This window comes from Scardinius erythrophthalmus (genome assembly GCF_964197995.2).
Source record: "Scardinius erythrophthalmus genome assembly, chromosome: 1".
NCBI classification, from domain to species: Eukaryota; Metazoa; Chordata; class Actinopteri; order Cypriniformes; family Leuciscidae; genus Scardinius; species Scardinius erythrophthalmus.
In genome coordinates this window covers 15844133-15905080 of record NC_138221.1, presented here as the reverse complement: position 1 = coordinate 15905080, position 60948 = coordinate 15844133, and the positions used below count along the sequence as shown (strand labels likewise).

At 40.3% G+C, this 60948-nt stretch overlaps 1 protein-coding gene across 1 annotated transcript; it reads left to right on the top strand.

Moving 5' to 3' along the window:
- Positions 1-5770: 5770 nt before the first annotated feature.
- LOC308701946 (uncharacterized protein) lies at positions 5771-15945 on the top strand. The gene is made up of 10 exons (XM_081384434.1): positions 5771-5872; positions 6733-7223; positions 7607-7924; positions 8002-8355; positions 8477-8518; positions 8770-8844; positions 14948-14976; positions 15068-15142; positions 15292-15360; positions 15522-15945. Exons 2-10 carry the CDS (start codon positions 7163-7165, stop codon positions 15609-15611), a joined length of 1113 nt encoding a protein of 370 aa, XP_081240560.1. The 5' UTR covers positions 5771-5872; positions 6733-7162; the 3' UTR covers positions 15612-15945.
- Positions 15946-60948: the final 45003 nt, after the last annotated feature.

Sequence of the window (60948 nt, the reverse complement as noted above, 5' to 3'; positions counted from 1 at the left end):
AACCATGTCATCCGACAGTAGATTATTTGTCAATACCTGCTCTCACTTCTTATCCATCACTCTTTCTTTTTCTCTCATCTTGCCCTGTCTCTTCCCCTCCTAAAGCTGAACTTTTTTAATTTACTGAAGGCTACAAATTGTATTATATTAATTCTCAACATGTACACATTCATTATTCATTTTATGCCTAACATGATGAAAACGGCTTTGTTAATTATTAGGGTAGAGTGGGGGAAAACGCCCCCCTTAAGGAAAGTGTGACGTTACAGTGAAACAAAACATAAATGTGACTAGAATTGCCATCCCGGTTTTGAGTGACTATGGCAGGAGTTATTCACCAAATATTAAAATTGCTCAGCCTTCATAATTAATTAGTATTTTCACTGAAAATATTTTTGTACAAAGGGGGCGTTTTGCCCCAGCGGTGGGGTAAAACGCCCTCCAAGGTGGGGTAAAATGCCCCCTTTCTTACCAACCAGTTTGCTTCATAGATCAACAGCAAAATTAACAGACAATAGTTTTTAATCTCTAAAAGTAAAAGGCAAGTAATGTATCTACATGTATATATATTAATAGTTATTTCAGCAATGTCCAAAATAGCCAAATTTAACTACCTTCCATCAGTGAGCTAACTTTGCTAGCAAAGCATAGTTAATGGCGTTTTACCCCACAAGCTATGACTTTTTAAAAAAATGTTTAATTTTTTAAATATAATTATGTTCCTTATAAATACCATATGATCTCAAACTACAGACTTCACTATTCATCTATCATACATCACTGCGATATCCTGCAGAACAATATTGTATTAAACACTTGTTTACTAATATCTGAAAATTATAGCATTTACCCTGTAATCCTCTTCTCTTCAAATATGTCGCTGGTGTCAGCTTCTCCATGGAGATTTGTATATCCCCGTTATCAACGTAGTGCATAGCAACAGTAAAAATGTATCTCGACTACTTTTAGTGATCATTTTGGGAAAAACAGGTGGGGGGCGTTTTACCCCAGGGGGGCGTTTTCCCCCACTCTACCCTACATTACATCGATCGAGTCACGTTACATAGGCCTATTTTCAGTTAAAAATGGTGAAATTCGACAAAAGTATATTTGTTTCAAACGAAATCGATTATTTTTGTCATTCGTTTCACATTTATGACCTAAAAAACTGTCAAATGTGAAATGTTTAACTGTTAGTTTAGCTACTTACATCTTACCTGTTATCTCGCACTTGACTGCGTCAGTCGCTCTGCTCAAATTCGCGCTCAGCAACTTCTGTGAACATAAATCCCGCCTACTTTGTTTTGATTGGTCATCTCAAATATTCTGACACTGAAGCAGTGACGGATCAATGAGACTCAGATGAACACACACACACACACACACACACACACCCTGTGCTCTCTTTCTGACGTGGGCTCTGCTAGACGCCGCTGCGGATTAAAGATGAAGAACGCGCTGAATCTGATTATAACAAGACTGAAGCGAACACTATTTCAGATGTTTCAGATAGCCCAACGGGCAGGCCGGTTATGCATTTTGGTAGCCCGACTGGAAACCACTATAGCCCCGGGACGTCGGGCAGGCGTTTTTGCGAGCCCTGTAATAAACTGGATGTAATTCAAGTATTCAAGTTCTGTTGCTTTTATATGAAAATAAATAAAATGACCCTTACAGAAAAAACACATTTCACATATGTTATCACATGTTATCCACATGTGATTGTGACCTCATGTGATCACATGTGTTCTCATGTGAACAACATGTCACCACATGTGAACATAATGGAGCATGTGGCACATGTGGAAAACATGTTACTATGTTATAATGTGGAGCTCATGTGAAATATATTTGCACATGTTAAATTATTATTAACATGTGAATCATGTTGCCACATGACAAATACTGTACATTTTCAGCTTCTTTGTAATGGGAAGTTCAGATATTTTACTGACTGATCTTTTGAATCTCGTTCATAAAATGTTGTTAATGGACAAATCCCCAAACACAACTTACACAATGTTAATGTTTCATTCATCCCCATAAGCTGACCAATGCAGTCTAGTGCCGGATACAAAAGTGATAAGTACTGACGAGCACAAATTTTTCGCAAAATTGATTAATGTAAATAAAAAGGCAATGTAGATAAATTAAAAGGCAATACATACACCACAAATGTAAAAAATACCAAAGTAAAAATACTGACCAGATGCAGATTCTTAGTTATACAATATGTATTAAGAACTATTCACAATTACAGGATGCAACATCCACATCCACATCAAAAAAAGTAATTCAATGGCACTAATATTGAGTAAGATGAAAATTATTGTGAAGTTCATATAAAAAGATTAGTTTTTTTTAGTTACTTAGTTTTTTATTCTAATTAGGTTCCAATAAGTCCAAATAGCAAAGAGAAATAAAAAATGCATGTAAAATATATATATAAATGCCAATTAATAAAATGTTGGAAGAGCAAAAATGTTTAAGTTGAACCAATATTCATGCTTGGGATTAGTTAAGAAGACATATTATATTAAGTCTTCAAAAATATATTTGAAAAAAAAAAAAAAAAAAATAAATGAAGGGATATTTTCAAATCCAGTCAACTTTAGAATGGCTCTGGAATGGCTAATGTTGACTTGACTAATAAACACAAATATAGCCAATATTTGCTAAAAGTATTAAGGCCAGCTATGCTATAAAATATTTTAATAAAATAGAACATATTTGTTGTTAAAATGAATATATAGCCTAATAAATAAAATGTTATAAAATCAAAACAACATTTATCAAATTGTCAAAGTTTCGTTTCTCCATTATGAGAGCGGATGGCCACACAACTTTAATATATAAAACCTTTATTTTTAAAAATATTTAATTTAAGCCGTCTACTTTTGGTAATAAATATAAAATAAAAGCGCATCGCTACATGGAAGGATCTGGATTATGGCTCATTTGACTTCGCGGAAGGATACAGTTCAGTTGACTTCGCGGGTTTTACAAGGCAGCGGCTGCGGTACTGCGGGAGACATTTTGTCAAAGTCCCCAGCAAACACAAAACGTTTTTACAACGTTTCACAACGTTGTTTTTTGGTTGCAATTAGGTAATGTTGCAGTGCAACGTTTTAAAACAGTTTAAGAAACCACACCTAAAATAAAATAAAAATAATGTAGGCCTAACCAAAATAAAACGTTTTAGAAACGTTGTGAAAATACCAACCAGCTGTTTTCTTTAGGTGATGGTATTACTACATTTTATTTAATTATATGCATTTATGGTGAAATTACTACATTTTCAGCTCAATCTGTGTTTATTTTGACCACGAACCATGCGCTGTCACTTTAATTTAGCGTTTGCAGCACAGCAGAAATAGACTCAGTGCGGAAACGATCTCTGCACTGCTGTATACTCACCGCAACTGGGACGGATAAACGGACCGCAGTGTGAAAGCTCTAACCTGTTAACATGGGTACGGGAGAGAAAAAAATACACACCGCATACGCACTGCAAACAGAGTAGGCTATGTGTGAAACGGGCGTTCATTTATGAGACCAGCTCCAGTTAATGCGCTGGCGCCTCCGTGATTATTGTCTGCTATATTTACTTCTTATTAAATCCAGGCAATTGGTTGATGAAATATTGATTAAAATTAAGATACAATTAATACAAAATGAAATTCACTTTAAAGAAAGGCTTTGTGCTTTCTGTTTGAGGTCTCAGTGAAAGTTTTAAAGCAGTCTTTTAGTGCCGCTTTCAGAGCGCTCACGTCCGTAACGGAGAACTGTCACGACAGTAACATTTTCCCTAATAAATGCAAATACGAAAAATAAAATAAAATAAATATTTTATGTTCTGTGGACAGCCAACCCTTATTCATCCGGTGAGTAGGCCTAGTATTACTTTTGGTTTGCACAGTGTAATTCACAGATTGGCACCTAAAAGTTAAAGATTTTTTGTGTCCATAAAATATAAAACGCATGTAGACCAATATTTTTCTAATGTCTAGACTCCTTTATTAAGGGAGTATGGATATATACAGACGTTTCACTATTGGTATTAATGTATTTTCCGAGAATTTATATTTCAAGTTTTGACTGCACGTATTTGGAAAAAAAAAACTTACTTTAAGATGCTTCTTCAGGTTGAAGGTGGAGTTAGACGCTGAAAGGAGGTTGGTTGCTGGCAAGCAGAGGTTGCACTGCACAGTTATATTTAGTTCTCCCTTCTCTTTCTTTAATGTGAAATGCTGTTTGAATTTCCAAGATAGAAACGCTTCTTGCCCTGCTCTGTTGTTCCGGCTCATTCTCTACCTCTAGATCCCGCTGCTCCTCTTCCAACTCCATTGTGACTGATCACGCAGGCTGCGGAATTTTTATTTTATTTTATTTTTTTCATATTGGGGCTTGCATGGGAAATGCATGGAGTTGCCTTATTTTTTTTTTTTTTTTTAGAGCGTGAATAAACGTCTATTATCATTGTGACGTCATGGTGCATTGTCGTATACCAGACACTGAACTGAAGACAAGCAGGAACTAAATACACAGATGATAACGAGACAATGACAGACAGCTGTGATGATAATAGAGTCCACGGTGATTGATGACGTGCAGGTGATGGCTGATAGTGTGCAGGTGGGAAACATGAGGGATGCTGGGAAGTGTAGTGCCGCTGAGGCGTGTGACAATATGTGTTTGACCATTGTTTTATTTGGCCATTGTTTTATATATTTATATTTATAAAGCCTCTGCTTTCTCAGATCAGCTTCGACTGGATCTTCTTGCTGACACTCATTTTAAGTGCTGTTAAAGGATCTATAGGCAACGTCAGCACATTGAAATTAGCAAGCCAGATTATTTGAATGTGAAATGTGTCAAGAAGCTCAGTGCAAGTGTCACGCCCGAGCCAGAGGTGTGGAGGCACTACCTGCCAGCCGACACCCCCGACCTACCACACCACCTTGAGGAGCTACCCCGTACCATAGAAAAAGGCGGACAGCAAGAATTCCAAAGTTAACATGTTTATTTATTTAAAATGAATGTCTCTAAAAACGGTGCGAGCTTCCTCCCCTGAGGTTGAGTGCCTGTGTGTGGACTCTGGTTCCCCTCCTCCAATGCAGACAACAGAAAGGGTATAACGTATAACGGTTCTGTATCACTTCTTCTTCTCTCCTCATCACCCAGACAGGGCTCGCCCAAAAGAACAACACAACTTCGAAGGATTATAGGCTGGTCGCCCGTACTCTCTGCGACGTCCCTAACTCGTGTATACACTACAACACACTCAATTCACACGTGATAATCGAAACTCAGCACAGCATGCACAGACCTCCGATCATTAAGGCAGAATGCGGGCCCAGACGACAGCCTCAACCGATGAACTCGGAGGATGGAGGGTCTAGCTAGCCTCCACTTAGATCACCTTTAATGAAGGAGTCTGGATCTGATATATTTTCTCATGACTGGAGAGAGTAAAGCAGAATGTGTAGAAACTCTTCCAGAAGACATGAAATCTGCTTTAGAGACGCTCATGTGCAAATACTTTCTGTTTCACCAAACTGGAGCTGATGCTAATAATTACTTTAAAATACTTTAAAACTGTTTAAGAATTGAGGAGTCATGGATAGTGGATAACGTTTCAGTAGTAAACCAATTTTATTACTGATAATATAATTATTTTATTTATAGAATTGAACTGCATGCAGGAAATTTTAAAATAAAGAAGTTAAACTAACAGTAATGCTCTCTTGTGCAAAAGTAGAGTCTGGTCATTGTGTTCAGTCTGAAGCGTTCAGAGCAGAAGTGTGGTGAACAATACACACTCTCACACTGAACAACGTTTCTCTGTCCTGTAAAAGCTGATCTCTCTCAGGTTAGTGGCTATGGTTATGAAATGGTTATGGTTAAGGCTATGGCTATGGTTATGTTATGATTATGTTATGGTTAGGGCATGGCATGACACATCACCATAAGATTCTCTTGAAGGACAGTTCCTATTACTACAGTGTAAATGCACTGTAAATTATAAGTGTAGTGAGGTTTGTGATGTGTGCAAAACCTTACAGTCAGTAAATGAGTGGCCAATGAGTGGCCTCTTCCTTTCGTGGCTGCGTACTATGGAGGTGTGTGTTTTTAGCATGTAGCTTAGCTGTTTGATCTCATTGTTATTCAGTGACATTATGTGATTTCATGTGTTTATTGTGGCTTTGGGCTACCAAGGCTGGCAGTGTGTGGTGCCTTGTTTGGTCTCTGTGTTTGAATATATTTTAATAGATGTTTGTTGTGTTTTAAGGTCCGCTTTGCATGTGTTTAGACACAGCTCTCGCCCAAACTTTCGCTCTTTGAGTCACGCTGCTGCTTTCTGTCCCGTCACAGTCTAATGCCCACGTGGGCTTGAAGTTTCTTTCTTTGGTCGGGCTGATATTATTTCATTGTGTGTTTATGTTGGTGTATTTATGTTTTGTACTACTGTCGCCAATCCCTGTGTAGTGATTCTTACTGTTTTGCAACAGTCTCCATCAATTGCATCGATTAAAAGAGTTTGGTGTGATCTTTATACTTTTGTATCAGTATAATTTTTTGTTTCTGTCTTTAAAGTTTACAGTTCTTTTGTTTACAAAGTATATTGTAATTTGTGTTCTTGGTTTTTGTGTTGTTACATTTGATTATTTAGCTTGATTTATTTTCTTACTAATGTGCTCTCTCCTTGTTTCTTCTTTTTTTTGTGTGTAGGCTCTGAGCACTTCCTGAAGCTGGCTGGTACTTTGCTGCACATTGGGCTAGGGTTGTCATTATTGCTGTGTCATTATTTGCAGTGAACTTTATGGGTGTGATTATGATTGGTGGTGTCCTTCGCCCACTCTCACACAAGAAGCCTCAGACATGGCAATGATTGTTTATTTTCCTTTTGTCTGTTTTTTTTCAACCAATGATAAAGATTCAACGTAATCGCTAACAATCGAGCCACTTGCTACATAAGCAATAATGAAAAATACATTTTGTACTGAAATCCACTTGAATTCAAGTGAAGCAACACTTCTCAGGGTTTCATCACTAAGTCTATCAGATGAGAGGAAGTAACCAACCAGAGGAGGAGCTGATAGTGTTTAAAGGAAGAGCTGTAACTATATATAATGAAGAGGAAGACTGACAGAAACACAAAATGGCTGATAAGTGTGATCTGTGTCTGCTGGGACTGATCATTCTCTCTTCACTTCTCACAGGTAAAGAAATCTGTATTTTCTCTAAAGACATTTAGTGGAATTAGTCTGGAAAGAGTTCATTTGAACATGCTCAGTTTATTCTTGCACACATTCACGTTGTGATCTCAGAGTTGTGTATTGATACACACAGATCATACTGTATTATTCCTGATAGTGTCACACTCAGTGATAGCTCTCTGATAAAGATAACTAGTTTGTTCTGGAGAGTGTGTTGTTTGCATTAAATGAGAAAAAACGACTGTATTTGAATCTTCTGCCTTTTACTTGTGTTTCAGGTACCAGTGGAGTGAATGCTAAAAATGTGTTGTTTTATATCATATATGTTTTATGCTTTCATTTGCTAATATAGATCATAATGATCACTGAGATATACTGTGTTTCAGGTATCAGTGGAGTGGATGATCATGTGTTCATCAGTTCTAGTGAAAATGTACGTCTGTCCTGTAATAATGCTCTTTCTGACTGCAAATCAACTACATGGATCTACTATAACAGATTCAGATATACAGCAGCAGTTGAACTGATTAATAAAGGGATAAATAAAGACACAGAGAGACATGAGAGACTGAGTCTGGAGTCTGACTGCTCTCTGAACATCAAGAACGTCACAGGAGAGGATTATGGATTATACACTTGCCAACAATATGTGAACGGACAGAAACAACGACCTGATGAACATGTTTATCTGTATGTTCTTCATGGTAAGTTTAAGATTATCTGGTCAATTTAAAAACTCAGATGATGATTGAAGAGTCTGTGATTTGTGTCTTGTGTTCAGTTTCAGTGTCTCCATCATCATCATCATCATCATCATCATCATCATCATCATCTTCATCATCACAGACTGAGATCAGTCCAGGCCGCTCTGTGACTCTCTCCTGTCAGTTGTATTCATACACTGGAATCTCCTGTGATTATTGGGTTCGTTCTGGGGGAATTGAGCTGTTGTGGGTGAATCAGGCTGGTGTTGATCTGAAGACAGACTCCAGATATCAGATATCAGCTCCAGATCCCTGTATCACCACTCTTACTACAACACTCCTGAATGAAGATGACAACAGAGAGTGGAGATGTCGGCTTACTCAGAGAAGTCAACTCAAGACCTCATTCACATACACTGTCAAGTATTCAGGTGAGAAAACAAATGAGTCTCATGAATGAGTGTTAAAAGTCATCCTGTGTTTTAACTAGTTAAAATATAATGGTTAAATTGTACAGTATGAATCATCTAAACAAACATTCATCCTTTACAGCTCAAGCTGATTCAACGACAGTAGTGAATTCTTCTACAAGAGGTACTTGACTATGCTGATGCTTTTAAGCCGGTGATGATGATATTCACAGAACAGCTTTGTCTAACATAATTCTATAGAAAATATGAATGTTACCATATAGATATTTTACAACTTTATACATTCTGAAATATGTAAGAGTTGATTGAAATCACATTCCTGTCGTCATCGGTGCCAATGTCTTTTGTCTTTGTCTATAATTGTCCCCAGTCTGCCCTGTCCGTCTCTGACTCTGTGCTCGATCTCTTCTTCAGTCATAGTGATTTCTGTCGCTGCAGTCGCTGTTCTCCTTCTTGCTCTTCTCTGGCTGATCTGCAGAAAAAGAACTGGTGAGTTATAAGGGAAACTCCTTTTCTCAGAATTGTTATTAAAAAACGCAGTTCCACTGCACACCGATAACAGTGCAGCAATCTGAGCGCGTCTGTTGGAACTGCATGAATCTATGGCAAAGCAGCATGCTGTGGCAGCCAATCGCAGAGAGAGCGCAGAGCCTACCGAAAGGGGCGGGGCATCTGCCTATAAAAGCAGCTCATATTCACCATAGGAATCAGTAGGCATGTCGCCTGATTATTAAATAACCGCCTAACTGCGATTGTTTCAAGCAAACAAAATTATTGGGTATAATTAAAATAATTATTATAAGGGGGAGTCTTGGAACAAAAGAAATAGACAAGCACTAAATAAGTTTTCCTGCAATATATTTAAAGTCATCTGAAGCCATTCCATCAGTTTGTTGTGATTGTTTCAGTTATTTATCGAATTGAATACATTTATTTTATATTTAAAGGTGAACTAAGTAACTTTTTTACCTTAGCTGAACAGCTTCGGAGTCATTGGAATGGTTATATTACTTATTTCAGGTTGAATGGTGGTCGTTTCGCACCCCCCTGGTGCCCGTGAGCGAAAAATACGCACTTGCAACTTTGAGTATCGCGTGATATCAGGTCTCGCGATGTAAACAATTGCTTTACGGCCAAAAGAAATCTGCTAAAATGCTGTCATTATTGCGCTCCCTCACGCTGTTCGAACCTGAATGAAGAAGACGTTTTAAAGAATGTCCCATCTGCTTTGATGTCGTTGATCTACTAGCCTCTGGTGTCTGAGAATCACCAACGAGTTTTTACAACAGTGTTGTCAAATATCTATTCCGAAGCTGTGGGGGGAGCTCTAGAGAGAAACCTGCGAGCAAAAAGCGAGAATACAGTGAAGAAATCCCGAAACTACTGAGCCCTGCTTTAAAGGTGTTAACTGTAATCTTACGCTGCAAAATGGTAATTTACAAAGGATTAAAGGGTTACTTCAGGATTTAGCATTAAGCTTTGTATTAGTAGAAAACCTGTAGTATTTTCGAATTACCATGCTTTCCACCCTCATATACCCCTGAGACAAGAGATTTATGTATTTTTTGTCTGGAAAAAATCCTCCGATGACGCAAAAATCGTCATTTTGCGTCATCGGAGGATTTTCTGGACAGAGGCTAAAGACTACAGCCAGTAGATGGCGTTGTTCCGCATGTTTTCAGCCCGCCCATACAGGGTGGGATCTCACTCAGTCAGAATGTACACAGTGTCAGCCATCTTTCTTTGGAAGCTAAGCTAGCAGGCTCTTGTTCTGTGGAGAAAGCTGAATAGTAGGAGAAAGCTGAGTAAGTAACCATCCTCCTTTTCCCGGACTTGTCCGGCGGGCGAGATCGTTCAAAATGTCCGGGATTCAGCTTTTGCTTTCTGCGGTCGCCATTCATTGTTTACATGCACACCTTTCAATCTAACTGAATTCATTCTGATTGGTGAATTTGAATGTAGTGTTTACATGAACGCTAAACAAGTGATCGGTTGATGTGCGTTTTGCCTTTGCTAAGAAAAATTCCCGCTCCTCCGTGAGAGATGGGAGACCCGGCGCGTCTCAGTAATCACGCCACCGGCCTCGCGTTGTTCTCCCGCGGCCGTCAGCCTCGTCCTGCTCGCCACAGTAAACATGATGAATGGCGACTGTAGAACGCAAAAGCTGAATCCCGGACATTTTGGACGATCTCTAAATCCCTCGCAAACTCATCACGTAGGCTAGCTTTGTTGTTTTCATCTGCGGACTCTTACCGGTGGGCGTGGCCTCCTAAGGCAGCGAAGCAAGTGCATTCTGGGAGTTGTTGTCTTTCATCCACATAAGCCAAAAATACTTTTTCTGGCTTTTCTCAGTCTAGAAAGCTCCAAATTAAAAAAATTCTTCACATTTCTTCTACTTAAATGACCTATTTTAAATACACATTCATCTTCCCAGAGGTGAAGTACCCCTTTAAATTCATCACAATTATTTATTTAATGAATTTCTATATTAAAGTATATTAAAACAACAAATTTAGAAAATTTCCTGCGACATTGTTGCAAATGGCGCGCCGTGATTGCGGCAAGTGCAGAGCCCCTCCTGAGCACAGTGAGTGCTTTGCCTTTCTGGTGAAATCTCTGATACGAGCTGCGACCCTCATGCTCTCCTGTTTCCAGGAAACTTGGAGAAAGAAATGGTGGGGTCAGAGCACTGAGCGATCGGACACGAGCTCACATCATCCCAGAGAGCCCTTCAGCCCTCATACCATGGCGGTCCTCCAGGTATTTCAGGCCAAGCATCTCCGGTCTATGGACAAGTCTGGACCAGACCCAGCCACATTTCGTGACCTCCACAGGCGCTAAAGACCTGGCCCTGCACGCCACGAAGACCACCGCCCAAGCCATCAGAGGAGACAAGGCCATTCTAGTGGTGCTGGAGCGCACTTGTGGCTTAATCTGATTGAGATTCAGGGTGCAGACAGGACTGCCTTCCTTGACTCCCCAATCTCCACCACTGGTCTCTTTGACCCCGTGGTTGACGGATTCGCTGAGCGATTCATGGTGGCACAGAAGTCTTCGCAAGCAATGTGCTACATAAAGTCACCAGAAAATAGTGCTGACTCTGCAGTAAGACAAGCCAGCGCTTGCGACCACTCAGCCACCACCGCCTGAGCATCGGCCTAAGATAACACTGGACCCTGCGCCTTAGAAGCAATCCTGATCTGCCAGGAAGGAAGAGGGGAGGGTTAAGTCTTGCTGCGGCCGGAACACCCTCCAAAAAGTCTTGAGTTTTCCTCCAAACACCCTGTTCAGTTCTGGCTGTTGGGAGCAGGGATGTAGTGGAGGCTAAACGCACGTAAACGCCGTTTACCCACCTCCTAAGTGCGTTTATCCACCTCTAAATTTCAAGTTATTTGGGCGGACTTTGCTTTTCCAGTGCGTGATCGCCGATCGGTACATGATTCGAGCATTTGGGCCGTTAATGACAGAGCAGAGTGCGCAGCGCAAACAATGAGTTGGAACAGAGCAGAGAGCGCAGCGCGCCGACACACACACACACACACACACACACACACACACACATACACACACGGAACAAAGAGAATGGCGCACACACGGAGCGGAAAGGACACGCTCGTTAAGTTACTAAACAAGCTGTGCGAGAATGAAACCTGATTGCCGAACAGGGAGGGGAGGGGCGGGGCGGGACGGAACATTTTTGGTTTTATTTTTTTTAGTTTAGCAAAATCGTCTGTTAATGTCGGCAGCCTTTACACTTGTGGAAACTACAGTGCAACTTATATTGTCTTTCTTCTTTTAATTACAGAAACCTTTTTCTGAGTTTTTATTTTAAATATGTGGCACCAGATTCATCCTTCTCTCATTAATCTGCACCTGCTACATTAGCTATTGGAAAACTATTTTGATACTCGATTAGTCGGTTTGAGTAATTTTTTAAGACAAAAGTAAAAAATTATTTGATTCCAGCTTGTTAAATGTGAATATGTTCTAGTGTCTTCTCTCCTCTGTGACAGTAAACTGAATATCTTTGAGTTGTGGACAAAACAAGACATTTAAGGACGTCATCCTGGGCTTTTGGGAAACACTGATCCACATTTTTCTGACATATTATAGACCAAACAACTAATCGATTAATCGAGAAAATATTCAACAGATTAATCGACTATGAAAATAATCCCAAATCCCTAATTATTATGTACAAGTGCATTGCATTGGAAGCCCTGGATATAAGCCTCCCTCTCTATCTCTCTTAAATATTTTTGTTCTCTCTGTTTTGTCATTTAGTAAACTTTATAGAATTCAACCATATTATTCCTTCTTGAGTCTCTTTAACAAGAACTTAGATTAATGTATGAATTGAATAGTGATCGTGTGACCTATGATGAGGGAACAACCAGTGATAACCTTGGTAGTACCATCAAATGATAGCCTATAGCGATGTCATCAGGATACACATACACCGGTAGGCAGTGGCCCACCTTACCCGGTGATCACGTCGTGGTCCACCAGAATTTATAGTTTACCCACCTCTTTTTTTACCACTACACCTCTGGTTGGGAGTAAATGTTGCAAAATGTATGTATGTATGTTCGTTGTTATAGCGAACAAAATACAAAAATAGGCAAGGAGGCTCAACCCACCTCGTCCTCTTACCGTACCCTCTTGGAATTTATCTGCGGTCCTTAGAGCCCCTCAAAGGCCCCCTTTTCCAGCTGCCACAGTCAGTCGAGGTCTGGCCACTTTCACTTAAGACCGCACTACTGCTAGCATTAGCATCGGTCAAGTGAGTGGGTAACCTTCAAGAAGACAAGCATCAACCTCACTTACTCTGCTCTGTTTGGGCCTTAGAAGTATTTATACAGCGCTCCGTCCATTTCAACGAGGCTTATCAGCTCTTTGTATGCTGTCGTGGAAATTACTTTCACAACTTTAAATAATAATTGGAAGACAGCTGGAAATTTTTAAAGTTATAAAGATCTTTATTTCTTGCAAGAAATTTTGGCATTCACATACAGAGAGCATCTGATATGAGAAGGCAAAGGTTAGTTCCCTGTTGCCAAGTTTAAATACCCCTCACACATCCTGGGTAGGCTGCATCTGTCTCAAAAGATCGCCTTGGTTTACCTTAAAAGGCAACGCGTCTTTGTTCGAGATCTCTTGTCTAACATCAATTCTATCTAGACAGTACAATACAATGTCTGCAGAAGTTTCCTGTTTTTAGCTGCAGGTTTTCACACATTTTGCCTATCTCTTGTTTGATCAAAACTGCGCACATATTTTCACACTTGAAGTACACAAAAGGTCACATAGTCTCTTTTCTACTTGGTCTCTTTATGACCCAGAACATTTTGTTCCTGCAAGCTTATCTTAACTCATGCCTTTCTAAAAGCTTGGTTACATATTCTTAATAATGTGCTTTTTATATGGTTATATTTCTTTAAATGCTTAAATGCTTATGAGTACAAATAATGTTCAACGTTAATACAAGTTGTACACACCCAAAGGTAAAAACACATCTAAAAGTAAAAGAACACATCTAAATGTAAAAGAACACATCTAAATGTAAAATTTCCATTACAATGCTTCGGTGAGTAGCCCTACCGCCTAGGGACCCTTACCCAAGCATCCCAGACTAGGGCCACAGAACATGTTGTTCTGCTCACATGGCACGGTGTGATTGGATTGGTTCCCCATAGTGTCTAACAAAGACACAATACAAGTAAACATTTTGAAAAGGGAATGACTCTTTTCCTTTAATTCAGTCAGTAATTACTCACCCTCATGTTTTCCAACCCCGTAAGACTTTAGTTCATCTTCCGAACACAAATTAAGATATTTTTGATTAAATCTGAGAGCTGTCTCACTCCTCCATATTCTTCTATGTTATTGAAACTAGCCGGTCCAGAAAGGTAGTAAAGACAATGTTTAAAATAGTCCAAGTGACTACATTGGCTCAACTATAAGTTTATCAAGCGACGAGAATACTTTTTGTGTGCAAAAAACAAACAAATATGACGACTTTATTCAACTATTCATTTTCTTCTGTGTGGGCCTCTGAGTGAGTTCATGTAGTGTATCAGCGAAGCGCTTCTGGGCTCACGATTGGCTGATGCTGGTCATGTGTGTGATTCATGTGATGCTGGCTGAAGATTAACGAAAGTCTTACGGGTTTGGAACAGCATATGGGTGAGTAATTACTGACAGAATTTTACTTTTTAGGTGAACTAACCCTTTAAATATGATTCCTTTGGCGAAATGAGCTGCCCCTCATGCCCTGCCCCGCCACGATTGGCTTGCGTAAACACGCTGCTTCACCATAGGTTCATGCAGTTCCCACTGACCAGCCAATAGACACGCTCAGATCGCTGCACGGTTATGACTGTGCAGTGGCACAGCGTCTTCGAATTAAAGGCTTCAAATTTCGGAGAAAAGGTTTCCCCCTCAGCATCTAGCAAAGACGCAATACTCGTTCCCGTTATCTCAGGGAAATAACTGAGATGTTTTTATCACTCACTTTAATGATAAGATTCTGTCTTTTGCACATGTGTGTTTTATCATAAATACTCATATTTCATGAGGCACTTGTTTTCAGATAATAAAAGAGGGACTGGCGACTCTGCGGTGAGTTCAGTAATGCAGTGATTTAGATTTGATTAATATCTTTAAAGCTCAATAAAGTGTCATTCATGCAGTTTAACTGTTTGTTCTGAAGGTCAAAGATGAGAATGAATATAAAGGGACGTATGAGACGATCAACATGTCCATTCCTCCCGCTGCAAGAGCCGATGTGAGTCCACTAAATCATCAAACATTACGGTCACTGTCTGTTCAATAATGTGATTCAAAAGCTTTTGTGTTATTCTACATATTATAGTGAGAGATATGTCTGTTCTGTGTGTTAAACTTGACTCTCTGCACGTTTGCACTGATGTTTAGGAGCAGACAGATGATGTGACTTATTCTGAGGTCACTTCTTCCAATACAAAGCCAGTAAAATCATTGAATGTGAGTAGAAACCAGCACATTTCCTTGTTGTCCACTGACAATCACAGCAGCTTCTCTCATCTATATGAGTTTGACTCTCAGATAAATGAAGCTCATGCTCTAATAATAATAATAATAATCGCTCTAGTTCAAACATTGATGGACAGAATCTGTTCTTTCAGGATCATGATGATACAGTGACTTATGCTGCCATCAGAGGAAGAGAAGATCAACCGCAGGATGAACTTTACGCCTCTGTGAACAAGAACTAGACCTTCACTAATAAACAATGATACAGATCATGAGCTCATCATATCAGGAGCAGACGGGAAGTTTTCATCTCTCTGGTGTTTGGAGGAATTATATATTTGTGTGTGAACGAGCAGATATTTGTTGAATGTCCTGTGAATATGAATGAGATTTATTGTGAATCATCATCTGGTCAGAGCACAGAATCTCATCTATATCATCACAGCTACAGTAAAGTTAGAGACTGAAGCCCTGATGTGTTTTCATACAGGCCAGACTCAATCTAGTGTCTCTCAAGCCTATTTCATGACTGGAGTCTGTTTATCTGCTGGATTTCTGTCTGAAAACCTTCATCTATCTTACACCCGGTGCAATTCAGCGCCAGTGTTTTTTGCTAGTTTTATTTTGTTCGCCGATGGTTGTGTTGATCTGAAAACGAGGTGTGTGTTCAGGTGCGTTGTTGGAGCGTTGCTATTTTGAGGAACTGAAATAGACTGAGCCATTGTGAATTTTTTTTCTTCTTGTAAATTAAGAGTGTAGTGAGTATATGCATTACCTTCACAAATTAAATACTCAAAGAACATTAGCATTTAAAGAAACGCCATTTTGAACTGCATTTCCTTTATTTACACACTTTTATGAAATTTCAGTGTTTTCAATCTAATGCATGTTTCATCAGATGTTCAGATGTTTCCTCATCTACACATGTGCATTTTAAGGTGTTTGAAGGTCAAAAAAAAAAAGAAAAAGAAAGGATAACAGTGGCAATGGCATAATTTATTTGTCAAGAAGATTCTTAAACATGAGAATCCGTTTAAATTCTGCAATGAATGATCCACACTACAAATTGGAAATGCAGAATGTTTATGCTTATTGTTGACAATTGTCACATATTCGAAATGGGAATGACCTTAAATTAGAAATTATTCAAGGATTATTTTGCATAGATGTTACATTTCAATAAAATGCCAATACAATACTTTAGCTACTTACACCTCGCAGGCTAGACTCGCATTTTATGACTGTTAACCGAAGCATGTCGTGACGCGTCTCGCTGGAATTCGCGCTTGGCTCGCAGCTTCTGTGAACATAAAGCCCTAAAAAAAAAAATATATATATATATATATATATATATATTTATCTCGCCTGGGAGAAACAAGCGAGAGTAGCGACGGCGTCAATATTTATTTAGGCGCATCTACATTTGGAGTGAACACGGAGCAGTTTTTCCGTGAGCGGATATGGAAACCGCGGAGTAGCTCTTGAGCGGAGTGATATACCGGTGATGTGTTCCACTCTGACGCTAGAGGAACGTGGTTTTGCCCCACTCCAGGCTTTGATCACATCCCCCTAAGCAGGGTGAATACACCGGATTCTCCTTCCTTAATTTAAGACCCATTCAAACCAAAATTAAGACACTTATTACACTATTTGAGAAATTTAAGCATATTTACGACCTTAAAATTATGACTCTCTTTGATTAACAGAAATCCGTCGTAGCGACAGAGAACTTTAACCCCTGAGATCCGTTTCCACTCTGGAGAAGCGTTCAGTTTTTCCGCTTGCAAATTCCGTCATGTAAATAAGCGAATCCGCGAGATCAACTGGCTTTTATAATGAATGGGAGAAGAGACTCTAAATGGTTTATTTCACGTTAAGCCCAAAACCCACTCATTACTCATTAAGACCATTTTTCCGTCGTTAAACTAGTAAAAGTGGATTCGGACTCGCCCAAACTGAACTTACGCCCTGCGCTTTAGACCATGCGCTTGGATGGTTAAATAGGGCCCAGTGTCTCTCAAGCCTCTTCCATGACTGGAGTCTGTTTATCCGCTGGATTTCTGTCTGAAAAACTTCATCTTCATGCAGAAGCTCATGCTGAAATGATCCTCTTGCTTCAGCTTGTATGTCAGCTGTTTCTTCTACAGAGAGACGTCCGTCTGAGAATTACATCAGTGTCTGCTCACATTATAAAGTGACTTTGCAGTGTGTATATGTCATGCAATTTAATGTCAGTTATTTCTTTCTTTCTTTCACATGTTATAATAAAGAGCAGTGCCGGCCCTAAGCAGAATTTGATTTGGGGGCCCCCTCCCACCACACCGAAAGTCTCCTGTGCTTGACGATTATTGACACAAATGTCACTCTATAACAGTGATGGGCAGTAGCGAGGCTACTAGCTTAACTACATTTGTCAGTAGATTGGCAGTAACGTCGCTATTTACAACACCAAGTAACTTTTCTAAGCTCTTTTATTGATCAAGTAGCGCAGTAGCGTCCTCGAAAGCTCATTTCTCCTGGACATTTCTGACATTTCTCACATAACAATGTTTCCCTACAGCCATCAAACACATAAATTAGGAAAACAGGATGTCGATGACAACACGCCGGGTACTAGCACATGCGTAGACTAATGTTTACGATGACGACACACCATAGACAGTAAGCGACACACACACACACAGTCAGAGCTGCCAACTGTCACGCATTGGCCGTGAGACACACGCATTTGATTGGTTTCACATGCTGAAGTGTCAACACGGTCGTTCAAATGCCTGAAAGATGTTGAGCCACTCGTGATCGACTAGTTATGCCGCAAATTAGTTCAAATCTCCCGGAATCTAGAGCGAGCACGCATGCGAGACAGAGACTGTGCTCCAAACCGCGTAGCGCACGGCAGAGAGGGAAAGTGAGCAAGAGACCTTGCGTGTGCAGAGAGCATCCTGATCTACAGTAGAACCCCTGAAATCAAGCTTAAATCAGATAAAGAAACGAATTAAGTAGGAAAGAGGTGGGAGAATGGAATAATTGATGAAGTCCAAACAGTTTGATAACTCATGCAAACCAGCAGAGGGATCAATAACAAGCTAGGTCCACTGTTAGCCTATGCAAGACAAAGTATATTTTAGCATCTAGCTGTATTGGGCTATTGTTAGAAGGCCTATAAACAACAGTTAAATAACAGTTCTTTGGAAAATACAATTAATAATGTTAATTTGTAAACTAAACTCATCTTTTTGTCCTATTCAGGCTCATTGCTATAATTTTTTCTTATTTTACTTACTTTATTTTGTTCACAATTTCAAAAGGCATTCTTGCGTAACTAGAGCTAAAAATGTGCTCTGAGCATTTGTATTTTTTTGTGTGTGTGTGTTGGGCTATTGTTCAATGAATAAATCATATTTTAGCCTTTATCTGACTGACAGTTGTGTTGATCACTAAAATTGCATTGGCTTGGCATGCAGTTTGATTAACTGAAAGTAGCTACTAATGTAGCATATCAAGCTACTTTTGACTTTTGCGATTAATCGTGCAGCCTTAGTTTCCATGATTCAGTTGGATGTTGCTTCTCAGCTCTGAAAGGTACAGTGCTGGAAGATGAGAGGGAAAAAGCTGGGATCGTTCCTCATCTCTGACCCCATGCCTGAGTCGGATATAAGCTACAGTAGCCTAATCAGCTTCACAAAACCACAGAAAGCGTTCTTTTAACACGGACATTTAAAAGGACAGAAGGATGGATTTTCTGTTTCAAGTGATAGGACTGGCTGAGGAAACTTATATTTATATTCTCTTGATGTCTGTGTCGTTTTTATATAAATATTCAGATATAAGTGACCAAAAAAGCCATTTTAAAGTAGTTAAAACATCCGACAGGTAAAATTTTGTGTGCTTTCCTCTATTTTAAAACCTGTATGTTTAGCAGTAACTACAAAGCTGTTTGAGGAAAAAAATATTACTTATTTTCAATGTAAAAATAAAGAAAGAAAGAAAGACAAAAAAAGACTGACCTAGGACGTTCTTAATGATAACAGCACTAAACACAAGACAAGAGAGTCCATTACCACACTCTGAGCGACAAGGAAACGCTGAACATTTCGACACTGTTTCACAGTCTCTAGAGGAGGGTTTCTCAAACTCGGTCCTGGAGGGCCGTTGTCCTGCAGAGTTTAGCTCCAACCCTGATCAAACACACCTAGCTGTGAGTTTCTAGTGATCCTAAAGACGTTGATTAGCTTGCTCAGGTGTGTTTGATCAGTGTTGAAGCTAAACTCTGCAGGACAGCGGCCCTCCAGGACCGAATTTGAGAAACCCAGCTCTAGACACTTCCTCATGGGGAATATTGACTCTCTTTTGCAGCCTGTCTCTAGTGGCCAGACGATGAACTGCAGTTTAAGTTACTCCTGTATTGGCTGCACAAGAGAGACCGCAAGGTTGCCGCCTTAAAGGTACATATCTTTTTTTCGGAGAGTGATTTCTATCAGGATGACTCTGAACCAGACAACGTGAAAACAGACGATTCAGAACAGGACTGTCTTGGTCAATATTACAGAAAACAGGAGTGTGTTTGGCAGTAACTGCTATTTTAAGAAAAAAAAAAAAAAAAAATAGGGGGGACCGAGGATGATAACAGGACTAAACTCTAGACAAGAGAGTCCATTACCACACTCTGAGCTACAAGGTAACGCTGAACATTGACACCATGTTTCACTTCCTCAAATCTGCTTCACAGCTTTATCAGCGCTTTAACCTGTTCTGAGAACAGAGCTATTCTCTGAACGTGTTCAAATGCATTAAAATCAGCATCATCTGGAAATCACACTGAATGCTGCACTTCAAGTCCATTTCAGAGTCTTGCATTCCTGAGCTTTCTCTATTCTCCTGAGTAACTCTCTCAGATAAATGATCTTTAATCTTCAAATTTTAAACACACATAAACACTCACATTTTACATGAAGCATTGGCTTTATCGCATTTGCTCTCGATGAATAAATCATGTTACTGCCATGATGGTGTTGTTCCAGCATCTACCAGCAGAGGGTTGATGAGATTATCCAGTCAATTCCTGACCCAATCCCAGAAATTTTAGTCACATGGTCAGGGAAAGGATAAAAGAAGATTGTAACTGTTGATCTGGCTCTTTTATGCTCTGGCTCTCTTTTATTCTCCGGGTCCCTTTCTTGGGATTCTCTCCCTTTCTCTCTCTCTCTCTCTCTCTCTCTCTCTCTCTCTCTCTCTCTCTCTCTCTCTCTCTCTCTCTCTCTCTCTCTCTCTCTCTCTCTCTCTCTCTCTCTCAGGTAACATTTTACATATATGCTGGGTACAATTAATGGTATAAGTTATCATCATCTCATACATCTATTTTGTAACAATTTTTTTTTAGTGTAACCATAGCCATATTTTGTCATTAAACCTTTTCAATTACAAATAATGTGCTAATTAGTTTTGATTTGCTATTGATTTTGAAGTGCTACTACATATTGCAATACAATATCGTCACTCTCTATAGCAACGCTCTCCCACATATTAATCTATTGTAACTGCACTTATTTCCGTCTTTGGTATAAGTGGCAGTGGGTGGAATAGACAAGAAATGTAACATTTCTTTTGTAACATAACATTTCCCTCGCGAAAGCCAAGTCGCGAGTGTTTCCTGTGTGGAACAGCAAGCACTCATGCTCTGATCCCAGTTTGTGACAGAGAGTGGCAAACAGCCTGATATTGAGTGGACACGCTTTTCTGTTTGATAAAAATGATCATTCTAAAAGAAATTTTCAGATGGGACTTAGAAGCTTTTGCATCTGAACTCTTCATATGTATTTATTATGGCACTCTCAAGAACACGTTTAAGTTCTGTGTCAACTGTTTTGCCCGCCAGAGCTTTGTGATGAGGTTTGTGTCACGCGAGTGTTTAAGGAAGAAGACAGGCATCGGCTTAACTGGGACCAGGGGCGATTCTCGGGTCAGAGCACCCAATGAGCCCCACTGCCACCATCCACCCTCTTTTCACACAAAAACAAAAAATATGTCTATTGAAAAATAACTATAATTTTTAATGACAAACCGGTAAAAATCTGTTAAAAAAAATACAGACAATTAGGCTACCTGTAAAATTACACTTTTTTTTACAGTGTGTGCTGTAACGGACCTTATAGCATCACACAATGTTGCTGTATAGTTTTTAAACACTGATAATATTGCTCAGCTTAATGACAATGCATTTATCTCATGCTCTAGATAGAAAAAAAAAAAATATGCAGACAGGTAACCATGTTGTTTTGAAAATGTTTATTCCACGGAGTTCTTCACACAGTTTGAGAAAAGTATTTCGGATGTGGTCCACATCAGGTAGTCTCTGTCAAAACAGTGTTGGCTCAAATCCGTTTTGCAGATATGGGCCAGAGCAGTTTTTAGCCCTTTTTTAAATGCAGTCGGCTCAGATATGTATCACAGATTCGGGCCACACCAGTGTAGCCTATGTGAAAACAGTATCGGCTCAGATTCATATTGCAGATCTGGACCAAATCGGGAAAAGTGATCTGGGCCAGATCTGTAAAATGATATAAATACTGAACTGATGGCAGTTAGAATGTTTAAGCTGAAACCTCTATCTGGCACGGATCTGGTTCACAATCAGAAAACGTCTCTAAGATAGAAACGGAGGCAAGGGGCTTAAAACGGATCCGGGCCAAATGTAATTGCTATCTGGGTAACCTAAGTGAGCTGAGTACATGGTGTTCCACTCTTAAAGTTTCTTTATTTGTATTATTTTGTCCAGATTTTCATAGTAGCCTATTTTATAACTCTCTGTCTGTACCCTTATAAGGCATGACAGCCTACAGATATAATATGCAGCGTTTGGTCCCTGATGTGCCGTTAAGTGACAGGGCAGTATGTGGCACTAAGTCTTACAATTGATTCCAGTCAATTATGCAACATAATAACTTAAAAATAACCATTAGGTAACGTTCTCTATAAGTTACTTTTAGGTTATTCAAAAAATAACCTTCCAGCAACGTTCTGGTAACATTGTTTTATGGTTGCAAAATAATAACTTTAAAATAACCATTAGGGAATGTTCTCTATAAGTTATTTTTAGGTTATTTAAAAGTAACCACCCTGCAATGTTCTGGGAACGTTATTTTATGGTTGCATAAAAATAAAACCAAAAAAGAACGTTCCCCAAACGTTAGTAACCATTAGGGAATGTTCTCTTTAATTTATTTTTAGGTTATTTAAAAGTAACCACCCAGCAACGTTCTGGGAACGTTATTTTATGGTAACATAAAAATAAAACCAAAAAAGAACGTTCCCCTAACGTTAGTATTTGGTTCCCAAAAAAATAACCAAACGGGAACCAAAAACTAACGTTAGGGGAACGTTCTGTGTTAACTGGGTGGTCTGTCTGACTTTATCAGTCTGTCTGGGAACAGCTGCTACAAGCAAACAGGTAAAGATAGTACTTGTCTTGCTATCTTGTTGACTGTGTGCAGTTTTAGTTAAGTATGGGATGGACTGTTGAATGAAATAACATTTATGACATTTTACGGGATCGTTAAAATAGTTTGATTAACCCTGAGCTTCTAATCTTAAAACAATGATTTAACTGTACTGTTATGTTATGGTGGGTTGCCCACAGTAAACCCTCATGGTGGCCCCACAGTGAAAAACAGCTATGGGCCCCGCATGGGCTAACCCACTGGGGGCCCGTGTGGGTTTTTCTGTGGGCAGTCCCACAGTGGATTGCCCACAGTAAATCCTAATGGGGGCCCAAATGGGCAAAACTGCTATGGGCCCCGCATGGGCTAACCCACTAGGGGCCTGTGCGGGTTTTCTTTGAGCAAGCCCACAGTGGGCTTACACACAGAAAGCCCACATGGGGCCCCAAAGGGTTTGCCCTTGCCCACACTGTCCCACATAAAACCCACACTTACCCACAGTGGGCCCACACTGGCATGTTTGCTGGGTCATCGTCAAGCTCAGTTCAGTTCTCAAATAATGGTGTCAATGCAGGCAGATCAATAATATTGTTGAATATTAAATTAAATTCCCCCAAATAAGTAAAAAAGGAGAAAAAGACTTTAAGCCAAATCTTTAACCCTCCCCTCTTCCTTCCTGTATGATCAGGATTGCTTCTGAGGCGCAGGGTCCAGTATTATCTTAGGTTTTTTTTACAGGAAAGTTGAGTGTCACTCCAGTGTCAATCCCCAGAGAAAAAATACACAGTCTATATATGTCTAAATATGTCACTATGTCAACGGATGTAAACACTCGTTTGGTCAGATGAGAGGAAGTTAATAACCACAGGAGGAGCTGATGATGTTTAAAGGAGGAGCTGTAACTATATATAATGAAGAGAAAGACTGACAGAAACACAAAATGGCTGATAAGTGTGATATGTGTCTGCTGGGACTGATCATTCTCTCTTCACTTCTCACAGGTAAAGAAATCTGTATTTTCTCTAAAGACATTTAGTGGAATTAGTCTGGAAAGAGTTCATTTGAACATGCTCAGTTTATTCTTGCACACATTCACGTTGTGATCTCAGTTGTGTATTGATACACACAGATCATACTGTATTATTCCTGATACTGGACATAGTGTCACTCAAACATCTGATGATGAAGAATTATCTTCATATTAAGAGTGTGTCAGTGATTTGAACAGCTCTCTGATAAAGACTAATAGTTTATTCTGGAGAGTGTGTTGTTTGCTTTAAGTCAGGAAAAATACTATGATTTAGTATTTTATGCTTTTTATCCTGGTGTGTTTTATGTTTCATTTATTAATATATCATAATGATCACTGAGATATACTGTGTTTCAGGAACCAGTGGATATGATCATGTGTTCATCAGTTCTGGTGAAAATGTGCGTCTGTCCTGTAATAATGCTCTTTCTGACTGCAACTCAACTACATGGATCTACGAGAACAGATTCAGACATTCAGGGAGAGTTGAACTGATTACTGGAGGGATAAAGAATAAAGACACAGAGAGACATGAGAGACTGAGTCTGGAGTCTGACTGCTCTCTGAACATCAAGAACGTCACAGAAGAAGATTCTGGATATTACAGCTGCAGACAATATGTGAATGACAGACGACAAGGACCTGATGCACGTGTTAATCTGCATGTTCTTCATGGTAAGTTTATGTCACGATCCACACACACAAAAAGGGAAAATCCAAGTGCAGTATGTAATGTTTATTTGAGGGGTAATCCAAATCATAAACGTCCAGGCAGGGGTCAAAAATCCAAAAAAGCAGTCCAAAACATAAAACAATAAACAGGAACAAAGCAGAACAGACCTCACAAGTGGTGTGATGAATAACATGGACTCCGTAACACATACTAAAACAGACAGGGTTATATACACAGGGAAAACAAGCTAAACAAGATAACAAGGGGGTGTGGTTAAACTGAAACACCTGGGAAGACTAATCAACATAACGGGGAACAGTTTAACATGGGACAAGACACATGACAAGCAGGGAATTACAGACAAGAACAAGGAACAAGACACAAAACCCACACCGTGACAGTTTATGATTATGTGGTCAATTTAAAAAGAGCAGATTCTCCTTTTAAACTCAGATGATGATTGAAGAGTCTGTGATTTGTGTCTTGTGTTCAGTTTCAGTGTCTCCATCTTCATCATCATCATCATCTTCATCCTCACAGACTGAGATCAGTCCAGGCCGCTCTGTGACTCTCTCCTGTCAGTTGTATTCATATGTTGGATTCTCCTGTGATTATTTGGTCAGTTCTGAGGGAATTGAGCTGTTGTGGGTGAATCAGGCTGGTGTTGATCTGAAGACAGTCTCCAGATATCAGATATCATCATCATCAGGTCAATATCACTGTATCATCACTCTGACTACAACACTCGTGAATGAAGATGACAACAGAGAGTGGAGATGTCGGCTTACTCACAGAAATCAACTCAAGACCTCAGTCAGATACACTGTCAAGTATTCAGGTGAGAAAACACTCTTTTCAGACAGATTTGTGAAAATTTCCACACACTGGCTCTACTCTTTCTGATGGCTTCATACGTTTGGCAATTGTAAAATTTTAGTGGTCACAGTCATAAACTGCATAACAATCCTTATAATTCCCAATATTGGCCTCCTATGGGTCATACATGATATATTGCATAAATCAGACGAGTGTATTAAAGCCTAGTATGACCCATGTAGGAGGTCAGGTTTAGGAATTATAAGGCTCATGTCCTTCATTCAAGCTGAAGGTTTATTTGCAGAAGCTCAACTGTGTTTCACTCTCATATAAACCAGGAATAAATTATACAGTAACACAGTAATACAGTTATACAGTAATACAGTACAGTCTCTTCTCAACTGTATGACCCATGAGGGAGGTCAAAATTGGGAATTATGAGGATTTGTTTGCAGTTTGAGGAATTAAAGGTTTAATAATGTCATTGGTTCAGGAAAGCTGAAGGTTTATGGGAAGCAGCTCACTGTGTTTCACTCTCATATAAACCAGGAATAAATGATACAGTAACATCTCTCTTCTCAACTACTGCCACTGTAAGCTGTGATGATTGAACACAAACTGCATGTCATGATCAATATGAAAATATGATGTTAATGTCCTGATGCGTCTGAACATTCATCTTCTGCAGCTCCAGTCGCTTCAACAACACTGACTCCAGTCAGAAGCTCAAACTCTGAGAAGACATCAAGCCGAACTACAGCAGCAGCTTCTACACAAGGTTCATGATCACATAATCCCTGTATATATAGATTTATTTTTGGTCAATGGCGATAGTCATTCTCCTCCTGACAGCTTGAGAGTGAAGTAAGAAGAGATGAAAGACTCGTGCACATATTCATCATTTCTGTGATATAAAGCTCAAGTATTATGTGATGATGATGTTGTGTATATGTGGCATTATGTGTTGAACTGAACTAACAGACGTGATCCACAGATCCAGGAGAAACTGAAGTCAGTGTGACTGCTGGATCATTATACAGAGGTACGACATGTTCATTTATACTGACAGCTTTATAACATTAAACTATCAGTCAGTCTGTAAAAGCTTCATCAATAACTGTTGATACTTCAGTCATGTACAGTTTCTCTTCTTCCTCTCATGTTTCCTGCAGTGATTGTGAGTATTGTTGAGATCGCAGTGTTTGCTGCTCCTACTGTGATTCTTCTTCAGATCATCTGTGCAAGAAGAGCTGGTGAGTTTTGAGCCGCACACAATCTGATGATTCACACTCATCTGGGGTCTCATTTATAAAACCGTGCGTACGCCAGAACCTGCGCAGAATTCACTTTATAAATCCCAGTCAGCGGAAGATTGTGCGCACATGCGTCTCCACCCGAAATAACCATATATGGAGCTTACAACGCCTTGTTTTACTATGCATACCCTCATCTGCATATCATTTGCATATGATTATTCATCCACGTGATAACGTTTAACGGTACAAGACACATTACATTAATAAAAATCATGTAGTTGCCTATCCTTGCCTTGTTTTTGAATACATAAATCAAATAGTGTAAAATACATTTCAGAGAAAGTTTTTCTCAATCTTTTCCACTGGCCGAATTGTATTTTTAATTGATATTTTTAATGGAAACAGATAGGCCTTGGACATTATTTGCACGAAACTATTTTCTCAGACAATCTGGTATTATCATGATAAGCAATTATCTCTGTGGTTAAAGCATTTAAACAGCACGCCACAGGAAAAGTGTTCAAAAACATCGCATCCACAGCAAATATTTCTATTGATTGAATTTGAATATAAAAAATGTTGTAACTTCTAAGTAATGATTTCATGTTTAAGTGTTTAACCTGAAATATTAAAGGCATATTTAATCTAAATGTTTATATCAGAAGTAAAACATAGTTTAAATCATTATTTTATTTATTTAAACTGTTATTTGCGTCAGTTTCACTAAACGGCTAGCCTGGGTGCCAGCCCGAACCCCGCCCACAACATTTTTTGGTCGGGAAGTTCGGTCTGGACTCGCTCCGTTGAGGAGCAATTATGCCCGAACAAAAATTGTTCGGACCAATCAAATTGTCAGGGCGGGCTTTATACGATGATGGACAGATGAGCAATGGTAACGTAATCATCCACGTCACCAAAGAGCGCTTGATTTGAATTAGTTTACAACAAAGACGACTGCTGCTGGAGAATTGAGATTTCACGAGTTCACATTTACAAATAAGTCAGATAGAATAAATGCGTATAAGATTTCAAACAAATAAGTCGATAGAATAAATGCGTATATGACGTGCTGTCCGAGGAGAGGGCTGTGGGCTCGGTAGCCATACTCCCCCGTATTCCTGGTTGTGAGAGAACAAGACAAGAGTGAGGATTCGGGGTGGTGGAGGGATGCTGGAAAACTGTCAAGGAGTGTTAGGTAAGTTGACAGAGTGAATATGCTTCCTCATGCTGATAGATAGGGTAACGTTAGACATGGTAGTGTTTGATGACAAGTTGATATTAGATTGATTATTTGTACGTGTTCCTCCCGAACTTTGTTTATGAAACATCATGTGTAGATTCCGCCATTGCGTCTGTTATAGAAGATATCCACAGCGCATTCATTTTAAAAGAGGAACAGAGAGCCGCGACATTTTGTTGGTTGAAAATATGAATGAAGAACATGCGTCATTTACTCCGTTGCTCTGATTGGTTGTAGGTCTATCCAATTGAGTGCAGAGGTTTTTTTTTTCCTGGTTCGGTTGAGACACACCCCATAATCAAATCTCTATGGAACAGTATCAGACTCACATTCTGACTAGAATCTGAGTATGACGACGTCAGGCTACTAAACGGCCCAACGCGCTCGCTGGCGCGGACATTTAAGAAGGGATGGATATTTGCTTCAAGTGGCAGGCTTGGTGAGTGAAATTATATATGTATTATCTTTCTGTATATGTTTAATTTTCTTTAGATTTTCTGTCTAAAAGTGACCAAAAAGACATTTAACTCCAGCTCACCATCGGTGTCGCCAATTCCCTTTGTCTCCAGAATGTGCGTACGCACGGCTCAAAGTTTGCTTAAAGGTGCGCGCATTCTCCCGTCAAGTTTGTTTTTTATAGATCACAACCTTTGCGTGGGAACTGGCGTACGTACGTTTCCAGCCCCGTTTTGTGCGTACGCACGCTTTATAAATGAGACCCCTGATCTGGAACAATCTGCAATCATGATAAAAACACATACGAGAGGTCAGTCAATGCTTTTATTTTGCAGGGAGGAAGGACTCGAAGCACCCAGAGGAAATAGAGATGCCTGCAATATTACAATAAAATACTGATGAGTTTAGAGCAAATCTGCAGCAATATTTACAATACTAAAAACTTACAGAGGATTGTTCATTGTTTTATTTTCTTCTTCTCAGAAAACAGAGAAAAAACTCTGAGCACTTATAGTGACATAATCAAGTTTATTTGATTTTATGAATATATTTGCCTACAGTGTTGAAAGTCATTCTCTTGTGCTTTATATGTAAACTGCTTTAAATATAATATTAATACAGTAATGGACAGACTCAGACTGTATAATCTCTCTCTGTTCTGTGTGATGGAGCTGATTCGAGGATTCTTGGATATTGTCTGTTCATTCCTGTTTTTAGCATCTTTTTTCATTTTAAATGATTGCTACTATTTCTTAATAAACCTCTGCAGTTGTGTTTAATAAGTCTCCTTTCCCGAGATTTGTTTGTTCCCCTTCATGAGCTCGTAATGTATCGTAATATAGAATAGTAAGTGTGAGCATTAATGGGTCGAGTGTTGATGAAATATATGTGTTTTCAGCCATTTCTTGAAGATGGCAAAAGCCTGATCAGCTCAGGATAAGTTTGGCAGGTCGTTCCTCCAGCAGGAACAGTCTAGGTGAAGGTCTGGGAAAGTGATTCTGTGTCACCACAAGACACCGTTCACTTGCAGAACACAAGCTTCTGGAGACACATCAGTCTGGAGTCGTGAGGTTAGGTTAGATGTTTGTTCCCTTCATGAGCTCGTAATGTATCGTAATATGTCAAGTCAAGTCAAGTCAAGTATATTTGTATAGCGCTTTTCACAATACAGATTGTATCAAAGCAGCTTCACAGTATTAAATTAAAATAATACAACAAGGTTTGTTTCTAGTGGAATTTATTGATAAAATCAAATTGGATATCCTCAGAATATCCCCAACTGAGCAAGCCAAAGGCAACAGTGGCAAGGAACCGAAAAACTCCATCAAGTGACCTAATAGTGTCCTAAAACTCCATCAGGTGACCCAATGGAGAAAAAAAACCTTGGGAGAACCCAGGCTCAGTCGGGGGCCAGTTCTCCTCTGGCGTTTATTAACTAGAGGCCGGATTGTAATTTGAACTGTAAGATTAAAAATATTATATGAATGCCTGGCTGAAGAGATGCGACTTTAATCTAGTTTTAAACTGGGAGAGCGAGTCTGAGCAACGAACAGTATCAGGAAGACTATTCCAGAGTTTTGGAGCTAAATGTGAAAATGCTCTCCCTCCTTTGGTGGTTCTGGATATCCTAGGTATGACCAAAAGCCTTGAATTTAGTGATCTTAAAGAGCGCGATGGATTATACGGCGATAGAAGATCCGTTAAATAGACTGGAGCTAAGCCGTTTAGGGCTTTATTAGTCAGTAGCAATACCTTGTAATTAATACGGAACTTTATAGGTAACCAATGCAGTGATGATAAAATCGGTGTTATATGATCATATTTTCTTGATCTAGTAAGAACTCTAGCGGCGGCATTTTGGACTAACTGTAGCTTGTTAATTGAGGATGCAGGACAACCGGCTAATAAAGCATTACAGTAATCTAGTCTCGAGGTCATGAATGCATGAACTAACTTTTCTGCATCAGAACTGCACCCAATATGTAAGGGACAATGTGTAGCGAGAGAGAGCGTTACAATAGTCCAGTCTGGAGAGAACAAGCGCTTGGGCAAGGAGTTGAAGCTCCGATAGGAAGGGCCTGATCCTCCTAATGTTGTATAAGGCTAATCTGCAGTTCTAGCACTGTGGTCTGTGAAGTTCAACTGATCATCAACAGCTGAGTGGAGAAGTTGTGATGAAGTGTTGGGTTGGCCGAGACCAGGAGCAGTTCTGTCTCAGCAAGGTTTAGTTGAAGGTCCTTCATCCAGCAAGAAATGGCTGTTAGACGAGCAGTGAAAGAGAGAAGAAATTAGATTTCTGATTCAGCAGTTAGATGACATCACAGGTGACCTGATAGGCTGTAAAACATCATCAGGTCTGTTTATAAGCTGTGTGTGTGTGTGTGTGTGTGTGTGTGTGTGTGTGTGTGTGTGTGTGTGTGTGTGTGTGTGTGTGTGTGTGTGTGTGTGTGTGTGTGTGTGTGTGTGTGTGTTGAACCTGCATCTTGTGTTTTTAAGAAAAAGTGCCACACAGATGGCTGGTTGGGTTAAAAAAGTGCATCAAGTCATGGAAATGCTCCACTACACCTGATGATGTGTGATCTGTTTTGGAGCAAACTGCACTCGGTTAAAAACTGGATGCTATTATTAATTAATTATTATTAATTAATGCTAATAATTACTTTTAAAATACTTTTATAGTTTCATAATTCAGGAGTCGTGGATAACTTTTAAGTAACAAAACAATTTTATAACTAATAATGTAATGATTTTATTTCTAGAATTTAACGGCATGCAGGAAACTGCTAAAATAAGAAAGTGAAACTAACAGAAATGCTCTCGTGTGCAAAAGAATATCCTTGTGTTCAGAGTAGATGTGTGTTGAGCCAGTGCGGTTCACAATATGCACTTCTCAGACATGTTTCATGATTTACGCACTCAGATTGTCAAGAGTGTGACAGAGCCAACGTGTGTATTACATGGTTCATGATACTTTAAAATACACACATGTTGTGCCTTCTCCCTTATATTTAAGCAGGAGGGGTCCTGGGTTAGTTTATTGTTAGATCTCTCTAAGTAGCCTCTGAATATTATTAACTTTATTTCAATAAACCCTTATCTCAATATTGGTGTGCTCAGTGCTTAATTTGTAAAGTGGGAGGTCCCGGAGCGCAGAGAGGGCGGTGGATCCGGCGACTCAAAACGGGGGTTGGAGGTAACGGAACAAAAAAAAAATGACACTGCATACGTAGCTTCTGCAGGGGCGGCGGCAGAGAATTTTTAACTCATGTGCTGAGGGGGTGCTAAATCATTGACAAGGGGAGCAGCGCAAAACTTGGCCACTACATATTTAATATTCAATTAATTTAATGATCACAATTAAAGTTTTGATTTTATTAAATTTGAACAAGCGCAAAATTCAGCATTCAATCAAATATTCTAAAAGATGTAGGCTATTATTAATAATAATGTTACTTCAACATAATATCTTGTTGAGATAATGATCAGGGTTCATTATAAAAATATATACAGTATATATATATTTTGGGTTCCATTAACAATTATTTTAGTTCAGTTTAATTTTGATAAAGGAATATTTGGCCAAATTTCATTGCCAGATGATGAGAACGTTTTTAATAAATAGATTTCTCTTTACTGCGAGGCGTCTGTGGGCTGTGCTCTAAGTGTGAAATTACATAATTTCCTGAGTGTTTTCATAGCTGTGATCTCACTGTTGAGGTCTGGAAACATGTTACTGCTGAGTGAGAGAACTCACAGTTTGACCACAATAGAGCCGTGATCATCTCTGAACCCAGTTGATGAATTTAAAGACTGCCCTTCTGCTGGTTCTGGCATCGGTCCAGAGAGTTGGCGATCTGTCTTACCTGCTCTTTCAGTGGACGCATCGTGCCTCGAGTTTGGGCCTAATCTCCAGACATCCTACCACCTGCCCTCTAGACCCCATCCCCTCACACCTTCTACAAGCCGTCTCTCCAACATTTCTACCAGCACTCACACCAGGGACGTGCGGTCAGGGTAGGCAGTGCCTCACCAAAGGAAATGTTGACATTACATTTATTAATTCCAAGAGCTTTATTAATTCACCACATTATTACTTGCATTTATTTTATTCCAAATATACATTTTTGTTACAAAAAATTTCAGGAATACACATAATATACTCATTTTGTCATTGTTTCCTCCTAAAAAACATTGTTTCATGCAGGAAATTCAAGGCTATGGCCATTGAGGCAGAGGTTAGCAGTGCCTCTGTGGTCCATAGAACGTAGTTTACGTAGATTTGCGCATGCGCAGTCAGTTCTCATGCTGTCTTGAATTATCAACATTGAGGCAGAGACCGAGCCTGCTTCATGTCACGTGATCCACTCGCTCTCGGGCTTGGCAACCGACGTCACTGCGCAGTGCATTCTGGGACGTAAACAAGAGTGCGCCGCCATTTTGTGAGGCCACATCGGGCGAGATTTAAAACAACCACTTACTACACGAAACAATGTTGAAAAGTCGATTAAAAGAACGAAATGTACAAGACAGAGACAAACTTCTACCTGACGCAAGAAAACGGTACATGGAAAAGATGTCATTGATCGGAAAAATGGATCCGTATGAGGTGAGATTTTTTTTAATCCTGGTGCGCCGTCGCCAGGCGCTCATAGCGTGTCGGTGTGTGCGCCTAGTGCAGTTTGTAGGAGCGAATAAGCTGTTTTTGTACTTTAAAGCTGTACTGCTGACACATGATTTTCTGACTGTAGCTTATTCAAATCCTGGTGCGCCGTCACCAGACCAATAGTGTGTGTGTGGCTGTCTGTGCGCGTTTGCGCATTTTGAAGGAGTGACTAGGCTGCTTGTCGGTTCGCTGACGCCGCCTCCTTCTCTTACTGTGTCCCGCACAAAACATTTGTTTGTTGTATAAGTCATTAGATAGATGTGTCCATTAATTTGATTATTAGATTCTCATTCTCCTGGATCTGTCTGCTGCCTTCGACACTGTGAATCATCAGATCCTTCTGTCCACACTCTCATCCTTGAGGATCACATGTACTCCTCTCCACTGGTTTGAGTCCTATCTCACAGGTAGATCCTTCAGGGTCGCATGGAGAGGCGAGGTATCCAGAGCACATCAACTGACCACAGGAGTTCCCCAGGGTTCAGTGCTGGGACCCCTTCTCTTCTCCATCTACACCACATCACTGGGACACATCATACAGGCTCATGGTTTCCACTGCTATGCTGATGACACACAGCTCTTTCTCACATTTTAACCAGATGATAAGCCACAAAATCACTCTCCAGAACATTCTCATTCACGGTTCCTTGCTGGTGGAATGATCTCCCCACCCTCATCCGGAATGCAGAATCCCTGACAACAACATTCTTTTAAATAGACTAGAAAACTATGTTGGCATTAGTGGAATTGCACTAGCATGGTTTAAATCATACTTATCTGACCGTTATCAATTTGTAGCAGAAAATGAAGAGATGTCTCATCAATCACAAGTTCAGTATGGCGTACCACAAGGCTCAGTACTAGGACCGCTGCTGTTCACTCTGTACATGCTACCATTAGGAGATATCATTAGGAAACATGGAATTAGCTTCCACTGTTATGCCGACGATACTCAGCTCTATATTTCTTCAAAACCTAACGAAACTTACCAATTCACTAAATTAACAGAATGCATAGCTGATATAAAAAATTGGATGACTCGTAATTTCCTACTTCTAAATTCTGAAAAAACAGAGATTCTAATTATTGGACAAAAAACTTCCTCACGTAATAACCTAGAATACTGTCTAACACTTGATGGCTGCTCTGTTAAGTCTTCGTCGTCGGTTAGGAACCTGGGTGTACTCTTTGATACCAATCTTTCATTTGAAAGTCACGTGTCTAGTATCTGTAAAACCGCATTTTTCCATCTTAAAAATATATCTAAATTACGTCATATGCTCTCATTGACAAATGCGGAACAATTAGTTCATGCTTTCATGACATCAAGGCTAGATTATTGTAATGCTCTACTGGGTGGTTGCCCTGCACGCTTAATAAACAAACTACATTTACATTTACATTTATTCATTTAGCTGACGCTTTTATCCAAAGTGACTTACAATTGCTATATATGTCAGAGGTCGCACGCCTCTGGAGCAACTAGGGGTTAAGTGTCTTGCTCAGGGACACATTGGTGTCTCACAGTGGATTCGAACCCGGGTCTCTCACACCAAAGGCATGTGTCTTATCCATTGCGCCACACCACCCCTGTGGACTACAGCTAGTTCAAAACGCAGCAGCTCGAGTTCTTACCAGAACCAGGAAGTATGACCATATTAGCCCGGTTCTGTCAACACTGCACTGGCTCCCTATTAAACATTGCATAAATTTTAAAATATTGCTGATTACTTACAAAGCACTAAATGGTTTAGCTCCGTAGTACTTGAGCGAGCTCTTAACGCTTTATAGTCCTTCACGTCTAATTGCGATCTCAAAATTCTGGCCAGTTGATAATACCTAGAATATCTAAATCGACTGCTGGCGGTAGATCCTTTTCCTATTTAGCACCAAAACTTTGGAACAGTCTTCCTAACATTGTCCGGGAAGCAGACACACTCTGTCAGTTCAAAGCTAGATTAAAGACACATATCTTTGACATAGCATTCACATAATACATTATAGACTTCTATAATTCAATGTTAGGATGCATAGATTAGGTCAGCTGAAACCGGGAACACTTCCCATAAATCTCGTATGTACTCGTTACATCAGAAGAAGAATGGCATCTACGCTAATTTTAGTGTCTTTGTTTATCCCGAGGTTTTCCCGCAGCCTGCCGGATCCAGGCCGTATCCAGATCTGATGAAGGACCTTCACCTGGACCCGATGACAACGCAGTGCTCAAGTGCCAACTAGTCTCTCCCTATGGAGGATCCCTTTACCTCTCTACAGATAACGCGTCGCCGGGAAAACTCAATTTGCGTATCTACCCCGAATTGATAATATAAAATAAAATTCTGAATCAAAACTATAAGGAAACACCAGAAATTTGTTTAGGCTTGGTTTGTAGGGAATTATAAACCTGCACACATATATTCAAATGCACATAACTATAGAACCAATTCTTAATGCGCATGTGAACGCCATCAGCGTTTCTCACAGGATAGCGTTTAAAGTTTGTGTAGAGAGAATGGTGTCGTCTTGGCGGCCCCTAATTTAATAACAAATGATCGTTGCGACGGAAGCGAATCAATCAAAACTAACTTTAGCTGGAAAATAACTTTATTAAAGAACCGCTATAAAGCCAAAACAATCTTACCTTAAATTATACGTTTATCTCTGTAAAGCTGCTTTGAAACAAACTACATTGTTAAAAGCGCTATATAAATGAAGATGACTTGACTTGACTTTGGGATTCAAATGTATTGCTAAATTTGGGGGGCGGCTATGTCGGAAAGTCTTTTATATCCTGTCGTTTTATTCTGAAACTGTAGTGACGTCATTTCCTTTCCGAACGCTTCACATCCTCATTCCCGATGGTGGCTCTCGTGAGCGTAACCTAAGCGAAAGTAAGTTTTCATCCCGCACTAAGATGCAAATATTGCCATCGGACTTGTTTAGATGTTGTCTATTTACACCTGTTTTCTTGTTAAGTATCTTATATGCATGGTTTTGATACTTTCGTTTGTATTTCTTTAGTTAATAGGTATAACGTGACTATGTAATAAGCCGTGTTAGACTGGAGATTGTTTCCTTTACATTATTTCAGCCTTAAGCTGTATTCTCAAGTGCTATATTTCAGTTCTTATGCACTTTAGTCCTACCGCTAAATTGTGTTTAGCCTCTGTGTTGCTGCCAGAAGCATCTAGATTGTAGTTCAGCACTCTCTGGCCATGCGCCCCTCACGTGCTGGGTGCATGGGGTGCAGTTGCGCCCGCTTCCATTAGAGGGAAACAAAGACCACCAAATCCATTTAGAATTCCTACTTTGCCCCATTAACCCTTTGTATGTCGGTATCAGAGGTGGACGAAGTACACGACTTCCTTACTTGTGTGAAAGTATAGATACTACTGGTCAAATATTACTCCGTTACAAGTAAAAGTTGTAAAGACCTATTTTTACTTAAGTAAAAGTACAGAAGTACTCGTTTTTAAAAGTAATAATAATAATAATAATACAGTTTTTCTCGATTGCTTAAACACTATAACCAGGCTTTTGAACTAAAATTTCAAAACCATAATGCCATTTATCAAAAAGCACACCCATTTCACTAAACTATAAACACTATTCCCTGTTTTGACACATGAGTCAAATTTGTTGAACTGTCACTGCAAAACTCTACACACATCCCTTCATTTCTCATTGCCTACACCATGTTGTCATTTAGAAAGCACTAGCATTCAATATTGTTCACTCAAGTCAGCACAGCTTCAGCTCAGTTAGCACACAATTACCCAGGTGGAAACACTAAGAGTCAAAATTTAACACACATCAATCAGATCCTTCAATAGATAGATAAAGGGGCCCAAATCAGTTTATTGAGTTTTGGAACAATGGATCCAGAAAGACATGAAGGAAGAGATCGAGGAGGGATAAGGAGAAGGAGGAGGACGACGACGAAGGACAAGAAGACAAGCAGTCTCAGATGAAATTCAAGCCACTGTAGTTGCCCATGTCTTTGTCAATGGTATGACTATGAGGGAGGCTGGGCTATGAGTAAGGCCAAATTTGAGTCGCTTTACTGTCGCCTTGAGAACCTTCAGGGAGGTGTGTGGTGGCAAACAGAATTCTATCACTGAATAAAAGACTAACATTTCCAATAGTCTTTGATGAGGTGTATTTTCTTGCAAGAAAAGGCCAGCAGTCGTACAGTCACACAGAGTGGCTGCAGAGTGTAACAGTGAAGGTTGGCCATCCTTCATCCTTTATAGTCTTGACTCCCAGAATGTTATCTTTCTAGGCAAATGATGGTATTTCAACCATACGTGGAACATTCTTAGACGTGTTCATCATATTGTCTCCTTGAGTGGATCGAGGCCCTCCTGTCACCTACTAACACTCTTTACCGTTCCAATAAAATTCCCACATAGAATAAGGTTTTGTGTGTGCTCTTTTACTGTCATATGATGGTCACACACATCTTACTGTAAGTAAGTAAATACTGTAAAATAAATTTAGAGGAGAGAGTAAAAAAATATATAATTTTGTGTGTGTGTGTGTGTGTGTTGTACTGTGTAGTACATGAATGAATAAAAATGTGCCAGTGTATCCATTGGTTGTGTCTTTGGTGTTCATCATGTGAAAAGGTTTGTGAGGCGGGGAACCACAAGTAACATAACTTACCAGTTTTGGAAATGTTGTTTTGAATTTATTGCACCAGTGTGTTAGACTATGTTGTAGTGTGTGTTATTATGAGGGCTTGTGTGTCCAGTGTGAGGGCAAAGTTTGGTTTTTCAGCAAGAGTGAATGGTTTTGAGTGTAGAGCTTCATTTTGACCTGAAAATAGGATGTTTGGGGAATTGGGTGAGACGTTATGGATTTGTGTTTACTGTTTTGAGAATATGAGGCATAGTTTCAAGAAATGTGTTTAAGCAATCGAGAAAAACTGTAATAATAATATATTTATTTTGTATAGCGCCTTTAAAAGTAGCTTTCTCAAAGCGCTTTACAGACAAGCATAACAGCAAAGGAATAACACAATGTAAATACAAAAAAAAAAATTAATAAACACATAAAATTAAGATCATGTAAAAGCAATCCTAAAATAAAATGTTTTAAGAAGAGATTTAAAAGTCACTAATGTATTTGCTTCCCTGATGTCGACCGGGAGAGAATTCCAGAGCTTAGGAGCATAGACAGAAAATGCTCGGTCACCCCACGTATGAAGCCGTGTCTTCGGAACGACCAAAAGACCACTCTGAGAGGAGCGCAGATTGCGACGTGGTGTGTAAGGGATTAATAAATCAGTCAAATACTAAGGGTGCCAGATTGTGCAGAGATTTACAGTTTAGGCCAGCATAAGGATTTTAAAGTCAATACGGTACCTAACAGGTAGCCAGTGCAGGGACTCAAAGACCGGGGTTATATGGTCCCTGGCCCTGACCCCAGACAGTACTCTAACAGCTGAATTTTGAAGATACTGCAATTTATCCAAAGATGATTTAGATACCCCAGCTAGAAGACCATTGCAGTAGTCAATGTGCGAGAAGACAAAAGAGTTTATCAACTTCTCAGCTACCAAAAAGGACAACATAGGACGAAGCCGGGCTATATTTCTGAGGTGATAAAATGATGTCTTAACTGTATTCTGTACAAAAGGCTCAAATGACAGTGTGGCGTCAAATATGACACCCAGATTTTTTTATTTGGTCTTAAACTCCAGTGCAACGCCATCAACAGACAGAGTAGGAGACCCAACCGCAGTTGATGTGGAGATCCAAGGAGCATAACTTCTGTTTTTGAGCCGTTTAGAGACAGAAAATTATTGGACATCCAAATCTTTATCTCAGCAATACAGTTAGAAAGATGCCCAATGTTCACTTGCTGACCCGGTCTAGTATGTATATAAATCTGTGTATCATCAGCATAAAAGTGATAGTTAAGGTTGAGAGATTGTAGTAATTGACCAAGTGGATAGATGTACATACTAAAGAGTAGGGGACCCAAGAGTGACCCTTGTGGAACACCCATATAAACAGAGCCAACTTTGGACCTATAACCACCCATAAAAACAAATTGACTGCGGTCAGTGAAATAGGACTTGAACCAGTCAAGAACAGTCTCTGACAAGCCAAATAAGTGTTCGAGGCGATTGAGTAACAGTGCATGGTCAATAGTGTCGAAGGCTGAACTGAGATCCAAGAGAATGAGAATGGACGTGGAGCCGGAGGCGGAGGCAATTAGAAAGTCATTAGCGACTTTCACCAACGCAGTCTCAGTGCTGTGTAATTTTCGAAATCCTGATTGATGAGGCTCAAATAGTTTATTTTCAATTAAGTGTTTGTTTAGTTGGGCTGCAACCACACCCTCCAAGATTTTAGACAGAAATTAGAGATTTGAGATTGGGCGATAATTTGACAGATTTTTCACATCAGAATTTTGCTTTTTTAAAACGGGAGTAACCGCAGCAGTTTTAAGTGCTGCTGGCACATCCCCAAATGATAAATAGTCATTTATTATAGCAAGAACTGAGGGACATAGAGGACCAAAGCAGGATTTAAACAGGCTACCAGGCATGGGATCAAGTATGCAAGTGGTAGCTTTCATACTAGAAACCTGGTTGCACAGCATCTTAGGTTGTAATAAAGTAAATTTGGATAAAGGAATGCTTGAGAACCTAGGAGTATTAACTGTAAGATCGGCAGACTGCAAGGTATGGATATTTGTGCGAATATTGTAAAAATTTTCACTGAAAGATTTGAGAAACTCATTACACAGCCAGTCAGATGAAGTCAGAGAACTGACACTATCTGCTTTAAGCAGTATGTTAATTGTATGAAAGAGCTTCCTGGGATTGCTTTGATTATTATCAATAATGTTTGAGATGTCAATGCATTGTTTTATTATTGTTGCATTGTTGTATGTAATACTTAAAGTACCGTATGCCTCTGAATCTATGCCTGCCTACCTACCCTCATATCAATATCAAATTTATTTCTAGAACACAGTTCCAGTAGTGGGATTGAATGTAAGATTGGATAAGTGCACTCAACGTCCACAATGGTTTCGGACACCCAAATGGCTGTTCCCTCAAATTTTTTTTGTTGGCATCCGTCTGTCTCTTGAGACAATGGAATATGCGTCAAAGAGTCTCTTTGGTTGGTATGCAGCGCCTGCTGTGACTGTACAGTCCAATTTTGGAACAGCAGGCTCTATTGCAGTTGCTGCAGGTGTAGTATGGGCCTGGGTCTGGATCTGTTGGTGCTATATCTGCGGGTAAAACCCTCTGTCTGCGCTTTCTCCGCTCTTCCCACTCGTCCTCTTTTTTCTTCTCGGACACTTTGATGCCTGCTTCGACAACCTGCCTCCAACTGCAGCGATCTGCAGCTGCTTCTTCCCAGACTGCTGGATTGATGTTGCCTGCCTTCAAGTCTCGTTTACAAACGTCTTTGTAGCGAAGAACAGGCCTTCCTGCTGGTCTGGAGCCCGTAGCAAGCTCGCTGTAGAGTATATCTTTGGGTATACGACCATCCTGCATGCGACTGACATGGCCTAGCCAGCGCAGGCGTTTCTGGCAGAGTAATGCAAACATGCTTGGTATTCCCGCCCTGGCCAGAACGTCCTTGTTTGGGACACGGTCTTGCCATGTGATGCCCAGAATTTTCCTGAGGCAGCGCAGGTGGAATGAGTTGAGCCTGCGTTCTTGCCGGGAGTACAGGGTCCATGCTTCACTACCGTATAATAGAGTACTGAGTACACAAGCTTGATACACCCTCATCTTGGTATAGGTTGTCAGCATGGAATTGTCCCAAGCTCTCTTTGCTAAGCGAGCCATAGCTGCTGTTGCCTTACCAATCCGAGTATTTAGCTCAGCATCCAGGGAGAGGTTGCTGGAGATGGTAGAGCAAAGGTAGGTAAAGTTATCTACCACTTCGAGGGTGTAGTCGGCAATGGAGATATTCGGGATGCTGCTAACATCTTGGCCCATTATATTGGTCTTTTTGAGACTGATGGTGAGGCCAAAATCACTGCAGGAATCCGCAAAACGGTTGATGAGTTGTTGTAGAGCTTCTTCGGAGTGTGCAGTCAAGGCAGCGTCATCTGCGTAAAGCATCTCCCGTATCAGAACCTTCCGCACCTTGGTTTTTGCTCGGAGGCGTGCTGTGTTGAACAGGTTTCCATCGGTTCGAGTGTGAAGGTATATGCCTTCTTCTGATTTACTAAAGGCATGGGTCAGCAGCAAGGAAAAGAAGATGCCGAAGAGCGCTGGAGCGAGTACACAGCCCTGCTTCACTCCACCTCTGATAGGGAATGGGTCTGAGGAAGAGCCATCGTACTGGACAATGCCTTGCATATCATCATGAAAAGAGATGATAATCCTCAAAAGCTTGTGGGGACATCCTATCCTTTGCAGTAGCGTGAATAGGCCTTTACGGCTGACCAGATCAAACGCCTTAGTCAGGTCGATAAAGGCGATGAACAATGGTTGCCTCTGCTCACGACATTTCTCTTGTAGCTGCCTCAGTGAGAAGATCATGTCAACTGTTGACCTCCCTGCTCTGAATCCACACTGAGCTTCAGGATATACGCGCTCTGCTAGTGCCTGTAACCTGACTAGTACTACCCGGGCAAAGGCTTTCCCAACTATACTGAGAAGTGATATCCCACGGTAGTTGTTACAGTCACTACGGTCTCCTTTGTTTTTATAGAGAGTGATGATGGTGGCGTCACGCATATCCTGGGGCACTGTTCCTTCTTCCCAGCACTGCAACAAGAGCTCATGCAAATGGTGAAGAAGAATGGTCTTCTTCCCAGCCTTGATGACCTCTGGAGGAATACCATCGCTGCCTGGTGCTTTGTTGCAGGCTAGAGAGTCGATGGCCTTACGAAGTTCTTCCATAGAAGGGGGAGCATCTAGTTCATCCATGACGGGCAGGAGGTTGGTGTTCTCGACTGCTGAGGTAGTGATGATATTTTCTCTTGCATAGAGTTCCTGGTAATGTTCCACCCATCTCTCCATTTGTTTACCCCGATCTGTTATAATTTCTCCCGAGGAGGACTTTAGGGGTGTTACCTTGGTAACGCTTGGGCCGAAGGCCTTCTTCATGCCATCATACATAGCGCGGATGTTACCACAGTCAGCTGAGAGTTGGATGCACTGACAAAGATTCAACCAGTAGTTGTTGGCACAGCGTCGAGCAATCCTTTTGGCATCGTTTCTGGCTTTCCTGAGAGCTGTGAGCGTCCTCTCTGATGGCTCCCTTTTGTAGCTGATCAGAGCTGCTCTCTTAGCTGTGATGACTGGCTCAAGTTCCAGGATTCCTGCTTCGAACCAATCTGGGTTTTGCCTCTCTTTCTTACCGAAGGTGTCCATGGCAGAATTTAAGATGGCGTCGCGGATATGATTCCATCTTTCTTCTGCACTGCCCGTTGGGCAATTTCTGAGGGCCTCTGTGATGGAAGCAGCGAATCGCTCACACAGATCAGGGATTGTCGTCCTTGCTGTATTAATGCGTGGGCGTCCTTTCTGCTTTGATCGGTGGATCCGCTTCATGTTCCCTCAAATATTGCCCTATTTAAAGTTTTTTTGGGCTTTTAGTATGAATATGTTAGCCTTACTGTTATCTATAAGCTAGTGTGCTCCAAAAAAGTGACAAAATTCGCATTTAGAAAACCCAACCCAACGTTGAAAATGAAAATCAGGTTTATGCCAGAATCCAATGTCAGATTGACGTTGATCTCCAATGTTGGACAGACGTTGTATTGTGGTTGAAAATGAAAATCGGGTTGACGTCAGAAACCAACATCAGTCGGGTTCTGATGTCAACCCGACTTTTATTTTCAATCAATATCCAATGTCAGTCTGACGTCGGGTTCTGATGTCAATCAGATGCAGGGTTCTGACGTCAACCCGACTTTCATTTCCAACCAAAATGCAACCCCTGCAACCAAAATCATCCACTGACTGATGTTACTTTCTACTCAAGGACCTTGACACAATTGTAGTGGAGTAAAAAGTACGACATTTGTCTTTCAAATGCAGTGAAGTTAAAGTAAAAAGTTTCCAGAAAAAATAATACTCAAGTAAAGTACAGATACTCAAAAAGTGTACTTAAGTACAGTACTCAAGTAAATGTACTTTGTTACTGTCCACCTCTGCCTGTAAGTTATGGAACAGTCTCCCCCTCACTGTCAGGGAATGTCCCACATTTCCTATATTTAAAACCAAACTCAAAGCTTAAAGCAAACCAGTCTTTTGACCATTAAGTGACTCTTCTTTTATTTTTTTTGTACTTATTCATTTCTGTCACATAGTATGTTTTAATTTCTGTATTTCTGTAATCTGCCAAGGGACTACGGATGTAAATTAGCCCTGTGGCTATAATCTGGCATGTTTACATCTGTTTTTGTTGTTTCAATGCAGATGTTCATTAATGTGCATTCTCCCTATCAAATAAATAAATTAATAAAATTAATAAACTGCACTTCTACAGCATTAATTAACCTTTCTCAGTGTTAATTTCACCATTTACTTGTAGCCTACATTATTGAAATCAAAAGTTGTTTTTGTTAACATTAGTTAATGCACTGTGAAGTAACATGAACAAAAGAAAATATGTATTCATGTATAAACTATGTAGTATTTTCAGGTTATTTATATTATAATGTGTAGAAACATAACAAAAAAAAGCATTTAGTTTAGACTGGAGTGAGGTGAAACCAGAATTCACCATACCTAGAGATTGGCATGGGGTACTTTCCATAAGATCATCTCTCAATGCAAATCAAACTAGCTATTAGGCTAACTGAAATAAAACCATGCCAATCTCTAGGTATGGTGAATGCTATGTGATGATGTGGGGCTATTTTAATTCCAAAGGCCAAGGGAACTTTATCAGGATGCATAGTATCCTAATATATATATTTTTTTTAATACTTAAAAATAAAAATCTGCCTGCCTCTATGGGAATTTAACATAGGGGTGTACACACTTATGCACCATGTATTTTAAGGAAGAACATTTATTTATTTACGATACATTATTCATTTACAAAGAAAATTGGTGTCCTTAAAGGTTGGATTTTTCCAAATTTTTGAAATTAAGGCATTAAGTTCAATTTCCAAAATATGATTTTTTATTCCTCTTTTTAGTCAACTTTAGCATGGGTGTATTCACTTATGCATAGCACTGTATATATATATATATATATATATATATATATATATATATATATATATATTTATATATATATTTTTTTACATTTATCTGACGCTTTTATCCAAAGCGACTTACAATTGCTATATATGTCAGAGGTTGCACGCCTCTGGAGCAACTAGGGGTTAAGTTGTCTTGCTAAGGGACACATTGGTGTCTCACAGTGGATTCGAACCCGGGTCTCTCACACCAAAGGCATGTGTCTTATCCATTGCACCATCACCACCCCGTGTATATATATATATATACACTCACCTAAAGGATTATTAGGAACACCATACTAATACTGTGTTTGACCCCCTTTCACCTTCAGAACTGCCTTAATTCTACGTGGCATTGATTCAACAAGGTGCTGAAAGCATTCTTTCCACCACATCCCAAAGATGCTCTATTGGGTTGAGATCATTTTAGTACAGTGAACTCATTGTCATGTTCAAGAAACCAATTTGAAATGATTCGAGCTTTGTGACATGGTGCATTATCCTGCTGGAAGTAGCCATCAGAGGATGGGTACATGGTGGTCATAAAGGGATGGACATGGTCAGAAACAATGCTCAGGTAGGCCGTGGCATTTAGACAATGCCCAATTGGCACTAAGGGGCCTAAAGTGTGCCAAGAAAACATCCCCCACACCATTACACCACCACCACCAGCATGCACAGTGGTAACAAGGCATGATGGATCCATGTTCTCATTCTGTTTATGCCAAATTCTGACTCTACCATCTGAATGTCTCAACAGACTTCGAGACTCATCAGACCAGGCAACATTTTTCCAGTCTTCAACTGTCCAATTTTGGTGAGCTTGTGCAAATTGTAGCCTCTTTTTCCTATTTGTAGTGGAGATGAGTGGTACCCGGTGGGGTCTTCTGCTGTTGTAGCCCATCCGCCTCAAGGTTGTGCGTGTTGTGGCTTCACAAATGCTTTGCTGCATACCTCGGTTGTAACGAGGTTATTTCAGTCAAAGTTGCTCTTCTATTAGCTTGAATCAGTCGGCCCATTCTCCTCTGACCTCTAGCATCAACAAGGCATTTTCACCCACAGGACTGCCGCATACTGGATGTTTTTCCCTTTTCACACCATTCTTTGTAAACCCTAGAAATGGTTGTGCGCGAAAATCCCAGTAACTGAGCAGATTGTGAAATACTCAGACCGGCCTGTCTGGCACCAACAACCATGCCACGCTCAAAATTGCTTAAATCACCTTTCTTTTCCATTCTGACATTCAGTTTGGAGTTCAGGAGATTGTCTTGACCAGGACCACACCCCTAAATGCATTGAAGCAACTGCCATGTGATTGGTTGATTAGATAATTTAATTAATGAGAAATTGAACAGGTCTTCCTAATAATCCTTTAGGTGAGTGTATATATATAGACCCTTTCCAAAAAATTTGAATATCATGATAAAGTTTATTTCCATAATTCCATTCAAAATGTTAAACTTACATAGATTATAGATTAAGGGCCCACAACTTAAACGATTTGAAGCATTTAGTTGTTTATTTGTACATTTGGGCTTCCAGCTCATAAAACCCACGAAAACAGGATTTAAATTTTTTTGAATATTACATGAAATCACACAGTGATCCCATGGTCATTGAACCAGGTTTTGGTTATTTTGGCAGTGTGGGCAGGTGCAAAAACAACGTGTGTTGGAGAAGCGTGTGCAGATCAGGGGCCCGTTCTTCGTACGTCGCTAACTCAGTTAGCTGGATTTGATTGTTGGCGATTTGGCATGATCTTGGATTGTTTGGTTCTTCGACGCTCATCCTGGACTTGCTGTCATAGCAACAGGTGCGCAATCTTAAACCTGCTCGGGAGCAGGCTTATTTCATGTAAACAGGATTAGACTGCGGCTTTATAAGCGGAGCTGATACGGGAAGTCCAGCGCAGCGCGATAGTGCACTTTCTGAGATATATAATTTTTTCTCGTGACTCGTGAGATTGTCGTTTACATTATTAATTTGTTGGAAACGCACATTTATTTTCGACTTGTCGGAGTCCGGCTTTAACTACAGCACAAACTGTTTGCATTGCCCTAAGATTATTTGCGAGTGGCTCTTTCCTTTACACTATTGGAGATGCGGAGAACTTGATTAAAGTGCTGTCTGTCGTGTCATTCGGAGTTTACCTGGCGCTTTTAGGTTTAAAAAACAGTTTTAGGTTGTTGGTTTTTTTTGGCATTTCCAAGCCAGTTTAGACCCAATGTTGTAAAACAGTTTTTTTAAAGCAGTTTTTTTTTTTAGGCTATCATAATTCTTATGAGGATCATGCAATCGTGACTAGGGATGCACCGAAATGAAAATTCTTGGCCGAAACCGAAAACCGAAAAAGAGGAAACCAAGGCCGAAAACCGAAACACCGAAAGAAATTATGCCAATTATTAGTACGATTGCATTTATGGCTATGACTTTATAACTATAACTTGACTATAACTTTACTAAAATCAAGGCATTGCAATTGCATAAATTAATATTAAAGTTTCAAAGAATAAATCAATTAAAATTTTATGCAAATATTTATTTAGCACATTGCAAAGTATAAAATTAAATGTTTCACTAGACCCCACTCATGTGTACATTAAATAATAATGTAAAAGCCTACTGGCCTGCAGAAAGGTTTAAAAATGAAATGTTCTCTCATAAAAACAAACTGCATTTAGGTCAATACTGCCATAGCCCATAATAATATCTGCACCTATATGCTCATGCACGTGAGTTGCAAAAATCATAAACAGCTAAGGTAAACACACACACACCTCTGAGAAATGACGGCTGCTCTGCACACACACACAAGGTCTCGCACTCCCTCTCTTTGCCGCGCACGCTACGTATGCGCGCTCATGCTCGCTCGCGATTCCGGGAGATTTAAACTAATTTGCGGGCATCAGGGAGCCGCTATCAATACGCGGGAGACTCACGGAACTTCCGGAAGACTTGGGATGTCTGTGTTTTGAAAATTGCTGTCCGTGGGTGACTCTCAGATATATTGAAATACGTCCACACCGCAGATATGTTGCTTCAGACAAGCACGTGCAGGTCGCGTCATCACAACATTTCGGCCGTATTGTTTCGGTGATAAAAGTATTTCGGCCGAAAACCGAAAATGCACTTTTGGGCCATTTTCGGCCGAAAATTTTCGGTGGCCGAATATTCGGTGCATCCCTAATCGTGACCATGCCGATTACAGTAGCCTATATGTCACTCAGGCTTAAAGGGATACTCCACTTTAAAATGAAAATTCTGTCATCATATACTCACCCTCATGTTGTTTCAAACCGGTATGAATTTCTTTCTTCTGCTGAACAGAAAGGAAGATATTTAGAAAAATATCAGTAACCAGACAGTTTCTGGTCTCATTGACTTCCATAGTAGGAAAAAAATATACTATGGAAGTCAATGAGACCAGAAACTGTCTGGTTACTGATATTCTTCTAAATATCTTCCTTTCTGTTCAGCAGAAGAAAGAAATTCATACAGGTTTGAAACAACAGGGTGAGTATATGATGACAGAATTTTCATTTTAAAGTGGAGTATCCCTTTAACGTGATTGGTACCAAGACTATAGGCTGCCATCAAGGCCTCAATGAAGGGGATTATGTGAACAGAAAGGGGGTTCACAATGTAAATGTGCAGCCCAGTTACTATTGTGATTCTTAATATTCCAGATTATATCAAATAAAAAAAGGCATTTGACTAAAATCTTCCATATCACAAATGTAAAAGCAAAATGGCCAGGATCTGTGCATGACTGAAGAATTTTCAGAGATTCACATTTATGCACATTATTTGAAAGTGGTAAGGAAAGTTCCACAATTAAATATCAAGCTCACTGTATTACATACACTTATGCTGATCCTAACAGAACTGCATTTTCTCATAGGTGATTATGACATGTTCCTGCAGACAGGTGTTTTATGACCCCATTCCCTGACCCAAACCAGTTACAATGCAGCTCTAGCCAGGACAAGGGCACACAATGAAATGAACTTTGGCTAACTAAAGGGAAGATTTCAGTGTCTGAAAAGTCTGAGGGTTGCACACCTGACAGGGCCTGTGACATTGTTGCATATACAACATTGCCAAAAAAAAAAAAAAAACTTTTCATTAAATGTTTAATAAAAGACAAATATGCTTAGTTCCTTGAGTTTTATTTCAATTGTTCTTTGTAAAGAAAAGCCAGTGGTCAAGTGCCTCCAACAAGAGATATTAGACACATGCCTCATGCAACAAATAAAAAGGAAAAGTTGGCTATACACTGCCCACCTGTAGGCCTCTGTCTCCTCTGTCTGTGCAGACTCTTCTGTAGGCCTTTCTGTAGATGTGGAATCCTGCAACTTATATTGCTGCCATAAAGCATACAAGTATAAATTAAGTAAAGTTATTTATGCACTTGCAGGTAGGCTAGTTCCTCCATATGACAGTTATCTGAGAGGGTTTATTCACTGTCCAGTGCAATGGAAACAAATAGGCATTACAAAGTCTTATTCTTACTTTCCTTTGGAAAGTTAGAAAATGTCCACTTACTGCACATATTTTAGCCACCACTTTCTTGGGAACAGATACAAGTGTTGGTGTATTATGTAAAAGTGCACAAAAGAGGAAAACACAATGTCATTACAATGAACTACACTCGAGAAAATGTGATCAATAACTCATGGCAAAATATTTTTACATTAACATAAGTTTATTAATTTTCACTTTCACAAGTCAAAGCAATTCATCATTACTCAAGATTTAACAGTTGAAATGACTATACAGCCTTAATTTAACGCAGCAAAAATTATTTTACAGTGTAGGAGAGTAAGATCGTTTCAAAAAAATTTCTCAGCCTTTTTCTTGATTGCTTTTATAAACAGACAACCATTTATTTAACAGTGCCTTTTATAAAAGAGACTATAATATAACTAAAAATTACCATTATGTAGAATATGTTTGTACTTCACTTTTATTAGTTCCCATGTTCTAGTGTGGTGACTGACATTACAATGAACAAAGTAATTATGCACTTATTTAAATTACAAAAATATAGGCTAATAAGTGATAAAAACATCTAACATGGCCACTTCTAACGGATTTAAATTGTCTGCCTCTCTTTGCCAGCCCTCTCTCCTGGCTTTTGCAGACTTTGAGGTGTTCCCTGGCGTTTTGATTAAACATTAAAATTCCGAATAAACTTCGACTATTAGTTCATGCTCTGTTGAGGAGAAAAACTGAGCGCGCTCTTTGGCCACGCTGAGCAGCCAATAGCAGCGTTGCTGATCAATGTTTCTACTATCGATACATATCCCCTTTTAACCAGCGCATGAACGCGCAATTATCTCAGATAACTCAATCCAGCGATACTAATCAAATCCGGCAAGTGTGTTCGAAGAACCGAGTTAGCCAGATCATGATTCGCACGATGATATCATCTTGGATGTGTCATTTGATCTCGGATGTAATAAGCAACGTACGAAGAACGGGCCCCAGAGGAGCAGTAAATTAAGATATAAACAAACCCAAGAATTTATGATTTCTGTGCTTTTCACATTCAATCTAATAGTTACATTGTATTAAATGCTGCAAAAAAAACTAGTTTCAGAGCTCTGTACAGGTCATTATACAAAAACATCTGCAGTGTTTTAATTGGAAAGTTAGTTTACAAATTTATATAAACAATAACCATTGGGGAACGTTCTATATTTGGTAACTTTTCTATGTTAATATTAAAAATGTCTATGTTGTTAAAAATAACTATCCTGCAACCTTCTGGGAACATTATTTTATTGTTGCAAAGAAATAAAAAGAGCATTCCTAGAGCATTATTATTTAGTTCCCAAAACAAATACAAAGCCGGAACCAAATACCAACTTTAGGGGAACGTTCTGTGTTTGCTGTGAAGCCCCAGAAACAAACGTAATACTTGGCTTTCAGAACTGAAAATAACGGAATTATTCCTTAAGCAAGAAGAATCAGCAGAAAATAAAACTGGACAATAACAACAAGCTGTTGATAAAATTATAATGAGTTTAATCAATCATAACATGAAGTACAAAAAAATATATAAAAATGAGACAGATCTCTGAAAAACACTGAATGAGTTAAAATTAATATCAGATTAATGTCTCTATTAAAAGTGTTACGGCCTCTTCTTCAGCTCCCTGAACATGAAAGTGTTTTTCCGGTGTAATTTTTCTGGTGCTCTTCTTCTGAATGAGAAGGCAGAAGTGATTTCAGAACGAAGGCCCGAGTGAAACTCTTCCCATATTGATCACTTTTGTAAAGTTTCTCTCCACTGTGGATCCTCATGTGAACCTTCTGAATTGATTTATAAGTGAAGAGTTTTTTAGGCTTCTGTTTCTCCTTTTCTCGTTCGTGTCCATCAGGTCTAAAAGAAACATTAAATCATGTGAGATTACAAATGAAAGACAAATGTGAAATGAAAAGTAAAGCTCAAAGTCAAGATCACTGATGAGTTCAACAGTCATTTTAATCTCATCAAATCTGGTCAACAACTGCTGTGCACGATTATGATCTATTTTAATGTCATGAAGATGATTTGTGTTATAAAACACTAGTTTTGTCATGAAACAATGTGAATCTGGTGAGCATCAGCATGTTCTTCATCATGAAGAATGAATGAGGAATCAAGAATAAACACCAACCTCTTTGTTCTTCAGTATCTTGATGTTTCATTCTGCAGGTTCTGGATCACTGGCGTTCTCTCCGTCCTCTCCTTCCGGATGCTTTCTGGCAGTTCTGCTAAATATATATATATAATATATATATATATATATATATTTTACACACACACACTCACCTAAAGGATTATTAGGAAAACCTTTTCAATTTCTTATTAATGAAATTATCTAATCAACCAATCACATGGCAGTTGCTTCAATGCATTTAGGGGTGTGGTCCTGGTCAAGACAATCTCCTGAACTCCAAACTGAATGTCAGAATGGGAAAGAAAGGTGATAAGCAATTTTGAGCGTGGCATGGTTGTTGGTGCCAGACGGGCCGGTCTGAGTATTTCACAATCTGCTCAGTTACTGGGATTTTCATTTCTAGGGTTTACAAAGAATGGTGTGAAAAGGGAAAAACATCCAGTATGCGGCAGTCCTGTGGGCGAAAATGCCTTGTTGATGCTAGAGGTCAGAGGAGAATGGGCCGACTGATTCAAGCTAATAGAAGAGCAACTTTGACTGAAATAACCACTCGTTACAACCGAGGTATGCAGCAAAGCATTTGTGAAGCCACAACACGCACAACCTTGAGGCGGATGGGCTACAACAGCAGAAGACCCCACCGGGTACCACTCATCTCCACTACAAATAGGAAAAAGAGGCTACAATTTGCACAAGCTCACCAAAATTGGACAGTTGAAGACTGGAAAAATGTTGCCTGGTCTGATGAGTCTCGAAGTCTGTTGAGACATTCAGATGGTAGAGTCAGAATTTGGCATAAACAGAATGAGAACATGGATCCATCATGCCTTGTTACCACTGTGCATGCTGGTGGTGGTGGTGTAATGGTGTGGGGGATGTTTTCTTGGCCCCTTAGTGCCAATTGGGCATCGTTTAAATGCCACGGCCTACCTGAGCATTGTTTCTAACCATGTCCATCCCTTTATGACCACCATGTACCCATCCTCTGATGGCTACTTCCAGCAGGATAATGCACCATGTCACAAAGCTCGAATCATTTCAAATTGGTTTCTTGAACATGACAATGAGTTCACTGTACTAAAATGGCCCCCACAGTCACCAGATCTCAACCCAATAGAGCATCTTTGGGATGTGGTGGAACGGGAGCTTCGTGCCCTGGATGTGCATCCCACAAATCTCCATCAACTGCAAGATGCTATCCTATCAATATGGTCCAACATTTCTAAAGAATGCTTTCAGCACCTTGTTGAATCAATGCCAAGTAGAATTAAGGCAGTTCTGAAGGCGAAAGGGGGTCAAACACAGTTTTAGTATGGTGTTCCTAATAATCCTTTAGGTGAGTGTATATATTTTTTTTTTCCTACACTTTGAATAATTTAGTTTTACAAATGGGGACACTCTTTGAAAGATGAACAAATCATGGTTTGGTCATCACATTAAAAATAACATTAAACCGGGATAATATTTTAAAAAAATTGAAGAGCGGAAAAAAGTGTGAAGGAATAGAAAGTTCTTGATAAGTGCTTGAATTTTACTCTCAAAATGATGTACAAACCTTGAAATGAATAATGTAAAAACATTTGTCTATTTCTGCCACAATACCATGGTTACAGTTAGCATTACAACAGTGAATATTGGTGATTTGTAGACTTAAAAGCCTTATAACTTAAAACTTCATGAACTTGTTCGTTCAAGGCACAATGTTTCTACTGGCTTCCAAGTCAGTGCCCATGATTTACTCACCCTCAAGTCATCCTAGGTGTGTATGAGATTCTTATTTTATACAAATACTATCGGAGTTATATTAAAAATGTGTCCTGGCTCTTCAAAGCTTTATAATGGATTATAATGAATTTCCATTTACTTGCAGTCTAGAGCCCTGTATAGTGCTTTATTTCTGCTTTACATGAGCGCCACCTACTGTCAGAGAGCAAATTTGTTTTTTTGCATTGATCTGAACTGACAAATTACACATTCCTGTTGATTGAACACGAGTTAATATATATCAATCAATCAACAAAATGTCCTGTGCTCACCACACACCGGCTATAGGTGGAGAGGAGAGTTTTGGCAGAAGAGACTTTGTTGCTCAGCACATGAAAATAAACTACTTACTGTGATTTCTTGATCTTCATGTGTCGCTTCAGGTGACTTTTAAAAGAGAAACTCTTTCCACACTGATCACACGTGTGCGGCTTCTCTCCAGTGTGGATCCTCTCATGTGTTTTCAAATGTGTTGATCGACTGAATCTCTTGTCACAGTGTGAACACTTGTAAGGTTTTTCTCCAGTGTGAATTCTCTGGTGCTGTTTTAAACAGTTTGTTGTAGTAAAAGTCTTCTCACACTCAAAGCACATGTACTCTCTCACACCAGTGTGAATTTTCTCATGTCTATGTAAATTTTGCTGCAGTGAAAAACTCTTTCCACACACAGAACATGAATGCGGCTTCTCTTTCGTATGAACTCTCAGGTGTGTCTTTAGGTGTGATGCACAGATAAATGTTTTGCCGCATTGATCACACTTAAATGGCTTCTCTCCAGTGTAGATCCTCATGTGTCGCTTCAGTTGACTTTTAAAAGCAAAACTCTTTACACACTGATCACACGTGTGCGGTTTCTCTCCAGTGTGGATCATCTCATGTGACTTCAGATATGATGAGTGACTGAATCTCTTGTCACAGTGTGAACACTTGTAAGGTTTTTCTCCAGTGTGAATCCTCTGGTGCAGGTTTAAATGTTCAGATGTAGTAAAAGTCTTCTCACACTCAAAGCACATGTACTCTCTCACACCAGTATGAATTTTCTCATGTGCATGTAAAGAGTCCAGCCGTGAAAAACTCTTTCCACACACAGAACATGAATGTGGCTTCTACTTCGTATGAACTCTCAGGTGTCTCTTCAGCTCTGATGCACAGATAAATGTTTTCCCACAATGATCACATGAGAACGGCTTCTCTCCAGTATGGATCTTCATGTGTCCTTTAAGGTTTGAAGATTGACTGAAATCTTTCCCACATTTATCACACTTAAACGGCTTCTCTCCAGTGTGGATCATCATGTGTTGCTTCAGTTGAGTTTTAAAAGCAAAACTCTCTCCACATTGATCACACGTGTGCAGTTTCTCTCCAGTGTGGATCATCTCATGTGTTTTCAGATTTTCTGATCGACTAAATCTCTTGTCACAGTGTGAACACTTGTAAGGTTTCTCTCCATTGTGAATCCTCCGGTGCCGTTTTAAACAGTTTGCTGTAATAAAAGTCTTCTCACACTCAAAGCACATGTACTCTCTCACAAATGACGCCTATTTTCATATCCAAATATCGCCTCATCACAGGCAGTTTCTGAAATTCGCTTTCAAGGGACAGACAAACCAATACATGGTTCTACCGTTCCATCTATCGCTGGCCCCCCATACATTCACGAAGTGTATGGATGCAGCACTTTCCCCCCTGAGACAGCAGGGAGTGCGAATACTAAACTACCTCGACGATTGGCTGGTTTTAGTACAATCAGAGGAACAGCTGATAACACACTAATCTTGGATCGTCAGCCATCTAGAATGCCTGGGTCTGAGGATACATTTTTCCAAGAGCTCGCTATCCCCCAGACTAGGGCTGCACGATTTGTGATATGCGATATAATAAACAAATGGTTTCATGAGTCAACTTGCTTGGTTCTCAAGGAAAATAAATGCACACACAGATTAGTGATAATCTGCCTAAAGAAAAAAAGTGAGTGTTTTTCTCTGTTCCCTTTGTTCTTTGATTAACTTTAGCGACAGATATAATTAGTGGCTACTGTGTACTGTCCCTTTAAGACCAGCCGCTGCTGTCAGAGACGAGGATCTCACATGCGCCTCATTCTCTCACAAGTCACAACTCTTCACGTTCATCAAAAGACTACTCTTATGTTATGAAGATACTCGACAAAAAGACATTTTGGCATAATTGTATGTTATTGTTTGTTCAAGCTCGAAAGAGAACTGTATTCTGGCATGCTGTTTTGTGCGCACGCACAATATTATCGCGAGTCTTTCTGTGTGTGACAGTCAGGACATTCAGGACATTCACAGGCAGCGCGTTCATTTTGGCATACGTGTGTTGTTCGTTCTACCGCGAAAGAGAACTTGATACTGACGCGCGTCTATCTGTGGGTCGTGTGTGTGTGTGTGTGTGTGTGTGTGTCAGGAGGACATTCACAGGCAGCGCGTTCATTTTGGCATACGTGTGTTGTTCGTTCTACCGCGAAAGAGAACTTGATACTGGCGCGCATCTATCTGTGGGTCGTGTGTGTGTGTGTGTGTGTGTGTGTGTCAGGAGGACATTCACAGGCAGCGCGTTCATTTTGGCATACATGTGTGTTGTTCGTTCTTCCGCGAAAGAGAACTTGATACTGGCGTGCATCTATCTGTGGGTCGTGTGTGTGTGTGTGTGTGTCAGGAGGACATTCACAGGCAGCGCGTTCATTTTGGCATACATGTGTGTTGTTCTTTCTACCGTGAAAGAGAACTTGATACTGGTGCGCGTCTATCTGTGTGTCGTGTGTGTGTGTGTGTGTGTCAGGAGGACATTCACAGGCAGCGCATTCTTTTTTGTCTTATCGTGCATGAATGGTTTAAAAGCATTTGCATGAATAAGAGCGGCATCATCTAACACTAGCCAAAGGATGGCAAAAATTAACAGATGTTGCGTTAATTGCGTTAACAGCGCTAATTTGTTTATTTAATATAAAATCGCAGCATTTTGCGTCATATAATCACGTAGACTTGACATCGCGATTGCGATACGATTAATCGTGCAGCACTACCCCAGACAGAACATTTCCTATCTGGGGATAGTAATTGACTCTATACATATGAAAGTGCGCCTCTCGGCAGAGCGCACACCCTCTGTCCGGCGCCTCGCGGCATCTTTCAGAGCGGAACCCTCAAAAGATTCCAGAGACTGCTAGGTCTTATGGCCTCAGCATCAGCAGTGCTCCAGCTCAGATTACTGCAAATGTGCCCTCTCCAACGCTGGCTAAACAGCCGCGTACCAGCTCACGCGTGGCACTCTGGCCACTTACTGATCAAAGCGAGTCACGGCTGCATCAGAGCCCTGACTCCCTGGAAAGCTTTCGACTGGTATCAGTCGGGCGCGAGTTTAGGTGTGATTTCGAGGAGGAAGGTGGTCACGATAGACGCCTCCAACCTAGGTTGGGGAGCCCTTTACGAGGGCAGGTCCGTCTCTGGCCTTTGATCGAGCCCAGAGAAGCGCCTACACATAAAATGTCTGGAGATGAGAGCGGTCGCTCTAGGACTCAAAGCCTTGTTCCCACACCTGGGAGGCGATCACGTCCTAGTCCAAACGGACAACATGACAGTGGTTACTTACATAAACCGCCAGGGCAGCCTCAGGTCAAACACTTTGCACAACATGGTCAGGAGTCTAATCCTGTGGGCTCAGCACAACCTGCGCTCCCTGAGGACGGCACATGTGCCAGGCGTTCTGAACCAGGGTGCAGATATGCCTTCAAGAGACAACGTTCCCCGGGGGAATGGTCTCTCCACCCTCAGACAGTTCAGCTAATATGGAGCACCTTCGGCGAGGCAGAGATCGACCCTTTTGCCTCCAAAGACAACGCTCACTGCCCATTATTTTATCAAAAAAGTACGGACGCGCTCGCCCACATATGGCCGAACCGCCCTTTATACGCTTTCCCCCCGGTTGCGATGCTACCTCAGGTCATCAAACAGATCAGGGAGAGCAAATGTGCAGTGCTTCTTGTAGCCCCCCTCTGGAGAAACCGGCTGTGGTACTCAGAGCTGGCTCAGCTGCTGAATTCAGCCCCGTGGCCGATCCCGCTGAGGAAAAATCTCCTCACGCAGGCGAACGGAAAAATCTGGCACCCCCGCCCTGACTTGTGGGCCCTCCATGTATGGCCTCTCAACGGGTACCCGAGGACATCCCAGATAAAGTGGCAAAAACCATTACTGAAGATAGAGTCCCGTCAACCAGACAACTCTATGCGCAGAAATGGAAAGTGTTCTCTATCTGGTGTACCGCTAGAAACCTAAGCCCACACTCGTGTGAGATACGCAGTATCCTAGTTTTCTTACAAGAGCTGCTGGACATGGGTCGCACCCCCTCCACGCTCAAAGTATATGTTGCGGACATAGAGGCATTTCACGCCCCAGTGGCCGTGCAATCACTAGGGAAAAACGACCAGGTCGTCCGCTTCTTTAAAGGGGCTAGGAGACTAAACCCTCCGTGCCCCCCCTCCGTGCCTATCTGGGACCTCTCCACGGTCCTGGAAGCACTGAAGGGCGCCCCATTTGAGCCGCTATAGTCTACCAACCTGAAGCACCTCTCGCTAAAAACCGCTCTGTTCAGATTAAGCGCTCGCTTTAGTTAAGAGAGTGGGAGATCTACACGCGCTGTCTTCGAGCGCGTCCTGTCTTGAGTTTGGACCTAACGACTGTAGAGCTGTCCTTAGGCGGAGACATGGGTACATTCCTAAAGTGCTCTCTACCCCAGTCAGAGCACAGGTTATTTCTCTGACAGCTCTCTTCTCTCCGGAGGATGAAAGAGATGCAAATTTACTCTGCCCCGTCAGGGCTCTCAGAGTATATCTGGAGCGCTCTGCCCCATTCAGACTAGTGATGGGACGGTAAGAAAATTTAATATCATGATTATAGTGACCAAAATTATCGCGATTATCAATATTATCACGGTTTTGTTAAAATGAGATGAAAGTGTTCAAAAAGAGTTGATGCTCACACTGAAGACATTTCAACAAATTTGATATTTGAAAATCAACAAACAACAAATAAAACAAGCAGCTCTATGCACTTTTTAAAGCATTTACTTTCTTATAATGACGGTCGTCAATAGCAACACATTATAACACTGCGCTAGAGGTCTCCAAGCCCGTCGGGACCCGATGGGGCCGACACGCTAAGCCCATTCAGGCCGGGCTCGGGCTTATTTAGCTTCTCTCCTTTCATTGTGCCCATATACGTGCAGAACACACGTCACATAATGTGTTTGAAATATTGTTGTATTTATTATTTTATAAATATTATACATCGCCTAAGCAACACAAACGCAATACGCAAATTGTCGCAAATACGCACGCGTCACTCACGTGCATTAACAGGTGACAGTTGACCATGCAGAGGATCAGGGAGAAGTTGGATTTTTTTTTTTTTTTCATTAAAATATTATTTAACATTAGCCAGTTGGCAAAGAGTTCTTCAATTTTGAACATTGTTGTTTAAGTTTTCTTAAAAGCAAAGAAAGGTAGGCCGTTTATTTACTTATTTTTGAGGTTGGATCCCGTGGCGCTATATTCTCTACTGCATGCTTATGCTTCTCTCAAATGGACAGTCTGTTCAATATTTGTGGGCATGATTGGTGATGTTTCAGGCCAATAATAAAAGTTTACCTTTTAGTAGCGTGTGATGTGCCGTGCCGTGCATGAAGCAGAGACAGCGCGCATCAAAGAGCGCGCGTCAGAGAGAGCTTAAAGTGATACGTCTCGGGTCGGGTCGGGTCGGGTTCGGGCTGAAAAAATTGCAGCCATTGTCGGGCTGGGGCCGGGTAGGGCTTGAACACCACGGGCCGGGTTAGGGCTGGAGTTTTTGGCCCGTGCAGGGCTCTACACCGCGCATCCATTGTAACGGCCACCTAGTGTTCATGACATGAATGTGGATGTGCCTTTAAGATAACTTATTCTATGGCGTACGTTATTGTATGCATGCTGTTTTAATGTGAGCGCGGACACACAGTGAGTGTGAGATTTTTTTGCGCAAAGAGGAAGGTGACTACTCTACTGTAGGGCTGTCAAAATTGCTCAATAATGACGTTCGAATATTCCCTCTAAAAAACACACGAATATTCGAACTATTCGAACATCTGGTTGCACATTTTGTCAATGAAGCGCATTACATCAATAACAGGACAAATTAATACAAACAAAGAGACATACTTGTATAGGTAGTTTATTTAAGTTTAAACATATTTGACAACGTATTAACAAGTAAATCACCTAATGGCCAAGACCGCAGCCCTCACTCTCGCTCGCTCACTCGCACTCGCAGGCACTCTCTCTCTCTCGCCCTCACGCTCATGCTGCGTTCACACCAAACGCGAATGAGCGTCTGGCGCGAGTGATTTCAATGTTAAGTCAATGTAAAGACTGGGGGTCTTGCGGCGCGAATGAAGCCTTGTTTATACTCGACGCATCCGCACGAGCACGAAGGTGCGCGCGTCAAAAATGACGTCATTGCGGAGGGGGCGGTCGTGCGCGTTGGGTTCGCAAGACCCAATTTCGCCTGGCAGTGTGCGCGACATATTTTGCGACATATTTTGTAACAACGCGCGCGGCGCCGCATCCGAAGATGAACGACTTCGAGCCGAATCTGGCCGAGCTCGAACTTCTCACAACACCGGCACCCAGTTTGCACGTCTAAATGAGGTGCTTACATTTAAAAAATGACCATACAATAGCATAAAAAGTATTTTTAATGAACATAAAGGTCCATGTTTAATAAAAATGTTCACGAAACTTAATGAAATGTTTAGTGAAATTAGAAAATATGTAAGAGATCGTTTATTTAGTTGTTTTATACACATTCTCATATCCATATATTTTGTTTTATTGTCACGAGTAATAATCTCAGGGTTTACTGGGTTTTACACGATTCTTTTTGTAGTGTGGTATTGGTGGTGGTGTACTAAAATAAACATTGTCACGTGTGTATCAGGTGTGTATAGCTTTCTTCTTCTCACTGCTGATTCCTGATGGTTCAAGGACACTTACTCGTGTCGCCCACTGTCGTTTCAAAGAATAGTACAACGGCGAGCGCGTCAAGTATAAACGCCTCGTCCGTTTGCGGAGGTGCGCGCGCAGTCTGCGGAGACTCGCGCTGCAGAGCCAGGCGAAAGTATAAACAAGGCTTGAGCTCTCCGCGCGTCAATTTCGCTTCAAACGTTTGCTTTTGACGCGCGAATGGATTCAAAATGTTCAAGAGTCCAACTAGACGCGGTAGACGCGAATCCGACATTGAACGCTCCGAGCGAGCTGTGCTGTGGTAAACATAGAACTTTTCCTTGACATGAAACGGTAAATAATCAAACCAGTGGAAGCCTGCAGTGCATGAAACTGCTGTATCTAACCTACCTTATTCATGCAATATCTATTCAGTCAGTACAGTAGCCTACACTTTAGTAATGTTCAGAGGTGGAAAGAGTAATAAAATATTCTACTCAAGTAAAAGTACTATTACTACAATTTTTTTTTACTTAAGTACAAGTAAAAGTACCGGTCGAAAAATCTACTCAAGTAAAAGTAAAAAGTAACTCATTTAAAATTTACTCAGAGTAAAAGTTACTGAGTTACTTTTTTAACAGCGGGGTGGGTTGGGGAGTCCCCCGAGTAGGGTTGTAATGGTATGAGATTTTCACAGCATGATAACCGACTCAGAAATATAATGGTTTACGGTATTAAACAATTATTAAATATAAAAACTGTATTATTAAATTATGGTTATTATTATCATCAGTTAAAATGACAGTTAAATGGATGAAAACAGTTTTTTTGGAAACATTTGTTTGTTTTGTTTATTAAAATTTCAATAAAACATGTCTAATCAACTAATTTCAATAATTGATTATGAATTAGATTAAAGGAGTAACTACTACTCCTTTTAAATTCATTAATTTTGGATTGATTCACTTCCGTTGCAAAGATCATTAGTTATTAAATTAGGGGCCGCTAACACGACACCGCTTTAACAGAAAACAGAAAACTTTAATGTGTTCTGGCCGTTCATTTGCACGACAACAGTGTTTGGAGCTCGAGAAAGAATGTAAACCTTGAAATAGGTTCCAAGGTGCAAGCTTGGAAATTTTTTGAAAAACGCTATAATCTCTGTCTAAACTTCAAAAACGTGAATCTGTGAAAATGCTGACGGCGTGCACATGCGTATTACATGTTTAATCTATAGGTAGGCTATGTGCATTTGAATGTGTGCATGCGAGTAGTCTTTCTTTACAAATTGACCTCACCAAATTACTTGTCTGGCCTGCATAATACAAAACAAAAATGTCGCTTCCGTGTATCCATGCGAACTGGAATCATTTAGATAATGTTTTATCTGTACAGAGGTGAAGGAAGCCTC

What these genes read in the sequence shown, in the direction of transcription:
- LOC308701946 (XM_081384434.1), top strand. Translation starts at nt 7,163, where the DNA reads ATGGCTGATAAGTGTGATCTGTGTCTGCTGGGACTGATCATTCTCTCT. An exon ending in TTATCTGTATGTTCTTCATG is followed by an intron (nt 7,925 to 8,001) that starts GTAAGTTTAAGA and finishes TCTTGTGTTCAG; the next exon opens with TTTCAGTGTCTCCATCATCA. An exon ending in GATCTGCAGAAAAAGAACTG is followed by an intron (nt 8,845 to 14,947) that starts GTGAGTTATAAG and finishes ACTTGTTTTCAG; the next exon opens with ATAATAAAAGAGGGACTGGC.